Genomic DNA, 72,089 nt, shown 5'->3' with positions numbered 1-72,089 from the left:
GGAAAATATCAAAGTTTATTCGAAAGGATGCAGTTGTAGATTGTAAAAATCACTGATCTTACAACGCATCTCTGTAACCAATTGCACAAACTCAATTACGATTAAAAAATAAATACATTTCAATTCGTATCTTGATGAAATAGGTGAAATCTTTATTTCGATATAATATTATCCACAACTGGATTGAATGATGATTAAAATAACTATATTTGGAGAACTGACAAGGAAAAGCAGATAACAATAATCGGCAATAATAATGATAATAAGGATACACAGGAGGTTATTGTATTCAAATAATTGGTACTTGCAGCTGCATAAACCACGTAACCAAAAACTAACTACAAATTTCGATTTCAACCATATATTCGAACAAATATATCAGAATGCGAGTGCTGCAGCCATTAATTTCCCTAATTACTAGAAAGTGTGCTATTATAATGTAGTCATTACTATTATTAACAGTTTCAAATATAAAAATGGATACTTCAATTAGGTGCTTTGCTGGCGTTTCGTAATCGTGCATTTCTTCTCTGCATTGTATAATGTACAAAACTCTCATTACACGGTTTCTTATGTTTGAAATCGATACATTGTGTTTGGGTACCCGCACATGAAGTGAAATATAATGTTACTTGCGCTTTTACATTATGTTGAATTAGTTCTCTACATGTGACTTTTGTTGGGGCAAAGTGAACGTTTGCGGAAAACATTTTTCCAATTGTATTTGTTGCTTTCTCATCTTCAACGACAAAAAAGTTTCTCCATCAACTCAAGAGTTGCAGACTTAATTTTCTCTATAACAAGTTTGGAATACATGCCACATACTGTTGAAGTTCGTTTGGTAAATTAACATCAACACGAAAGTTACTGAACTTTCCAAAGGAGTAGGTTTCAAATCAGTATTATCACAACGAGGATAGATATGATGGAATCATTCATTACTTTGGGTAAATCAAGTAATAATTGATGTGAGATATGATTAAAAATATCTGAAGATACCAAAATTGGAACTACTATGGGAGAAAAATAATTATAAGATTTATGACTCAGAATTTGTCATAATCAGTTCAATACTAAGAAATGGTGATGATATCATCTAAGGATAACTCAAGGCACGAACATCCACGATTAATGAGGGTTACTGCTTCACCCGCAAAATGAGAAATACAACCATAAAACGAATGAAAGAAATGTTCAATATATAAAAAAAAATTATGGCCAGAAAATCAAATGAGTTTTTCAAACAACATATGAATCTATTTGTTTTCATATTTGATGGAATTAGCCGATATTTGTTAAAAATCCATAACTTACGAAAGTGACACTAGAGATTTCCTCTAGATAGTTTACAAAACGCCAATACGTCTTTTGTTATACAATAACTTTTCAATCGTATTCATATTGACCAGCGGTTTCATATTGGCATATTGGTCACTATGAGAACGCTATAGCATAACACAATAAAGTGTAACTTTATTAGTTTTCAATTAATAACCATTGTGAATACTTGAAGTATTTTTACCAAAATATTTTTTGCCAAAAATACTTGATGTTCTATTCTAGATGATGTGCTAGACTATCGAAGTTGTTTTTAATGCTTGTTTCCATATCCAGGGTACACCTCAGGGTATACTTTGAACCGAGCTCCATATGAGATGAATTCTACAAAAATGGTCTAATTTTGTGTTCTGTTATTCACTTCAGAATAATGTAGAATTGAAAACATCTAGCTGCACTTAACTATGGATGATTCAACAAAAGGACCAAATCACGTCTAGAAGAATAATACAAATATCCAATAAATACGTTCACAAACATGATTGTTAGAATAGATGCCTGGAAAAATGTAATCAAAAACGCAATGTTCCCAAGAGCTTGCAGTAAGGACAAAGTAGACATCTCTCAAATAGCAAAAAAAAAACATTTTCTATTATAGCAACTGATTGTGGTTAAACATATTACTAACCAATTGACACCCAACAAATTGATCAATGCAGTAAATGAAATTGCGGGATGACAGAACGTTATTATATTGATATCTGGTACATTTAACTCCTTAGAGAAAACATTAGATTTCCTGGCATTAAATTTTTGATAACTGTCTGCCCCAAGTCAAAATCAGTACTGTAATTCAAGAATATACATCTATAGCTGCTGTTTGGGCATTTTGATCAGAAGACAATGTAAGTATGCTGTCATGAGCAGAGCAATTTATTGGAATTCTGATATTTTTCAATTGATCCTTGATATACAATAGAAAAAGGTTAGGGTATCTAATAAGAAAACCATCAATATCTTGTAATAATAGTTGAGAAAACTAGAAAACTCTGAGCAAAACTCTCAGTGAAATTAGTGAAATCCTCATACCAGAAACTGTCAAACGCCTTGGAAGTGAAGTATTCCAAAGATGAACTTTCACTTTCTCCATGATTATTATAATACAGATATCATAGCAACTATGGTAAATCGAAAGGGCAGAATGGGCAATGTTCCTCAATTTGGGTTATTACATCAAATGCAAGTTTGAACCAAATGAAGTTGAGTTTAATCCATGAGTTTTTCTTATTCACTTCGAAAAGTATTCAAATTGATGTTTCAAATGTTGGGTTTTAATTCACATTTCGGCAACAGCGCCTATATCAAGTTGGAAGAATTTATACGTACCTAAATATTCCACTTTAAAAAAGAAAAGTTATCTTTATAAATCAACAATTGAGACAAAATATAAATTATAGTTCAATACCACCTCCACAAGTCACATAAACAACAGTTGTTTCGTTATTTATTTCATTTATATACAGGACGATAGGTTAGGTGCACAAAATTTCATATGTTACAGAATGTCTCGGAACTCGGAACATAAGTAAACAGAATAGCACGCCTCTGAAATATGTTATCTTTGTTTCTCATTCAGGTAACAGATTCATTGTCCTTTATTAGCTATAACCGATGTTGCCAAATGGTGAAATAGAAACGAATCCCTTTAAATGTTGAATGCATTATTTCATTCCCCTTTTTTAAGTATTTGAATAATTTTTTAAAGAAAAAGGTTGAAATGATAAGTTTAAAATGCGTTGTTTTAGAGCTCTTTTATGAAAACTACTTGATTTTTGTCAGAAGGAACATCCCCATTTATTACATGTAACAAAAAAACTTCTCTATCGCATGAGTGAATGACACCCTTCATAGCAGGACAGTGAAGGTACACATTTGTCAAAAACCATTCAGGTGTTATTTGTTGCGCTATTAAATCAACAGGTCTGGGGTCCTAGTGCATTTTTGATTGAATAGATTGGTGCCCTATGAAGGATTGATTTGTGCACTTCTGATTATAAGAGAAGGGTAAAATTTGCGTATTCATTGAATTGAAGTCATTTTGACCTATTTTGTTTAGAGTGAACTTAGCAAATCTTCCATTGCTACGCAGTTTTACGTGCCGTACCAGGCGTATTTCACCAAACAGATTTGCTCAATAACTAATTACAATTTTGTTGAATAAAAAAATAATTCAAAATTGACCTGATATTTTTAATAAACATTAATTTTTTGAATTGAAGGGGTTATATTTTTAGGAGTGAATAATTTTTGGGAAAGAAAGTTTTTAGCTTTCTACTACTCAAAAGAAGGGATGAGGGATGAGGGAATGTTTCAAAGAAAGAAAAAAAGAAATCGTAATTCATGAATAAATTGTGTGTATTTTCTATAATATTATCCAATTTGGTACTGAAGAGCCTTGGGGTAAGTGTCTTAACGCGAAACATCGGTGTATACCAGTGAGGGTGACAGTGTTCCATGTAAGTGCAATTTATTGCATTATTACCATTCATTCAAAGTAGAAGTCATGTGAATGATATCTGATTTTTATTCTACAACGAATGTTTGAAATACAAACTGAGTAGAGAAAAGTATCTTCTGTATAATTCAGTGTTCATATAGAAGTATTTGTTTCGAAAGATTTTTTCTTTCGTGTAATTCAATGTTTATATGAAAGTAGCTGTTTCAGGAGGACTTTCTTTCAGTTTGTGTCTGAAAGTTACTTCTTTGCATGATCTACACATCCATGTATAGAGTTACTTATTTTCAAAGTGATTACTTCCTTCCTTTCTTTGAGAGATTCCCTCATCCCTTTTTTTGTATCAAGATGGAGTAGTAGAAAGCCAAAAATTTTCTTTCCCAAAAATTAATTTTTTATTTCAAAATTGAGAAATTGAAAACGAAAACATTGATCATACAATAAAATAAAATCCTCATCAATTTACATTATATTTTTGAAAACTCAAGTACTTAGTTAATTTCACATGATACATGAACATCATATCATTCATTTTCGTTCACTTTTATATTTAACTGATGAAAGTATTCATCCATTTCCTCTTTTCAGTTCTAGAGTAACAATCTTCATATTTACCGGTTCTTGAGAAGAGGGATATATTTCCGGAACGAATTACTTCAAAATTGTACAGTTGAAAGAAAAAAATGAAAAATGATTATATATCAGATTCCAGAACATTGCACAAATAGGTGAACTGCATTTCAAAACAAACTTCAATAAAGAAAAACAGAGAAACTGATGCCACACCCGCCTTGGGTCTCATCAGTGGTTCCAGGCTGAACTTCGAATGCATTGCTGAATTTAGCTGTCCTGGAAAGACGTGCCCTATAAAGCATGAAGGGGCGCCTTATTTACCTCTAAAAGTCTCGGACTGAATCTTCGTCGATCTCTGATAATGGCGTATTCGTATTCTCATTTCACTAGATGGTTACATTTTTGAAGAGTGTACATTATTCACTAAGGTCTCTCTTGGGATTAAAATTGATAAATAGATTGTTGAGATACATAAAGACTCTGAAAATGTTTATAAATAGACTAACCTTTCATGACATCCAAAATTTTAATTATTAGAAAGTAGTGATGATTAAACGCACTATAATTGCAGTGCTTATATTCTCGTCATGTCCGCAGTTTTCGATTATTGCTGCATTTATGTCTCTTGAATTTTAATGAACTCGTGAACTATTTAAACTAATAAATTTCGAAATGATTGCTGAAGTAGGGTACATACTAATTAGTTCCTAGTTTTAATAAGATAATCTGAAAATCCGTGTAAGGTTTATGTAACGAATTACTTGGATAACTGATGGCGATAAATAATGATTCCTCATCTTTTGTAGGATAATTTAATAATCATTGAATGACCGGTGAGAGGTAACTACGTGTCTTGTGTGATTGATCATTTTAAAAAAATTGTAGCATCTTGATTCGCAAGAGTTTTCACTCAGAAAAAATAGGAAATATGTGACTATATTCAAAATTCCACAAGATTTTTAATATATTTAAAATAGTCACTCGTTGTACAGAGATCATGGTATTTCTACCCTCCACAATCTTTCGGAAAAGTTTGGAAATATAGAGAACCAAATAGAAAAGCGGAAGTATCATTAGATTTTCTTCTGATTCTGAGGACAGAATCAGATTTCAGCCTGCGAAACGATATGATATAAATGTGTGTATACTTTCTTAGCTCTGTTTCTAATTGGCATAATTATTAAATACGACAGATTACTGATAAACGTAACATTCTGTTTGTGAAATATACTTTGAATTCAGGCAGTAACATCTCGAGTGAACTAGGCAGTTTTCCCTTTCTAAACCTGTGAGTTTTCCATTACAATTTTTTTTCAGATTGTGGAAGGTGAAAATACCCAAAAAAAAGTCTATTGAAAATTCTGATTTCTCCTACAAATGAATTCATATCACTAAATTCTCATACTATTTCCTAATACTGGTGAAACAGTAATTCATCAATTCTTTTTTTTTAACGAAAAAGCTGATATTTCTGATTGATTAGAATACTAAAATTTTGGAATATTCTCAACTAACTTCCTTTATTCAACGACAAGCGCAATGCATTCATACTATGAAATAATGATCCCATTCAAGCAGGAAACTTCTTATTGGGAGCTGTTGTGACTGTTGTTAGGATCTGTCACTTATCACTCATTAAATTTGAAAAATTTACAAACACATACGTGTTGAAATGTTCATCTAAATATGAAGAAATCAGAAATCAATTTGTAACTGTGGACAAAAAATTTTCCGAAAACAAAAATTGATATCACAGAAGTACAGAGTTTTATTTTAGCACCAATATCATTTATTTTATATGTAAATAACTTGGATGATCTATTATTCCGAGTTTCATATGTTATGCAGATGAAACGTAAGTGATAATTTCAGATGGAACAGACATATTAACAGAAAAATACAAATGTTTTTGAAAATTCTCATGAATAGTATTCTACGAATCAATTACTTCAAAATCAATTTTATTTCGAAATTGACATAAAAACAGAGATTTAATGTCTTGTAGAACAGGTTTTTTGCTATCATCAATTATTTAGACTGACAATGGAACTGTAACATTTCTAGGTCTGCGTATTGATTCATACATGGATCAGAAATAATACTGCTTTTCATTACAATAAAAAATTCAATATCGTATCAATTCAGGAGTCTCAAAAAGCTTTCGAATATAAATAATTACCATCATTATTTGCACAACTTGACTAATACGATATGGATTATCTTTCTCGAACTTTTCTAGTTTCTTTCAAATTTTTCAGAGATGTCGAGATACCTAATTTTGACACATTTTTGTCTTATTGCTGTGACTGATAGGATTTTCAATTCATTGATGGACAATCTAAGAGTGTGCATTCAGAAAAAAACTTAAAGTGATTTTAAGCGAGTTTACTTAATAGCATTGAAGAATTTGTGTGTGGGTAGAATATTACTATAAGTTTAGTTACTTATTTTTAAAAATTTTCAGTTTCGAGAGTTGACCTTTCTTTCACAATGATTTTTGTCCATCAGAAAATAAAATATCTATTCATCTAGTCCATGAGTTTTTTTATATATGTAGTATATATATATATAGTATATAAACTGAAGATTTTTAATATTATGTGGAATATTTCAAATGATGAAAAATGTCTGATATCAAGAGTGACCTACAATTCCAGAAATATTTGTGTAGTATTTATTTGCCTTTAAAACACAAGTTGAATGTTGATTTTTCGTTAATTAATTGTCCACTTTCAGTAGGGTGAAACGGAACACAATAATAGTTTTTTGAATCATTTTAGACTACTGTCATTGAATTCTACTTTGAATCGTGACGCTCTTCTATATAAATTGTGATGAATGATACTTTCATAAAAATATTCGATTGATGGGGTTCTGGAATATATAATCCTTTTTAAATGAATCACTTCATCACGAGCACTCGAAAAAATACGCACTTATCCACTTATTTCTACATCACTTGCATTTGAAAAATACCTACCACCAAATATTTCATCTTTTGGTTTGGAGAAAAAATAACCACCACTGAGTTTTCACTACTGATCGAAGTTTCGGTGAAATACTATTTATATGAATATAAAAGGGGCACCCGGTATTTTGATCGGTAGGGGATCATATATTGTTGTTACAGAAATGCCCCACTCTTAAAGATATGGTATACGCTCTTGTAATGAAGATGCGCCGTAATAAGAAAGGTAAAAGTGTTACTTGCTCATAGACCTTGTGTATCATAGCAATTATACGCGGTGTTCCGTTATCGAAAATAAGATGAGATGCGTCTGATAATGACTAACAATATGTTTTATATTTAATCATGATGACTAACGTATTTTTACTCCATAGATTACTTAAAACTATTTGATAATAAAGATGATCATAAATCCATAGGAACCTATTGAAATGAATGGATGTTCCTTAAAACATTGAACTCTGTTCAAAGGTTCAGAAAACAGTAGATCATAAATCAAAAAATTTTTTTTTGTTCGGTGAGAATTTTGTTATCGATATTAGTATACAATTTATTACTCATTCATAAGACATGTGATGATTTTTTCAAGGACTTGATCGATACTTGATAGTTTATAAAACCACAACACGTCATTCCCTGTACATTATTAATATACTGAAAATTCTCACAATACAGCTTTCCAGATATACATCAAAATTATTCAGAGGTTTCTCGACGAAAAATACTTTTTTTACAGTGTACAAAATCCAAATGGAATAAATTCATTATTTCGATTACTGTACATATTTACCAAAAATCCCGAAATACATCAAATGTAAATTATAATGACATTCTTCAACGTAAAAATGCCACCCCTATCTTCAACCCCCTTTGATAGACAGGTACAAATCCCAATTTTTTAAATGGGAATTATAGGTTTGTGATATATCGTTTGACAGGTCTCTTCATTCTCTATTCAAAAATGTTTTCGCCTTTCAAGTTTATTGCAACAATTAAAATAAAATAAATTAAAATCATGTGGTTATCGAAATTTCATAAAATACACTCAGAAACTAAAATGTAATGCAAAACGTAATAAACGTAGAATACGAAAAAAACTATGGATGTTGATGAAGAAAGTTTTCAAAATATTCACCGCGAGCATCATGGCAGCATCCTAATCTCAAATAAAACTGTCTTCTGACATTATTTAACATATCAGGCGTGACCGACCTAATCGCAAGCGTTAATCGTTCTTTTAAGTCTTTGAAAGCTGAAATTTTAGTTTTGTACACATTGCTCTTTACATATCACCATAAAAAAAAATCTAATGAAGAAAAATCAGGTAATCGCGCTGGCCATTCAATCGATCCTCGCCTTCCTATCCACCGATTGGGAAATGTTGTATCGAGGTATTGCCGGAGATTAACTTCGTAATGTGGTGGTGCTCCATACTGCTGAAACTATATTGTATTCACTGGAACTTGAGGGTTTCTGGATCATATTATAAATTTGCTAAACTTGGAATGACATAATTTTGAAGTAGTGCCAAATAATTATCGCCATTCGAGTTGCCCTCGATGAAAAAGGGAACAATGGTATGATTCCCTACAATCCCTGCCCAAACATTAACCTTTTGGGGGTTTTGCATGTGTTCTTCTCTCATCCAGTGAGGATTTTTCGTTGACCAGTAGCGGCAATTTTGCTGATTAGCATAACCGTTAAGAGACAAAATACACTCATCAGAAAACATAACGTCTTCTAGTTGGATGATATCGTTATCTAACATGTCCATCAATTGCTCACAAAAATAAGTTCTTCTATCAAAATCGTCTTCCACGAGCTCCTGAGTAGGTATCATCTTATAGGGATGCATTTTATTTTCTTTAAATATGTTTACTATCGATGTATGGCTAATATTGAATGTAGTGGATGTTGGTGGGGTTTCCTCAAACTCAAGTATCACTTCTAATTTGAGTTCATCACTCATTGCATTGACAGCTGCTTTTTTTATCTGCCTCATATGACCAAGATCGCGAAACAACTTCTCTATTTTGCTTATTGTTCCTTGAGATATGGGCGATCAATTAGGAAATTTCTCATGGAATAGGCGAGCTACTTCCTGTTGTGTTCGGGTTTTTATCTCCGTAACCAATCATTTGTAAAACTGTTATTTTATGCATTTTCATTAATCTAACCATTGGTCAGACTTGAAGTTAACGAACTTCAAACTTGAATTAAAATACTGACAACTAATGTTTTAACATACAAAACAAGTTGACAAGGCGTTTGAAACTAACGTTGCCACGAAAATTATTTACAGTTTTTTAAAGGATACCATCTGAAAAGAACATTGCTATGGTTTTTGCTTACTTTCTTATTATTAATATCTCAACATGAAATAAGTTTTGAGTATATTGCAATAAGTTTTGAGTGTATTTTATGGAATTTCGGTAACCACATGATTTTAATTTATTTTATCTTAATTGTTGCAATAAACTTGAAAGCGATAACATTTTTGAATAGAAAATGAAGAGACCTTCCAAAAGATATATCATAAGCCTCTACTTCCCATTCAAAAAATTGGGGGTTGTGCCTGTCATTCGACGAGGGTTGAAGGTAGAGGTAGCATTTTTCGTTGAAGTATGTCAAATTATAATTTAAATTTGTCGTGTTTCGAGATTTTGTTAAAATATGTACCGTAACCGAAATAATGAATCTATTTCATTTGGCTTTTACACACTGTATATCATATAAGCGTCCGTCCGGGCTTCGAATGAATAGCGTGGCCTCCCTGACTTCGCATTGAAATTACCCAATTTGCACACAAATTACATATTTCTTTTCGAATCACTATGTCTATTGATGTAAACTGTATGAAAGTCCGTTCGGTAGTTATTGAGTTGGTTTTCGGTAATATTGAGTGTGAATTTGACGTGCCACATTGGGATCCAGTATCGGAAATTTGATGATTCACTTGCTTAGTCAGAACCATGACTCGATCATCCCTTGTTGTTTTATCAGACTATGATGCTATTAGGTTTTCGAGGGCTGAGGGTCTCTCAATTTTTCTGCTTTTCTCTCTTACTTAAGAGGAGTGAACCTCAAAAATCCGGTAATCCTAAGATGGAAGTCTCTAACGATGTCTTTCGGATCCATGGTCGAATTCGATTGTATATAGACTTTACCAGAGTATGAGAGCACTGCTACGGTGGATTTCAATTTTTCCCTACTCATGGTAAGTAAATGATTAACGAAAAATGGGTTTCACAGAAAAATATACCAGTCAACTGAAGTAAAAGGTAATGAAATTCCAAGGAAGTCCAAACTGTTGAGGTCCCCTATAAGAAACAGGACTCAATCACTCTTCCAGTTGGAACAGATCAGTAATCGAAAAAAAATAGAAGTCGCAAAAATTCTGATACCTAGCGTGATACTTTGCGTGGAATGGAACTCAGGATGATTCTTGAGTTGAGAAGCTCACAAATTAGAAAATTTGACAAAGTGGTGAATAGGATGTACAAACCAAAGAAGTAGCTAACAGATATCTTCAGTAGACTGTTATTAAGAGAGAGTCCAGGTGCCTAGCAGAAGTGAAATCGTGGTTGGAATAATTTACAATTGGGATCAGAGACAATGGGACATAAGACTTGGGAAGGAAAAAGTAACTGGTCGCCGAGATATCCAATCTCCGCAGGCAGAACATGTATGGAAACAGTACACAAGGCCTAACTGGAAGACACTAACCCCAACATCGAAGAAGATGGGTACTGAACGGGAGTAGCGGGACGAAATAATCCCTGAAATCATGAAACAAAGTGGAATCATTTGGGATTTTCCTAATCAACAAGTGTGAATTCTACCAAGTAACAAAATTTTGAACACGGCACAGAAATCGGTGGCGAAAATTATCGATTGACTTGAAGGTAGAAAAGAACTGATGAGACAGAACAGAAGGAAAGAGGAAGAGCAATGATGATAAACTCATTGGGTTTTCCTAATGAAGAGGACTACTTAACCCATCTTACGAGGTTGGTACTTTACCCAATTATTTTAGATGAAGGCACCAACGTTAGGTTTGATGACATGGGAATTTTGAAATCTTTGAAAGATGTAAAAAATATCATGGTCAAACATTAGAAGAGGAATATGGTTATACCTGACATACAAGCGATTACGGGCTTATGGTTTGCAGAGTAGAAATCACGTAGAAATCAAATGTTCTAGCAAAACAAAAAGAAAACAATCAGGAAGCCGTACTCATCAGTTTGCCAAATTCTTGTTATGTAGACCTAGTGAAAACGGTGGAGGATGCAATGAATTCCAGGAATTTTAAAAATGGAACAAAAAAACTCAATGTCTTGGAAGGAAGGAACATATGTCCTTATAAACCAGAAAATACTTTATATAAAAGACACGGATGATGAAACCACGCTTGAGGGAATCAAAGCAGCCATCTTCCAATATATATCGGAAGGAGTTGAAAATGTAAATGTGAGATGTATGAGACTAACAACGCTGACAAGCAAGGAGAATGCTACGGTTGTAATTACTTCGTGAGTCAGATGCACTGAAATTATTGAGTAAGAGAAAAATTAAGATCCTTTGGACACAGTGTAGAGTCCTAGAAAAAAAAAATGGTAACAAGTTCTGCAAGTGCTGAGTGCATGCACACATTGAAGTCTAGTTCACGGGCCAGATAGATCACTGTATCTCAAATGTGCAAAAGGAGGCCACCTAGCAAAAGACTATGTTAACACTCAATACTGTGTTTATTGTAAGAAAGAAGAAAATCAGTCGGAAAACCCGAAATTGCAAGGTGAACAAGCGTATAAGGAAAATGGAGGTCTCTCAGAGGGCTCATGGTACACTACAAAATGGCGAAGCTACTTCAAAGTAATACTTTTAGGAGAAGACCATATCATGACCTAGCACTCACTATAGTCGAAAACATATGGGCTTGAATTATTGTAATGAGTGAACCTAACCGAAATGCTGTGAAAAATAGGAAGAAATGGATCGGCGATGATGACTTGAACACAGGCGTAAAAATTATCGATCTGATCACAGTCACCAAACAGGAAAGAGGGCACAGTTTTTCGTACACAGTAGTACCCCCTGAGTTTACTATATATAATTGTTATGATTTACCGAATGAAAGTTTAGATGACCTCGTAAGGATCCTTTGGATAATTGCAAGGCTGACAAGATACAATAAAGAGAAATCAATAGTTGTAGGGGATTTCAATTTAAAATCTCCCCAATGGAGCATGATGGAGGCCGGCGAAGTATCGATATTAGTGACTGAGCTCAATAAGCTCAAAAAAAAAGAGTTAATCGACATTATACTAACCAGAAAGCTACCAGAAACCATAAATAGTGACATGCTCACTAGATTCATGGGAAACAAGAGTGAAAGTGAAGTTTTCTATGATGCCGACAGTAATGTAACCTCAATGGAACGTGAAAATGAAGTCCACAAAAATTCGACAATGCAAGTTAAACTTCTTCAAGACGAGTTAGACACGTTACGAAAACTTTCTCATCATCTCGAAAAACGAACAACGGAACAAGAAGATCTCATATTGCTTCTTAAACAACTCTGCAACTTCGAAAAAATGAAATCGGGCGAATCATCTACTAGAAGCCTGCAAGAATCAGAAACTTCTGAAAAACTTCTATCAGCAAACAATCCAAAACAAGTGAACGGAAAGATAATCCCACTAACCACACAAAAAGCAATACCTGCCCAAGAAACACCAGTCGTGAATGACTCCGTAAAAAATGTATATTTCAGCGAGGCTCAGGTGAGCACAGCTGTTCAGAGGGCAATGACCTCTCAAAAAACAAGTAGATACTACAACAGAATTATTGGAAATAATACCAGGGCAACACAAATCAAAACTATTCCAAGGCAAGGATACCTGCATGTGAGCAGAATTCATCCAGACACCAGCGCCCAGGAACTGAACAAATTGTTGACAGAAACTGCACCTAAAGTCGACTTCCACTGTACAGAGTGGAATAAAACAGATAGATATACATCATTCAAAGTATCTTTTCCTTTAGAGGATATTGACAAAGCCTACGATTCGGCGACATGGCCCAAAGGAGCAGCTATTCAGCGCTTTAATATTAGAAGTTTTTCAGGGGGAAACAACCACCCAATATCAGCACATAGCCCAGGAAGATGAAACGTTGAAAGTATCAACTTTAAGCGCCCAGTGCATCACGAACAAAATTTTTAATTTGAAAATCTTTTCAAAAATAGAGGAAGCTGATATCATATGTGTGCAAGAACATTGTTGTCCACAAAAACAAATTTTACTGATGAGTATCCCTGACTATGCACTAATTACGAGCTTCTGCAGAAGCAAAAAGTTACATGGTGGTACCATGATTTATGCAAAAACTCAGTTAAATGGAATCGTTTCTCCCCTCGAGTGTTGCAACATTGCCCAATTGTGTGATAGTTAATGTGTACAGATGTCCTAACAGTGATTTTAAACTATTTTTAGAGAAAGGGTATGACTTATTTATACAATTATCCCTCACATTTGAAACTATTTACCTATGTGGAGATATAAATGTTGATTATATGACAAACATCTAGGAAAAAAATACTTCAAGAATTTTTCACATGTTTCAACCTGAGAGATTGCATTCCAAATGAACCTACTAGAATAGCTCCCTCCAAAAACAAAACGTCCATAACAAAAATCGATTATCTTGCAACGAATAGTAATAATGACAGAAATAGTTATGTAACCCAATCAAACATAGGAGACTACCAAGCAATTTTTACAACTATGACACTAAATCAAGAACATTCTAAAAATGATGAATGTTCAAATACTGAAAACTACAGAATCATGTCCGACTTTTATTTGGATAAAGCAAAGCAACACTTGGAATTAATTGGATTTGAAAAAATGTATCAAATAGGGCCTGATGTAGACAAAACTTTTGATGAGTTTATATCAAGTATAACATATGCGATTGAAGTGAACTGTCCCTTGAAATCAAAACATAAAAACAACCATCCCAAAAAAGGATGGGTTACCAAAGATATCACCAACAACAGTAAAAAACGAAGAATATTATTCAAGCAAGCAAAAAATAATCACGACCCCAACCAATGGGAACTTTATAGAAAACAGAAGAATACAAGAAAAATTGAAGTTCAATTCAGATATTATTAGAAGAAGAGAGAACAAACAAAAAACCGTATGAAACATCGTGAATAATGAAATAGGTAGGAGCAAAAGCAAATCAAATATTACTTGGAAAATTGATGACGCAAATATTGATCAAGCGAAAGAAGTAGCAGTGAGTTTTGCTTCTCATTTCTCCCATATAACGAAGAAAAAACTAGACAAGAAATTCGGTCAAAGTAAATCAACAGAATGTACACTGCCTACAAAAAGTATCAGCGATAGTTTCTATTTCTACTATGTTAATGGTCAAGAAGTCCTCTCAACTATTTCCAAGCTGAAAAACAAAAAAAGCGTAGGTAATGACAAAATAAGTGTGAAAATACTAAAAACTCTAAAAGAAACTATTGCTGAACCCCTGGCATACCTGATCAACTTGACATTAGACACAGGCGTATTCCCGTCCCACTTAAAAATGAGTAAAGTGATACCTATTCATAAAAAAAGGAACGTACTTCACCGGACAACTATAGACAGGTGACAATATTAAACGTTATTTCTAAAATGTTTGAACCTACCTATTATGAAACAATTGTCGACTTTCTGGAAAGGAAAAAGATTCTCTCATCTCGACAACATGGATTCAGCACAGGGAGATCAACGGAAAGTGCAACAATTGAATTCATGGAATGTGTCTATCATAATATTGATGCAGGCAATTTCGTTACTGGCATTTTCTTTGATCTCTCGTTTGCATTTGACAGCCTACAAATGAATTTTTTTCTAAATGAACTAGAAAGAAATGGAATAAGAGGAAAAATTCTTGAAGTAATGAAGTCATACCTTAATGAAAGAAAGGCGTATGTACAAATAAAAAATGAATGTTCTGAAACCTATTTCGTGGATATCGGGGTTCCGCAGGGGTCAGTGTTGGGACCACTACTATTCTTAATATTCGTCAATCATATGCCCGACCATATCACGAATGGACAAGTCACAATGTTTGCAGACGATTCTTTGGTGGTGGCCTCTGCACGGACCCTGAAGGGACTGGAAAATACTGTAAATGAAGTCATAAACTCTTTCAGATATTGGTGCAATGCTAATAATTTGATAGTGAATATTGAAAACACTGTATATATTCAATTTAAGTGCAGAAGAAACAGTCTCTTGCCGTAATTCAGAACTCAGAATCGACCAAATTCTTAGGACTCCACCTAAATCAATATATGTCATGGGACAACCATCTTCAACACATACAAAAAAAATTAATTCTGGATTCTTTGCTATACTGAAGCTAAAAAAAATCAATGGACAAAACCGTTCTATTGGACGTATACTATTCACTAGTATAATGCCATCTCACATACAACGTCATTCTATGGGGAGATTGCACTAATGCTGAAAGATTTTTTGTCTGCCAAAAACCCATCATGAGGCTTATGTTCAGTATGAAATCCGAAGATAGCTGCAAGACTATATTTATTGACAGCAAAATATTGACTTTTCCTTGCATATATATCTATAAAACATTAAGGTATGTAAAAGAAAACATACATTCATTCAAGAGAAACTCATCCTTTCATAATTATCCAACAAAAACTGCAAATGAATTGTGCGTAACTCAACATAAATTAACAAAATTTGAAAAAAGTCCAGGATATGTCGGAGCTAAGTTTTTAAACAAACTACCGAGCAGCATGACTTTTAGAAAGTACAAACAAACAATTAAATAAATGATGTTGGCAAAAGAATATTATTCGGTTAGAGAATTCCTTAATGACTCATTAAAATGATTCAGTCACAACGACCATTTACATTTACCATTATATATTATGTTTTTTATTTTTAACTACCTGTTTCTAAGTGTATTGTCAATTTGCGTGTGAGTGTAAAACATGACGTGTATGTCCATCTTATAGATGGCTGCTGTTGCAAATATGAATAAATGAATTTGATCTAGTGATAATGAACGAAGGGAATTCTCCGACGCTGCAGGGGCGTGATTACTCATATTAGTCTAATCAACAAGTTCAAAAACATGAAAAATAGAGATAAAGGTCCTAAAAATATGAGCGGTAGCTCATTCGATTTCGGAATCACTTCTAGAAAAATGTTTTCGAAGGATTTTGGTGCAGGTAAGAAATTGCAATTGTTATTAACAAAATAAGATTAAAAAAAATGGTATTTGGATTTTCGTTAATAACTCAAAAGTAGTATTCAAGCAATTTTGAAAAAAGCTCGTTAAAGAGGAGGAAATTTCCGATAAAAAAGTCTCGACTACCGAAACTCTATCTCCATTATTTATAATTTTAATTTGACGTTGGAAATAGGGTTCCGCGCGGCTGTTACGGCATAAGCGCGCTGCCGGTAAAGAGAGTTTATCAAAAGAAATAATTTTTTTATAACATGAAATGTCATTTTGAAAATTTGAAAAAAATCTAGTATCTTCTTGACACTTGAATGAATCGAGTCCCGTAGAAAAACAAGTTTTATCACCATTTTTCAAAAAGTTATTCAATTGTCAACTAACAAATTTTTTCCCAATCTCCGTTGGCATTATTAATGGGATAAACGGTATAAATAAATAATTGGCCTATAAATTTTGAACTTCGTGGGGCCCTTTTGATATATATACTTCATACGATCCTGCGATAAAAGTTCATAAAAATTAACTAATTTGTTAATTATGATTTTTTATAACTATTGCAAAATGAAATATATTAAAATTGTTGATATTTTTTTTCAATTGATATTCAGCTATGTCTGTTTTCACATTGAACAATGGCAGTGAGTACTAAATATAATTGTGGTAAAAATAACTACCTGTTGAAGTATCATTTTGTGTACCTGAATCAATTGAATCATGTACCTGAATAGATTAGTGACTTCAAAATATTATATAAAAGGAGTACAGGATTGCTACATACATTTAGTTCAATTTGAAGTTTGCAAACAACAAGTGTCACATTGTCATAAAGTTTAGAAATCTATAAATTTTATTTCTATCGAAAACATGGGAAGATCCAGAGTGTATGTTGGAGGAATTCCCCGTAATACGGAAGAATGGGATCTGGAAGACTTTTTCAAAGGATATGGAAGAATAAGAGAAATTCTTATCAAAAGGAGATTCGCCTTTGTGGAATTTGATGGCAGCAGAAATGCCAAAGATGCCATATACGAATTGGATGGCAAAAAACTTCTGGGAGTGCGAGTGACTGTGGATGTGGCAAGAGGAGAGCCCAAAGGTCGCGATCGGTGGTCTGCTGGCCGCAGTAAGTACGGGACATCGATACGTACGAAACATAGTCTACTAGGAAGTGGAAGTTCGCGCTCATCTCATAGTCGTAGCAACAGTTCACGCAGTAGAAGTAGATCTAGGTCGAAGTCTGGACGTGATCAGCTGTCCAGGAGGTCCGGTAGTTCTTCCGATAACCGTTCGCGATCACATTATAGTCGAAGCAGCAGTTCACGTAGTAGGAGTAGATCTAGGTCGAAGTGTGGAAGTGACAAGCTGTCCAGGAGGTTCAGTAGTCCTTCCAATATCCGTTCGCGAACTAAATCAAGGTCGCCTTCCCTTTCGACCATGGACCAATCAGAGAGAAATATCGGCGGAAAGAAATCACATAGTCGTTCGAGTGGGTCGGCGCCAAGATCTCGTTCAAGAAGTGAACAATCGAAGGATAGGTATTCTGATAGCAGGTCACGGAGTTTTAGTCGGTCGAGATCGAAGTCCAACTGCTCGTATCGGTATGTCCAACGATCCCGTTGTAGATCTGGGTCGCAGACATCAGATTGATGCTTTCAATTTGGTTCCTGAATTTTTCTTGTCTTTTGTCTGATTACTATGAATAAACACTTGAATTTCAGTACGTTTTCTTTTTTTTTATGATCCAACTTTAATAACGAATAACCAACGAATTCAAAAGCACTTTATTATTGTGAAATTTTCACTGGATCTGATACAGATACAGCATATTATATTACGCTTCGAAATTATGTCAACGAAGCTGTGAAACGTGAGAAATCTGCCGATATGCAATTTGTACTTGACAAAAATAAAAATAACGTTAAGACGATGTGGTGCTATCTCAGCGACTGGGATGCATGCAAAAAATCGACTCTCAAAACGAATCATATTCCTTCAGAACTCCGTGAGCCTGATTTACTTAACAATTATTTTTTGAGTGTTGCCGGTAATACCTCCGTAAATGCGGAACTACTATCATTCTATAATAATAACCTTCTGGGAAGTAACTTGAAATTCTCATTTACTGAAATAACTAGAGATCATGTCTGGGATGCTCTGAAATCGCAGGCATTAGGTTTAGATAATATTAGTCTGAAAATGATAACAATTGTGTTGCCTTTCTGCATAGAGGAAGTAAAACACATTTTCAATGAATCCTTGAGAACAGGTACATTTCCAGAATTGTGGAAAATTGCCAATGTCATTCCGATACCTAAAATATCCACACCTGAAAGTTTTAATGATATTCGTCCCATATGCATCTTACCTACATTTTCCAAATTTTTGAAAAAATACTTCCTCTACAGAATGAATCAAACGGACATTGAATGGGTTGACTCAACGAAAAATCTCGGATTGATTATCGATCAAAACTTGAACTTCAATGACCATGTCCAAAATGTATTTAAAATAGCGTTCTTCAATCTGAAATCTCTTCAAAAATTTAAATATCAACTATCAACCGAAATGAAACTTAAACTAGTCAAATCCCACATCTATCCACATATAGAATACTGCGCTCCAGTGTAATATAATTTTCTACCGGAATATAATCGACAAAAGTTGCAACGCATTCAAAATTCTTGTATGCGTTTTGTTTTCTGTGTACCTTATAGAGAGCACATTACTCCTTTTCTGATAGGATTGAGAGAATCAAACATAAAGTGTAGTATGGAATATCTGATCACAATATTTCTTTTCAAACTCATCAAAAACAAAATACCCCTGTATTTATTAGAGCTTATAGTACGTCGTTCTAATATCCGTAGCATCAATACCAGGTTGATAATGCAACAAACGCTTGCCCTTTTTATTTTTTGTATCCCTTCTCTAGCTGCTTTCCTAAAGACAGCGAGAGTTTTTTACCACCCTAATATAACTGAAAAGTATAATAGGAATCTCTGGCATTGGCGTGAAGTTATCCACTGATTTCTGGCCACACATGCCGACGTAGAGGAAAATAAAAATCTGTGGTTGGGATACAAAATTATTAGCACCCGTACTAATATCTGTGGCTGGAAATACCTATTCACTAGAGGTTGAACGTGAAATTATTGAGACTATTTGGTGTTTAACATTTTTATAGAGTCTTGAGTGGATTGAGGCGTTGATAATCCTTTTCTCATCAACAATACAGATTAAGGGAAAAATAAAATTGAAAATATTAGACTTACTTTCCGATACCCCATATAGAAATGATATCCGATGATGTGCGTCCATCAAAATCACACAACTTCCATAGTTTCTTGAGAAGAATAACTTGGTGATAACAGTTTTCTTGTTATCTAAACAGATTTCGAAAAAGAAATTGTTGAAACAATCAGACTCATTTTTTGAGATTCCTTGTATTCATGAAAATCACACAACTCTTATAGAATTTTGAATAGATCAACACAGTGAAAACCGTTTTTTTGTTACCCATACGGAATTCGGGAATAAAATTGTTGAAACGATCAAACTAACTTTTTCAACCCCTTGTAGAATTGAAACCAGATGATGTGCGTGCATGAAAATCGCATAAGTCTTATGGAATCTTGGGTAGATTGACGTAGTGATAACAATTTTCTTGTCACCCGAAGAGATTTCGAAAACAAAAATGTTGAAACAATCAGACTCATTTTTTGAGATTCCTTGTAGAATTGGAACCAGAAGATGTGCGTTCATGAAAACAACATAACTGTTATAGAATCTTGGGTAGATCGATATAGTGAAAACCGTTTTCTTGTCACCCATATAGATTTCCAGGAAAAAATATTCAAACAATCAGACTCACTTTTTAAAACACCTTGTAGAATTGGAACTAGAAGATGTGCGTTCATGAAAATCACACAACTGTTATAGAATCTTAGGTAGATTTATATAGTGGAAACTGTTTTCATGTCACCCATACAGTTTTCGAGGAAAAAATTGTTGCAACAATCAGACTCATTTTTTGAGATTCCTTGTAGAATTAGAACCAGAAGATATGCGTTCATGAAAATTACATAACTGTTATAGAATCTTGATTAGATCGATATAGTGAAAACTGTTTTCTTGTAACCCATACAGATTTCGAGAAAAAAATTGTTGCAACAATCAGACACATTTTATGAGATTCCTTGTAGAATTGGAACCAGAAGATGTGCGTTCATGAAAATTACACAACTGTTATAGAATCTCAGGCAGATCGATATAGTGAAAACTGTTTTCTTGTCACCCATACAGATTTCGATAAAAAAGTGTTGCAACAATCAGACTCATTTTTTGAGATTTCTTGTAGAATTGGAACCAGAAGATGTGCGTTCATGAAAACTACATAACTGTTATATAATCTTGGGTAGATCGATATAGTGAAGACCGTTTTCTTGTCACCCATACAGATTTCCAGAAAAAAATATTGAAACAATCAGACTCACTTTTCAAAACACCTTGTAGAATTGGAACTAGAAGATGTGCGTTCATGAAAACTACATAACTGTTATAGAATCTTGGGTAGATCGATATAGTGAAAACCGTTTTCTTGTCACCCATACAGATTTCCAGGAAAAAATATTGAAACAATCAGACTCACTTTTTAAAACACCTTGTAGAATTGGAACTAGAAGATGTGCGTTCATGAAAATTACACAACTGTTAAAGAATCTTAGTTAGATCGATATGTTGTGGACCGTTTCCTTGTCACCCTTACAGATTTGCAGGAAAAAATATTGAAACAATCAGACTCACTTTTTAAAGCACCTTGTAGAATTGGAACCAGATGATGTGCGTTCATGAAAATAACACAATTGTTATAGAATCTTGGGTAGATCGATATAGTGAAAACCGTTTCCTTGTCACCCACACAGATTTCCAGGAAAAAATATTGAAACAATCAGACTCACTTTTTAAAACACCTTGTAGAATTGGAACTAGAAGATGTGCGTTCATGAAAATTACACAACTGTTAAAGAATCTTGGTTAGATTGATATGTTGTGAACCGTTTCCTTGTCACCCTTACAGATTTGCAGGAAAAAATATTGAAACAATCAGACTCACTTTTTAAAGCACCTCGTAGAATTGGAACCAGATGATGTGCGTTCATGAAAATAACACAACTGTTATAGAATATTGGGTAGATCGATATAGTGAAAACCGTTTCCTTGTCACCCACACAGATTTCCAGGAAAAAATATTGAAACAATCAGCCTCACTTTTTAAAACACCTTGTAGAATTTTAACTAGAAGATGTGCGTTCATGAAAATGACATAACTGTTATAAAATCATGGGTAGAACGATAAAGTGAAAACCGTTTCCTTGTCACCCATACAGATTTCCAAAAAAATATTGAAACAATCAGACTCACTTTTCAAAACACTTTGTGGAATTGGAACTAGAAGATGTGCGTTCATGAAAATTACACAACTATTATAGAATCTTGAGTGGATCGATATAGTAAACACTGTTTTTTTGTCACTCATACAGATTTCAATGAAAAAATTGTTGCAACAAACAGACTCATTTTTTGAGATTCCTCGTAGAATTGGATACAGAAGATGTGTGTCCATGAAAATTACACAACTGTTATAGAATCTTGGGTAGATCGATGCAGTGGAAACCGTTTTCATGTCACACATCTTCTGGTTCCAATTCTACAAGGAATCTCAAAAAATGAGTCTGATTGTTTCAACATTTTTGTTTTCGAAATCTCTTCGGGTGACAAGAAAATTTTTATCACTACGTCAATCTACCCAAGATTCCATAAGACTTATGCGATTTTTATGCACGCACATCATCTGGTTTCAATTCTACAAGTGGTTGAAAAAGTTAGTTTGATCGTTTCAACAATTTTATTCTCGAATTCCGTATGGGTAACAAAAAAAACCGTTTTCACTGTGTTGATCTATTCAAAATTCTATAAGAGTTGTGTGATTTTTATGAATACAAGGAATCTAAAAAAATGAGACTGATTGTTTCAACAATTTCTTTCTCGAAATCTGTTTAGATAACAAGAAAACTGTTATCACCAAGTTAATCTTCTCAAGAAACTATGGAAGTTGTGTGATTTTGAGGGACGCACATCATCGGATATCATTTCTATATTTTCAATTTAATTTTTCCCCTAATCTGTATTGTTGATGAGAAAAGGATTATCAACGCCTCAATCTACTCAAGACTCTATAAAAATGTTAAACATCAAATAGTCTCATTAATTTCACGTTCAACCTATAGTGAATAGGTATTTCCAGCCACAGATATTAGTAAGGGTGCTAATAATTTTGTATCCCAACCACAGATTTTTATTTTCCTCTACGTCGGCATGTGTGGCCAGAAATCTGTGGATAACTTCACGCCAATATCTCTGGCATAGAATAAATCTGAACTAGTCACTGTTCTCACACAACAGAACTCCAACACTCTTCGCGATGCACTATTCACCGACCAAGTTTTTGAACTAGACTTATCTGAGAGACTAGCTTCTACTCAATCTACTATAGTAGATGGAGTAGGAGAAAGCCAAAATCTTTCTTTCTCAGAATAAAGTAAAAATCAATACAAAACATTAACCTCCACATCTGAATCCCAAACAATTGATATTTAAATAATGAACATTCAGTAAAAGTCATTTCAATTTTATTTTCTATTTGTGACAGTGAAGCAAAAAAGTTATTCAATTGTTAACTAACAAATTTTTTCCCAATCTCCGTTGGCATAAATAATGGGATAAACGGTATAAATAATTGGCCTATAAATTTTAAATTTCGTGGGGCCCTTTTGATATATATGTATACTTCATAAGATCCTGCGATAAAAGTTCATAAAAATTTACTAATTTGTTAATTATGATTTTTTATAACTATTGCAAAATGAAATATCTTAAAATTGTTGATAATTTTTTTTTCAATTGATATTCAGCTATGTCTGTTTTCACATTAAACAATGGCAGTGAGTGATAAAAATAATTGTGGTAAAAATAACTACCTGTTGAAGTATCATTTTGTGTACCTGATTCAATTAAATCATGTACCTGAATAGATTAGTGACTTCAAAATATTATATAAAAGGAGTACAGGATTGCTACATACATTTAGTTCAATTTGAAGTTTGCAAACAATAAGTGTTACATTGTCATAAAGTTTAGAAATCTATAAATTTTATTTCTATCGAAAACATGGGAAGATCCAGAGTGTATGTTGGAGGAATTCCCCGTAATACGGAAGAATGGGATCTGGAAGACTTTTTCAAAGGATATGGAAGAATAAGAGAAATTCTTATCAAAAGGAGATTCGCCTTCGTGGAATTTGATGGCAGCAGAAATGCCAAAGATGCCATATACGAATTGGATGGCAAAAAACTTCTGGGAGTGCGAGTGACTGTGGATGTGGCAAGAGGAGAGCCCAAAGGTCGCGATCGGTGGTCTGCTGGCCGCAGTAAGTACGGGACATCGATACGTACGAAACATAGTCTACTAGGAAGTGGAAGTTCGCGCTCATCTCATAGTCGTAGCAACAGTTCACGCAGTAGAAGTAGATCTAGGTCGAAGTCTGGACGTGATCAGCTGTCCAGGAGGTCCGGTAGTTCTTCCGATAACCGTTCGCGATCACATTATAGTCGAAGCAGCAGTTCACGTAGTAGGAGTAGATCTAGGTCGAAGTGTGGAAGTGACAAGCTGTCCAGGAGGTTCGGTAGTCCTTCCAATAACCGTTCGCGAACTAAATCAATGTCGCCTTCCCTTTCGACCATGGACCAATCAAAGAGAAATATCGGCGGAAAGAAATCACATAGTCGTTCGAGTGGGTCGGCGCCAAGATCTCGTTCAAGAAGTGAACAATCGAAGGATAGGTATTCTGATAGCAGGTCACGGAGTTTTAGTCGGTCGAGATCGAAGTCCAACTGCTCATATCGGTATGTCCAACGATCCCGTTGTAGATCTGGGTCGCAGACATCAGATTGATGCTTTCAATTTGGTTCCTGAATTTCTCTTGTCTTTTGTCTGATTACTATGAAAATACACTTTAATTTCAGTACGTTTCCTTTTTTTTTATGATCCAACTTTAATAACGAATAACCAACGAATTCAAAAGCACTTTATTATTGTGAAATTTTCACTAGATCTGATACAGATAGAGCATATTCTATTACGCTTCGAAATTATGTCAACGAAGCTCTGAAACGTGAGAAATCTGCCTATATGCAATTTGTGCTTGACAAAAATAAAAATAACGTTAAGACGATGTGGTGCTATCTCAGCGACTGGGGTGCATGCAAAAAATCGACTCTCAAAACGAATAATATTCCTTCAGAACTCCGTGAGTCTGATTTACTTAACAATTATTTTTTGAGTGTTGCCGGTAATACCTCCGTAAATGCGGAACTACTATCATTCTATAATAATAACCTTCTGGGAAGTAACTTGAAATTCTCATTTACTGAAATAACTAGAGATCATGTCTGGGATGCTCTGAAATCGCAGGCATTAGGTTTAGATAATATTAGTCTGAAAATGATAACAATTGTGTTGCCTTTCTGCATAGAGGAAGTAAAACACATTTTCAATGAATCCTTGAGAACAGGTACATTTCCAGAATTGTGGAAAATTGCCAATGTCATTCCGATACCTAAAATATCCACACCTGAAAGTTTTAATGATATTCGTCCCATATGCATCTTACCTACATTTTCCAAACTTTTTGAAAAAATACTTTCTCTACAGATCAGACAATACCTGGATTTCAATAGTATCTTACCAGAAGTACAGTCTGGCTTTCGTTCGAAACATGGTACACATACAGCTCTATTGAAAGTCAAAAATGATATATGTACTTATGGTGATAAATCTATACCGTCGTTCCTAGTTCTCCTGGATCAAAGCAAAGCCCCAAGTTCACCGACCAAGTTTTTGAACTAGACTTATCTGAGAGACTAGCTTCTACTCAATCTACTATAGTAGATGGAGTAGGAGAAAGCCAAAATCTTTCTTTCCCAGAATAAAGTAAAAATCAATACAAAACATTAACCTTCACATTTGAATCCCAAACAATTAATATTTAAATAATAAACATTCAGTAAAAGTCATTTCAATTTTATTTTCCATTTGTGACAGTGAAGCAAAAAAGTTTTCCAATTGTTAACTAACAAATTTTTTCCCAATCTCCGTTGGCATAAATAATGGAATAAACGGTATAAATAATTGGCCAATAAATTTTAAATTTCGTGGGGACCTTTTGATATATATATATATATATATATATATATATATATATATATATATATATATATATATATATATATATATATATTTATAATACCGGTAATACCTCCGTAAATGCGGAACTACTATCATTCTATAATAATAACCTTCTGGGAAGTAACTTGAAATTCTCATTTACTGAAATAACTAGAGATCATGTCTGGGATGCTCTGAAATCGCAGGCATTGGGTTTAGATAATATTAGTCTGAAAATGATAACAATTGTGTTGCCTTTCTGCATAGAGGAAGTAAAACACATTTTCAATGAATCCTTGAGAACAGGTACATTTCCTGAATTGTGGAAAATTGCCAATGTCATTCCGATACCTAAAATATCCACTTCTGAAAGTTTTAATGATATTCGTCCCATATGCGTCTCACCTACATTTTCCAAACTTTTTGAAAAAATACTTTCTCTACAAATCAGACAATACCTGGATTTCAATAGTATCTTACCAGAAGTACAGTCTGGCTTTCGTTCGAAACATGGTACACATACGGCTCTATTGAAAGTCATAAATGATATATGTACTTATGGTGATAAATCTATACCGTCGTTCTTAGTTCTCCTGCTATGCTCAACCTTCAAAGAGACTATTTCTGGAGTACCCCAAGGTAGTATTCTTGGGCCCTTATTATTTGTAATTTTCATTTTTTATTTTCCATCATGTTTAAACTTTTGTCAAGTTCACCTATATGCCGACGATTTTCAATTATATTCATCTTGCGATTTGACTGATATAGAAAACCATGTGAGCTTTATTAACGAAGATCTCCAAAACACTTAAGTTCATTCTGAAAAACATGGCTTGCGTATCAACCCAAACAAAACTGTTGCAATCTGCCTAGGCCCTCAGAGACAGACTTATCAGATCAAACAACATAGTCTCAGAATGAATCAAACGGACATTGAATGGGTTGACTCAACGAAAAATCTCGGATTGATTATCGATCAAAACTTGAACTTCAATGACCATGTCCAAAATGTATTCAAAATAGCGTTCTTCAATCTGAAATCTCTTCAAAAATTTAAATATCAACTATCAACCGAAATGAAACTTAAACTAGTCAAATCCCACATCTATCCACATATAGAATACTGCGCTCCAGTGTAATATAATTTTCTACCGGAATATAATCGACAAAAGTTGCAACGCATTCAAAATTCTTGTATGCGTTTTGTTTGCTGTGTACCTTATAGAGAGCACATTACTCCTTTTCTGATAGGATTGAGAGAATTAAACATAAAGTGTAGTATGGAATATCTGATCACAATATTTCTTTTCAAACTCATCAAAAACAAAATACCCCTGTATTTATTGGAGCTTATAGTACGTCGTTCTAATATCCGTAGCATCAATACCAGGTTGATAATGCAACAAACGCTTGCCCTTTTTATTTTTTGTATCCCTGCTCTAGCTGCTTTCCTAAAGACAGCGAGAGTTTTTTACCACCCTAATATAACTGAAAAGTATAATTGGAATCTCTGGCATAGAATAAATCTGAACTAGTCACTGTTCTCATACAACAGAACTCCAACACTCTTCGCGATGCACTTTTCACCGACCAAGTTTTTGAACTAGACTTATCTGAGAGACTAGCTTCTACTCAATCTACTATAGTAGATGGAGTAATAGGAAGCCAAAATCTTTCTTTCCCAGAATAAAGTTAAAATCAATACAAAACATTAACCTTCACATTTGAATCCCAAACAATTGATATTTAAGTAATAAACTTTCAGTAAAAGTCATTTCAATATTATTTTCCATTTGTGACAGTGAAGCAAAAAAGTTATTCAATTGTTAACTAACAAATTTTTTCCCAATATATATATATATATATATATATATATATATATATATATATATATATATATATATATATATATATTGGGAAAAAATTTATATATATATATATATATATAATATATATATATATATATATACTTCATACGATCCTGCGATAAAAGTTCATAAAAATTTACTAATTTGTTAATTATGATTTTTTATAACTATTGCAACTTGAAATATCTTAAAATTGTTGATAATTTTTTTTTCAATTGATATTCAGCTATGTCTGTTTTCACATTAAACAATGGCAGTGAGTGATAAAAATAATTGTGGTAAAAATAACTACCTGTTGAAGTATCATTTTGTGTACCTGATTCAATTAAATCATGTACCTGAATAAATTCGTGACTTCAAAATATTATATAAAAGGAGTACAGGATTGCTACATACTTTTAGTTCAATTTGAAGTTTGCAAACAACAAGTGTTACATTGTCATAAAGTTTAGAAATCTATAAATTTTATTTCTATCGAAAACATGGGAAGATCCAGAGTGTATGTTGGAGGAATTCCCCGTAATACGGAAGAATGGGATCTGGAAGACTTTTTCAAAGGATATGGAAGAATAAGAGAAATTCTTATCAAAAGGAGATTCGCCTTTGTGGAATTTGATGGCAGCAGAAATGCCAAAGATGCCATATACGAATTGGATGGCAAAAAACTTCTGGGAGTGCGAGTGACTGTGGATGTGGCAAGAGGAGAGCCCAAAGGTCGCGATCGGTGGTCTGCTGGCCGCAGTAAGTACGGGACATCGATACGTACGAAACATAGTCTACTAGGGAGTGGAAGTTCGCGCTCATCTCATAGTCGTAGCAACAGTTCACGCAGTAGAAGTGTATCTAGGTCGAAGTCTGGACGTGATCAGCTGTCCAGGAGGTCCGGTAGTTCTTCCGGTAACCGTTCGCGATCACATTATAGTCGAAGCAGCAGTTCACGTAGTAGGAGTAGATCTAAGTCGAAGTGTGGAAGTGACAAGCTGTCCAGGAGGTTCAGTATTCCTTCCAATAACCGTTCGCGAACTAAATCAAGGTGGCCTTCCCTTTCGACCATGGACCAATCGAAGAGAAATATCGGCGGGAAGAAATCACATTGTCGTTCCAGTGGGTCGGCGCCAAGATCTCGTTCAAGAAGTGAACAATCGAAGGATAGGTATTCTGATAGCAGGTCACGGAGTTTTAGTCGGTCGAGATCGAAGTCCAACTGCTCCTATCGGTATGTCCAACGATCCCGTTGTAGATCTGGGTCGCAGACATCAGATTGATGCTTTCAATTTGGTTCCTGAATTTCTCTTGTCTTTTGTCTGATTACTATGAATATACACTTGAATTTCAGTACGTTTTCTTTTTTTTTATGATCCAACTTTAATAACGAATATCCAACGAATTCAAAAGCACTTTATTATTGTGAAATTTTCACTAGATCTGATACAGATAGAACATATTATATTACGCTTCGAAATTATGTCAAAGAAGCTGTGAAACGTGAGAAATCTGCCTATATGCAATTTGTGCTTGACAAAAATAAAAATAACGTTAAGACGATGTGGTGCTATCTCAGCGACTGGGGTGCATGCAAAAAATTGACTCTCAAAACGAATAATATTCCTTCAGAACTCCGTGAGTCTGATTTACTTAACAATTATTTTTTGAGTGTTGCCGGTAATACCTCCGTAAATGCGGAACTACTATCATTCTATAATAATAATCTTCTGGGAAGTAACTTGAAATTCTCATTTACTGAAATAACTCGAGATCATGTCTGGGATGCTCTGAAATCGCAGGCATTGGGTTTAGATAATATTAGTCTGAAAATGATAACAATTGTGTTGCCTTTCTGCATAGAGGAAGTAAAACACATTTTCAATGAATCCTTGAGAACAGGTACATTTCCTGAATTGTGGAAAATTGCTAATGTCATTCCGATACCTAAAATATCCACACCTGAAAGTTTCAATGATATTCGTCCCATATGCATCTTACCTACATTTTCCAAACTTTTTGAAAAAATACTTTCTCTACAGATCAGACAATACCTGGATTTCAATAGTATCTTACCAGAAGTACAGTCTAGCTTCCGTTCGAAACATGGTACACATACGGCTCCATTGAAAGTCATAAATGATATATGTACTTATGGTGATAAATCTATACCGTCGTTATTAGTTCTCCTGCTATGCTCAACCTTCAAAGAGACTATTTCTTCTACCTTCAAGGTAGTATTCTTGGGCCCTTATTATTTGTAATTTTCATTTTTTATTTTCCATCATGTTTAAACTTTTGTCAAGTTCACCTATATGCCGACGATTTTCAATTATATTCATCTTGCGATTTGACTGATATAGAAAATCATGTGAGCTTTATTAACGAAGATCTCCAAAACACTCAAGTTTATTCTGAAAAACATGGCTTGCGTATCAACCCAAACAAAACTGTTGCAATCTGCCTAGGCCCTCAGAGACAGACTTATCAGATCAAACAACATAGTCTCAGAATGAATCAAACGGACATTGAATGGGTTGACTCAACGAAAAATCTCGGATTGATTATCGATCAAAACTTGAACTTCAATGACCATGTCCAAAATATATTTAAAATTGCGTTCTTCAATCTGAAATCCCTTCAAAAATTTAAATATCAACTATCAACCGAAATGAAACTTAAACTAGTCAAATCCCTCATCAATCCACATATAGAATACTGCGCTCCAGTGTAAAATAATTTTCTACCGGAATATAATCGACAAAAGTTGCAACGCATTCAAAATTCTTGTATGCGTTTTGTTTGCTGTGTACCTTATAGAGAGCACATTACTCCTTTTCTGATAGGATTGAGAGAATTAAACATGAAGTGTAGTATGGAATATCTGATCACAATATTTCTTTTTAAACTCATCAAAAACAAAATACCCCTGTATTTATTAGAGCTTATAGTACGTCGTTCTAATATCCGTAGCATCAATACCAGGTTGATAATGCAACAAACGCTTGCCCTTTTTATTTTTTGTATCCCTGCTTTAGCTGCTTTCCTAAAGACAGCGAGAGTTTTTTACCACCCTAATATAACTGAAAAGTATAATTGGAATCTCTGGCATAGAATAAATCTGAACTAGTCACTGTTCTCACACAACAGAACTCCAACACTCTTCGCGATGCACTTTTCACCGACCAAGTTTTTGAACTAGACTTATCTGAGAGACTAGCTTCTACTCAATCTTCTATAGTAGATGGAGTAGGAGAAAGCCAAAATCTTTCTTTCCCAGAATAAAGTAAAAATCAATACAAAACATTAACCTTCACATTTGAATCCCAAACAATTGATATTTAAATAATAAACATTCAGTGAAAGTCATTTCAATTTTATTTTCCATTTGTGACAGTGAAGCAAAAAAGTTTTTCAATTGTCAACTAACAAATTTTTTCCCAATCTCCATTGGCATAAATAATGGGATAAACGGTATAAATAATTGGCCTATAAATTTTAAATTTCGTGGGGCCCTTTTGATATATATGTATACTTCATAAGATCCTGCTATAAAAGTTCATAAAAATTTACTAATTTGTTAATTATGATTTTTTATAACTATTGCAAAATGAAATATCTTGAAATTGTTGATATTTTTTTTTTCAATTGATATTCAGCTATGTCTGTTTTCACATTAAACAATGGCAGTGAGTGATAAAAATAATTGTGGTAAAAATAACTACCTGTTGAAGTATCATTTTGTGTACCTGATTCAATTAAATCATGTGCCTGAATAGATTAGTGACTTCAAAATATTATATAAAAGGAGTACAGGATTGCTACATACATTTAGTTCAATTTGAAGTTTGCGAACAACAAGTGTTACATTGTCATAAAGTTTAGAAATCTATAAATTTTATTTCTATCGAAAACATGGGAAGATCCAGAGTGTATGTTGGAGGAATTCCCCGTAATACGGAAGAATGGGATCTGGAAGACTTTTTCAAAGGATATGGAAGAATAAGAGAAATTCTTATCAAAAGGAGATTCGCCTTTGTGGAATTTGATGGCAGCAGAAATGCCAAAGATGCCATATACGAATTGGATGGCAAAAAACTTCTGGGAGTGCGAGTGACTGTGGATGTGGCAAGAGGAGAGCCCAAAGGTCGCGATCGGTGGTCTGCTGGCCGCAGTAAGTACGGGACATCGATACGTACGAAACATAGTCTACTAGGAAGTGGAAGTTCGCGCTCATCTCATAGTCGTAGCAACAGTTCACGCAGTAGAAGTAGATCTAGGTCGAAGTCTGAACGTGATCAGCTGTCCAGGAGGTCCGGTAGTTCTTCCGATAACCGTTCGCGATCACATTATAGTCGAAGCAGCAGTTCACGTAGTAGGAGTAGATCTAGGTCGAAGTGTGGAAGTGACAAGCTGTCCAGGAGGTTCGGTAGTCCTTCCAATAACCGTTCGCGAACTAAATCAAGGTCGCCTTCCCTTTCGACCATGGACCAATCAAAGAGAAATATCGGCGGAAAGAAATCACATAGTCGTTCGAGTGGGTCGGCGCCAAGATCTCGTTCAAGAAGTGAACAATCGAAGGATAGGTATTCTGATAGCAGGTCACGGAGTTTTAGTCGGTCGAGATCGAAGTCCAACTGCTCATATCGGTATGTCCAACGATCTTGTTGTAGATCTGGGTCGCAGACATCAGATTGATGCTTTCAATTTGGTTCCTGAATTTCTCTTGTCTTTTGTCTGATTACTATGAATATACACTTGAATTTCAGTACGTTTCTTTTTTTTTATGATCCAACTTTAATAACGAATATCCAACGAATTCAAAAGCACTTTATTATTGTGAAATTTTCACTAGATCTGATACAGATAGAACATATTATATTACGCTTCGAAATTATGTCAAAGAAGCTGTGAAACGTGAGAAATCTGCCTATATGCAATTTGTGCTTGACAAAAATAAAAATAACGTTAAGACGATGTGGTGCTATCTCAGCGACTGGGGTGCATGCAAAAAAATCGACTCTCAAAACGAATAATATTCTTTCAGAACTCCGTGAGTCTGATTTACTTAACAATTATTTTTTGAGTGTTGCCGGTAATACCTCCGTAAATGCGGAACTACTATCATTCTATAATAATAACCTTCTGGGAAGTAACTTGAAATTCTCATTTACTGAAATAACAAGAGATCATGTCTGGGATGCTCTGAAATCGCAGGCATTGGGTTTAGATAATATTAGTCTGAAAATGATAACAATTGTGTTGCCTTTCTGCATAGAGGAAGTAAAACACATTTTCAATGAATCCTTGAGAACAGGTACATTTCCAGAATTGTGGAAAAATGCCAATGTCATTCCGATACCTAAAATATCCACACCTGAAAGTTTTAATGATATTCGTCCCATAAGCATCTTACCTACATTTTCCAAACTTTTTGAAAAAATACTTTCTCTACAGATCAGACAATACCTGGATTTCAATAGTATCTTACCAGAAGTACAGTGTGGCTTTCGTTCGAAACATGGTACACATACGGCTCTATTGAAAGTCAAAAATGATATATCTACTTATGGTGATAAATCTATACCGTCGTTCCTAGTTCTCCTGGATCAAGGCAAAGCCCCAAGTTCACCGACCAAGTTTTTGAACTAGACTTATCTGAGAGACTAGCATCTACTCAATCTACTATATTAGATGGAGTAGGAGAAAGCCAAAATCTTTCTTTCCCAGAATAAAGTAAAAATCAATACAAAACATTAACCTTCACATTTGAATCCCAAACAATTGATATTTAAATAATAAACATTCAGTAAAAGTCATTTCAATTTTATTTTCCATTTGTGACAGTGAAGCAAAAAAGTTATTCAATTGTTAACTAACTAATTTTTTCCCAATCTCCGTTGGCATAAATAATCGGATAAACGGTATAAATAATTGGCCTATAAATTTTAAATTTCGTGGGGCCTTTTTGATATATATATATATATATATATATATATATATATATATATATATATATATATATATATATATATATATATATATATATCGTTTTGATATATATATCGTTTTGATATATATATATATATATATATATATATATATATATATATTTGTCTGTTTTCACATTAAACAATGGCAGTGAGTGATAAAAATAATTGTGGTAAAAATAACTACCTGTTGAAGTATCATTTTGTGTACCTGATTCAATTAAATCATGTACCTGAATAGATTAGTGACTTCAAAATATTATATAAAAGGAGTACAGGATTGCTTCATACATTTAGTTCAATTTGAAGTTTGCAAACAACAAGTGTTACATTGTCATAAAGTTTAGAAATCTATAAATTTTATTTCTATCGAAAACATGGGAAGATCCAGAGTCTATGTTGGAGGAATTCCCCGTAATACGGAAGAATGGGATCTGGAAGACTTTTTCAAAGGATATGGAAGAATAAGAGAAATTCTTATCAAAAGGAGATTCGCCTTTGTGGAATTTGATGGCAGCAGAAATGCCAAAGATGCCATATACGAATTGGATGGCAAAAAACTTCTGGGAGTGCGAGTGACTGTGGATGTGGCAAGAGGAGAGCCCAAAGGTCGCGATCGGTGGTCTGCTGGCCGCAGTAAGTACGGGACATCGATACGTACGAAACATAGTCTACTAGGAAGTTAAAGTTCGCGCTCATCTCATAGTCGTAGCAACAGTTCACGCAGTAGAAGTAGATCTAGGTCGAAGTCTGGACGTGATCAGCTGTCCAGGAGGTCCGGTAGTTCTTCCGATAACCGTTCGCGATCACATTATAGTCGAAGCAGCAGTTCACGTAGTAGGAGTAGATCTAGGTCGAAGTGTGGAATTGACAAGCTGTCCAGGAGGTCCGGTAGTTCTTCCGATAACCGTTCGCGATCACATTATAGTCGAAGCAGCAGTTCACGTAGTAGGAGTAGATCTAGGTCGAAGTGTGGAAGTGACAAGCTGTCCAGGAGGTTCAGTAGTCCTTCCAATAACCGTTCGCGAACTAAATCAAGGTCGCCTTCCCTTTCGACCATGGACCAATCAAAGAGAAATATCGGCGGAAAGAAATCACATAGTCGTTCGAGTGGGTCGGTGCCAAGATCGCGTTCAAGAAGTGAACAATCGGAGGATAGGTATTCTGATAGCAGGTCACGGAGTTTTAGTCGGTCGAGATCGAAGTCCAACTACTCCTATCGGTATGTCCAACGATCCCGTTGTAGTTCTGGGTCGCAGACATCAGATTGATGCTTTCAATTTGGTTCCTGAAATTCTCTTGTTTTTTGTCTGATTACTATGAATATACACTTGAATTTCAGTACGTTTTTTTTTTTTTATGATCCAACTTTAATAACGAATAACCAACGAATTCGAAAGCACTTTATTATTGTGAAATTTTCACTAGATCTGATACAGATAGAGCATATTATATTACGCATCGAAATTATGTCAACGAAGCTGTGAAACGTGAGAAATCTGCCTATATGCAATTTGTGCTTGACAAAAATAAAAATAACGTTAAGACGATGTGGTGCTATCTCAGCGACTGGGGTGCATGCAAAAAATCGACTCTCAAAACGAATAATATTTCTTCAGAACTCCGTGAGTCTGATTTACTTAACAATTATTTTTTGTCACTATTCAAATTAACAACAACGCAACACGTGTTTCGCCATTGTAGGGCACAACACGTGTTTCTTTCTCACTCCTATTTGATTATTCATCTTCATTTCAGTGGTGCATTCAAACTTGCCTAATTGCCCACCTGTACTAATAAAATAAACTGAGAAATCATTTACCAACTGATTATAATATCAGTCAAGGACTCAACGAGTTTTCCATCATCAACCCTTCACTGTTTGGATAAAACTTTCCATTAAATTAAAAACATATATTGACAAATGATAAGTAAATTCAGAATTTTCTATTTTACTACTGGATTTATATGATTTCTGTCTGAGGTATGCTCAACCAACTTACTTTTTTCATATTTCCAATACATCCGTTATTTGGTGAATATCAATAACACATTTCGTGTTGGGCTGAGGTCCAACTGAAGTTGCTATCATCAAGTAGTGAACCTTGTATTGGAAATAAAGTCTATATTCTGAAAAATTGTAATTGTAATAGTGTCAATTATTTCAATTGACGGAGTATTGGGAAATAAATTTCAGACATCAAAAGATATTAATTCAGCGTTATCAGAAAGAATTTTTAATATTATTCACTTATCGATATGTATTATTTACACTAAAAATAGGAAAGGAAAAGTGAAAAGAAAAAATGTGGCTCCCTCAACATAGTATCTGGATATCCCTGTCTAGAGAACAGGGGATCCGAGTTAGCATTCCCGTCACATTTTTTCATTCAGTTTTTCTTTCGCATGTCTGCATATCGCAAATACTTTAAATTATCTTGAGTTACTGCATATTTTATCATTCCTAAGGCTAACTCAGATGATGCAACAAACGCTTGCCCTTTTTATTTTTTGTATCCCTGCTGTAGATGCTTTCCTAAAGACAGCGAGAGTTTTTTACCACCCTAATATAACTGAAAAGTATAATTGGAATCTCTGGCATAGAATAAATCTGAACTAATCACTGTTCTCACACAACAGAACTCCAACACTCTTCGCGATGCACTTTTCACCGACCAAGTTTTTGAACTAGACTTCCAGAATAAAGTAAAAATCAATACAAAACATTAACCTTCACATTTGAATCCCAAACAATTGATATTTAAATAATAAACATTCAGCAAACATTCCATTTGTGGCAGTAAAGTAGAAAAAAATCGAAAAAAAAAATGTAGATACCCCAATAAACAGTCAGATTTGGAAAAAGGTGATATTTTTGGAACAGTATTTTGTATATATCTGTATCTGTAGGGAGGGTGAGTGTAAGCTCACGCACTCAAGCCACATGTGACCCATCCTCCCGAGGAGTTGTCCTCCTAGGTCATCGTCCATCCTGTCCTTTCCAGGAAGGTGGACAGGTCGCTGGGAGACATCTCCTTTATATCGGCAGGTGTAGGCCAAGACTCGCCGAACACACACTCTCTCATTGACGATGACTCCGGGCACTCGCACAGGACATGCTTGACAGTATCATCTTCCTCTTCACACATCGTGCATAGAGGTGTGTCCAGTAGCCCCATATTATGGAGATGTTTCCTTTGTTGACAGTGGCCAGTCAGAAATCCTACTGTAAGGCGTAGATCTTTCCTGGTCATCGCCAGATATTTTTTCTGCGCCAGCTTCCTAGGTTCGCCCAAGGTGATCCCGGCAAGATAACATCCTTTGATTCCATCCCATCTCTTTAAGGATTGAGCATGGATGTAACATTTGACTAGTTCCGCAATTATTGAAGTCATCAGTCAGTAGGTGCCACTGGATACTAAAATTCTTAGTCCAGCCGCTTCCTTGGCTGAAGAGTCGGCAATGCGATTACCTTCACTCCTGTCGTGGCCTTCAACTCACCTCATTATAATGTTATTATCTACCGAGGCTTTGGCTAAATCTTGGTAGCACTCTAGTACTAGCCCTGAGGTAATTTTTATATAAAATAGCTATAGATGTTTCTAATGCCATTCGAAAGAAAGAGTATCTGAAATACTACTTCGTTCAATACATCAATGGAGTCAAAAAAAGGTATCTGGTGCATTCGAATAACTTATCAGTTTATGATTTGAATACCTTGTTGAGATGAAAATAATTATATGCTAGAGGTATCAAAAAAACAATATATTTTATTATGATCACTTAAATAAAAGGGTTTATTGTCTAACAGAATTACGGCCAATTACAAGACGAATATAATGATGCACAAGTAAAATATAATTATAGCATATAAAATCAGTATCTAGAATAGTATTTTATGCAAACACTAGTACACTGCCCTAAAGAAAAATGCACCAATTCCTGCTCTCTCATAGTGGCGGAAAATCACAAATATATATATATATATATATATATATATATATATATATATATATATATATATATATATATATATATATATATATAAAACGGTATAAATAATTGGCCTATAAATTTTTTCGTATATATATATATATATATATATATATATATATATATATATATATATATATATATATATATATATATATATATATATATATATATATCAAAAGGGCCCCACGAAAAAATTTATAGGCCAATTATGTATACCGTTTATCCCATTATTTATGCCAACGGAGATTGGGAAAAAATTTGTTAGCTAACAATTGAATAACGTTTTTGCTTCACTGTCACAAATGGAAAATAAAATTGAAATGACTTTTACTGAATGTTTATTATTTAAATATCAATTGTTTGGGATTCAAATGTGAATGTGGTGGCTCCGTGCATTTGTATTTCTATATTTCTATCTTTTGGTAACCAAGTGTTGCCCATCCTTACACTTGGCTGCACCATACTGATGACGGGCCAAAAGCCCGAAACACGTGTCTATGGTTTGCCACTTTCATGAGTGTTATGTCCGATATTAACTTCTGTTTCTATATCAAGACACTCAATAACTTTCATATTTGTATAATTTCCTGGACCCGGATGTCACGCAGGTAGCTATAGCTGCCTCCGTGGTGATTTTGATAGTTTTCTTGTGAACACGAGATCTATCAACTGAAACCACAAATGTGCGGTTGGCTCCTGTTGGTGGCTCCGTGCATTTGTATTTCTATATTTCTATCTTTTGGTAACCAAGTGTTGCCCATCCTTACACTTGGCTGCACCATACTGATGATGGGCCAAAAGCCCGAAACACGTGTCTATGGTTTGCCACTTTCATGAGTGTTATGTCCGATATTAACTTCTGTTTCTATATCAAGACACTCAATAACTTTCATATTTGTATATATATATATATATATATATATATATATATATATATATATATATATATATATATATATATATATATATATATATATATATATATAATAAATATGTAATAAAAAATATATATACTATAGAATTCTAATTGAATTAACAGTGTGCAGATGGTTGAAACACAGTATGTCACCTTCATTATGTCCAAATGGAACAACAAAAATATCATATTCTGAATAGAAACTATTATAAATTTCACAGCTGTTATAAACACATTGATTCTTGGTATAGGCAAACAGAAGAAGATTTCGTTTCTACTACTTCATCCCGGTACGTGAAAATCTAGTTTGAGATAACAAATCTGGGCAGTCTACCAGATTATGAATCAATTTATATATGAATATACAAGCATAACATGTTCTTCTGTTTTCTAAGGATAAGAGGGCAAATATATTCAGCAACACTATTATTAATTCCTTGGGATGCGTAAGCTCCATCTAGTTTGTAAGCCATGTATTTCATAGAAATTATCAGACAAGATTCGAGTTGATGTAGTACATGCACTTTGTTTACAGGTGACCAGATTAGGGAAGCATATTCCAAACGAAATCGGACATACGCATTGAAAAGTTATAAAACATTCTTGGTTTTGAAAGTCTCTACACGTCCTGAAGATGAGTCCAAGTATTCTTTTAGATGAGTTTCTTATCGATGCCCAGATCTTTAGTTTCAAGGCTTTGTTCTAATATGACGTCATTTATTGCATAGTCGAACTGTATATTGTTGTCAGTCTCACTGTTTTTCGAGTTTGAAAGCCGTGGATTTCTGGAATTTCTTCCTGACGTTTCGCTGGCGCGAGTAGCTAGCTTCTTCAGAGGTTTAACCATTATGTCTTGCTGTCCGATGACTAACTTTTAGGCTTCGTAAAGCGTATTTATGCCTTGTCAGGTAATCAGTTGTATTGGTACCTGTATATGTACTTGTATCTGCACTTGTACCTTCACTTGAACCTGGAACATTAACAATCTTGCTACCTGTTGTCATTTTGTTCGTTATTCTCAAATTCCTTGAAATGGGATTCCATATTCGATTGAGGTTCACCGCTTCTTCTTTTCTGTTGAAATTCTCCGTGTATTTGTGGATCTCTATTGCTTTCCTTCTGCAGAATAAAACAGTACTCTGTTGACTCAATGGGTCTGAAAAACTACAAGTCGCCAGCAGAGAGTAATATGTTGTATTCCACAAATAGCGTGAGATTCTGAAGGTGAGCCTGTTGTAAATTCAACAGTTGACTGTCGAGACCAACAGAAAAGAGTTTATTCATTAAAATTTGATGGTTCAATTTATCAAAGGTCTTTGAGAAGTCTAAATAGATTGTATCCACCTGTAGCTGTTTATTCAACGCAGTGCTGACGATTTGTATAAAACACATGAGATTAGTTATTGTTGAACGTTTATTGATGGAACCATGTTGATATAGAATTATACTACTTCTCATATCAGGAATAATGTTATACAAACACATTTCAAAGATCTCAGCAAAGTTGGACAGAATTGTTATTGGGTCGATAGTTCAGAATGTTATTTAAAGCCCCTGATTTCAATATTGGACACATTTTTGATACTTTACATCTATCGGGAAAAGACTCTGTCTTTAAGGCCATACAAAATGTACTGCTAAGGGAGTGAAAAAAGGTGGCTGGACCCACTTATCCGTCATTTTTAACGATAAACACATAAAAGTTTTATCGATGTTTTTTGAATTTCTATTTCAACTAATCTAGAAGTCATTGTTTGAAGATGAATGCAGATAAAACAACGGTATTAGGTTTTACAACAGTGAAAAATAGAAAACGTGAAAATATGCGTTGAAAATCAAGTAATGTCACAGGTAAGATGCTCCCGCAATTTGAGATTATTTACGGATGATGAACTATTGCAAAATGAAATATCTTAAAATTGTTGATAATTTTTTTTTTCAATTGATATTCAGTTATGTCTGTTTTCACATTAAACAATGGCAGTGAGTGATAAAAATAATTGTGGTAAAAATAACTACCTGTTGAAGTATCATTTTGTGTACCTGATTCAATTAAATCATGTACCTGAATAGATTAGTGACTTCAAAATATTATATAAAAGGAGTACAGGATTGCTACATACATTTAGTTCAATTTGAAGTTTGCAAACAACAAGTGTTACATTGTCATAAAGTTTAGAAATCTATAAATTTTATTTCTATCGAAAACATGGGAAGATCCAGAGTGTATGTTGGAGGAATTCCCCGTAATACGGAAGAATGGGATCTGGAAGACTTTTTCAAAGGATATGGAAGAATAAGAGAAATTCTTATCAAAAGGAGATTCGCCTTTGTGGAATTTGATGGCAGCAGAAATGCCAAAGATGCCATATACGAATTGGATGGCAAAAAACTTCTGGGAGTGCGAGTGACTGTGGATGTGGCAAGAGGAGAGCCCAAAGGTCGCGATCGGTGGTCTGCTGGCCGCAGTAAGTACGGGACATCGATACGTACGAAACATAGTCTACTAGGAAGTGGAAGTTCGCGCTCATCTCATAGTCGTAGCAACAGTTCACGCAGTAGAAGTATATCTAGGTCGAAGTCTGGACGTGATCAGCTGTCCAGGAGGTCCGGTAGTTCTTCCGATAACCGTTCGCGATCACATTATAGTCGAAGCAGCAGTTCACGTAGTAGGAGTAGATCTAGGTCGAAGTGTGGAAGTGACAAGCTGTCCAGGAGGTTCGGTAGTCCTTCCAATAGCCGTTCGCGAACTAAATCAAGGTCGCCTTCCCTTTCGACCATGGACCAATCAAAGAGAAATATCGGCGGAAAGAAATCACATAGTCGTTCGAGTGGGTCGGCGCCAAGATCTCGTTCAAGAAGTGAACAATCGAAGGATAGGTATTCTGATAGCAGGTCACGGAGTTTTAGTCGGTCGAGATCGAAGTCCAACTGCTCATATCGGTATGTCCAACGATCTTGTTGTAGATCTGGGTCGCAGACATCAGATTGATGCTTTCAATTTGGTTCCTGAATTTCTCTTGTCTTTTGTCTGATTACTATGAATATACACTTGAATTTCAGTACGTTTTCTTTTTTTTTATGATCCAACTTTAATAACGAATAACCAACGAATTCAAAAGCGCTTTATTATTGTGAAATTTTCACTAGATCTGATACAGATAGAGCATATTATATTACGCTTCGAAATTATGTCAACGAAGCTCTGAAACGTGAGAAATCTGCCTATATGCAATTTGTGCTTGACAAAAATAAAAATAACGTTAAGACGATGTGGTGCTATCTCAGCGACTGGGGTGCATGCAAAAAAATCGACTCTCAAAACGAATAATATTCCTTCAGAACTCCGTGAGTCTGATTTACTTAACAATTATTTTTTGAGTGTTGCCGGTAATACCTCCGTAAATGCGGAACTACTATCATTTTATAATAATAACCTTCTGGGAAGTAACTTGAAATTCTCATTTACTGAAATAACTAGAGATCATGTCTGGGATGCTCTGAAATCTCTGAAATCGCAGGCATTGGGTTTAGATAATATTAGTCTGAAAATGATAACAATTGTGTTGCCTTTCTGCATAGAGGAAGTAAAACACATTTTCAATGAATCCTTGAGAACAGGTACATTTCCAGAATTGTGGAAAATTGCCAATGTCATTCCGATACCTAAAATATCCACACCTGAAAGTTTTAATGATATTCGTCCCATAAGCATCTTACCTACATTTTCCAAACTTTTTGAAAAAATACTTTCTCTACAGAATGAATCAAACGGACATTGAATGGGTTGACTCAACAAAAAATCTCGGATTGATTATCGATCAAAACTTGAACTTCAATGACCATGTCCAAAATGTATTTAAAATAGCGTTCTTCAATCTGAAATCTCTTCAAAAATTTAAATATCAACTATCAACCGAAATGAAACTTAAACTAGTCAAATCCCACATCTATCCACATATAGAATACTGCGCTCCAGTGTAATATAATTTTCTACCGGAATATAATCGACAAAAGTTGCAACGCATTCAAAATTCTTGTATGCGTTTTGTTTGCTGTGTACCTTATAGAGAGCACATTACTCCTTTTCTGATAGGATTGAGAGAATCAAACATAAAGTGTAGTATGGAATATCTGATCACAATATTTCTTTTTAAACTCATCAAAAACAAAATACCCCTGTATTTATTAGAGCTTATAGTACGTCGTTCTAATATCCGTAGCATCAATACCAGGTTGATAATGCAACAAACGCTTGCCCTTTTTATTTTTTGTATCCCTGCTCTAGCTGCTTTCCGAAAGACAGCGAGAGTTTTTTACCACCCTAATATAACTGAAAAGTATAATTGGAATCTCTGGCATAGAATAAATCTGAACTAGTCACTGTTCTCACACAACAGAACTCCAACACTCTTCGCGATGCACTTTTCACCGACCAAGTTTTTGAACTGGACTTATCTGAGAGACTAGCTTCTACTCAATCTACTATAGTAGATGGAGTAGGAGAAAGCCAAAATCTTTCTTTCCCAGAATAAAGTAAAAATCAATACAAAACATTAACCTTCACATTTGAATCCCAAACAATTGATATTTAAATAATAAACATTCAGTAAAAGTAATTTCAATTTTATTTTCCATTTGTGACAGTGAAGCAAAAAAGTTTTCCAATTGTTAACTAACAAATTTTTTCCCAATCTCCGTTGGCATAAATAATGGGATAAACGGTATAAATAATTGGCTAATAAATTTTGAATTTCGTGGGGGACCTTTTGATATATATATATATAGATATATATATATATATATATATATATATATATATATATATATATATATATATATATATATATATTTATTTATAATACCGGTAATACCTCCGTAAATGAGGAACTACTATCATTCTATAATATACAGTTCGACTATGCAATAAATGACGTCATATTAGAACAAAACCTTGAAATTAAAGATCTGGGCATCGATAAGAAACTCATCTAAAATAATACTTGGACTCATCTTCAGGACGTGTAGAGACTTTCAAAACCAAGAATGTTTTATAACTTTTCAATGCGTATGTCCGATTTCGTTTGGAATATGCTTCTCTAATCTGGTCACCTGTAAACAAAGTGCATATACTACATCAACTCGAATCTTGTCTGATAATTGAAAGCATCAATCTGATGTCTGCGACCCAGATCTACAACAAGATCGTTGGACATACCGATATGAGCAGTTGGACTTCGATCTCGACCGACTAAAACTCCGTGACCTGCTATCAGAATACCTATCCTTCGATTGTTCACTTCTTGAACGAGATCTTGGCGCCGACCCACTCGAACGACAATGTGATTTCTTTCCGCCGATATTTCTCTTTGAATGGTCCATGGTCGAAAGGGAAGGCGACCTTGATTTAGTTCGCGAACGGTTATTGGAAGGACTATCGAACCTCCTGGACAGCTTGTCACTTCCACACTTCGACCTAGATCTACTCCTACTACGTGAACTGCTGCTTCGACTATAATGTGATCGCGAACGGTTATCGGAAGAACTACCGGACCTCCTGGACAGCTGATCACGTCCAGACTTCGACCTAGATATACTTCTACTGCGTGAACTGTTGCTACGACTATGAGATGAGCGCGAACTTCCGCTTCCTAGTAGACTATGTTTCGTACGTATCGATGTCCCGTACTTACTGCGGCCAGCAGACCACCGATCGCGACCTTTGGGCTCTCCTCTTGCCACATCCACAGTCACTCGCACTCCCAGAAGTTTTTTGCCATCCAATTCGTATATGGCATCTTTGGCATTTCTGCTGCCATCAAATTCCACAAAGGCGAATCTCCTTTTGATAAGAATTTCTCTTATTCTTCCATATCCTTTGAAAAAGTCTTCCAGATCCCATTCTTCCGTATTACGGGGAATTCCTCCAACATAGACTCTGGATCTTCCCATGTTTTCGATAGAAATAAAATTTATAGATTTCTAAACTTTATGACAATGTAACACTTGTTGTTTGCAAACTTCAAATTGAACTAAATGTATGTAGCAATCCTGTACTCCTTTTATATAATATTTTGAAGTCACTAATCTATTCAGGTACATGATATAATTGAATCAGGTACACAAAATGATACTTCAACAGGTAGTTATTTTTACCACAATTATTTTTATCACTCACTGCCATTGTTTAATGTGAAAACAGACATAGCTGAATATCAATTGAAAAAAAAATTATCAACAATTTTAAGATATTTCATTTTGCAATAGTTCATCATCCATAAATAATCTCAAATTGCGGGAGCATCTTATCTGTGACATTACTTGATTTTCAACGCATATTTTCACGTTTTCTATTTTTCACTGTTGTAAAACCTAATACCGTTGTTTTATCTGCATTCATCTTCAAACAATGACTTCTAGATTAGTTGAAATAGAAATTCAAAAAACATCGATAAAAGTTTTATGTGTTTATCGTTAAAAATGACGGATAAGTGGGTCCAGCCACCTTTTTTCACTCCCTTAGCAGTACATTTTGTATGGCCTTAAAGACAGAGTATTTTCCCGATAGATGTAAAGTATCAAAAATGTGTCCAATATTGAAATCAGGGGCTTCAAATAACATTCTGAACTATCGACCCAATAACAATTCTGTCCAACTTTGCTGAGATCTTTGAAATGTGTTTGTATAACATTATTCCTGATATGAGAAGTAGTATAATTCTATATCAACATGGTTCCATCAATAAACGTTCAACAATAACTAATCTCATGTGTTTTATACAAATCGTCAGCACTGCGTTGAATAAACAGCTACAGGTGGATACAATCTATTTAGACTTCTCAAAGACCTTTGATAAATTGAACCATCAAATTTTAATGAATAAACTCTTTTCTGTTGGTCTCGACAGTCAACTGTTGAATTTACAACAGGCTCACCTTCAGAATCTCACGCTATTTGTGGAATACAACATATTACTCTCTGCTGGCGACTTGTAGTTTTTCAGACCCATTGAGTCAACAGAGTACTGTTTTATTCTGCAGAAGGAAAGCAATAGAGATCCACAAATACACGGAGAATTTCAACAGAAAAGAAGAAGCGGTGAACCTCAATCGAATATGGAATCCCATTTCAAGGAATTTGAGAATAACGAACAAAATGACAACAGGTAGCAAGATTGTTAATGTTCCAGGTTCAAGTGAAGGTACATGTGCAGATACAAGTACATATACAGGTACCAATACAACTGATTACCTGACAAGGCATAAATACGCTTTACGAAGCCTAAAAGTTAGTCATCGGACAGCAAGACATAATGGTTGAACCTCTGAAGAAGCTAGCTACTCGCGCCAGCGAAACGTCAGGAAGAAATTCCAGAAATCCACGGCTTTCAAACTCGAAAAACAGTGACACTGACAACAATATACAGTTCGACTATGCAATAAATGACGTCATATTAGGACAAAACCTTGAAATTAAAGATCTGGGCATCGATAAGAAACTCATCTAAAATAATACTTGGACTCATCTTCAGGACGTGTAGAGACTTTCAAAACCAAGAATGTTTTATAACTTTTCAATGCGTATGTCCGATTTCGTTTGGAATATGCTTCCCTAATCTGGTCACCTGTAAACAAAGTGCATATACTACATCAACTCGAATCTTGTCTGATAATTTCTATGAAATACATGGCTTACAAACTAGATGGAGCTTACGTATCCCAAGGAATTGATAATAGTGTTGCTGAATATATTTGCCCTCTTATCCTTAGAAAACAGAAGAACATGTTATGCTTGTATATTCATATATAAATTGATTCATAATCTGGTAGACTGCCCAGATTTGTTATCTCAAACTAGATTTTCACGTACCGGGATGAAGTAGTAGAAACGAAATCTTCTTCTATTTGCCTATACCAAGAATCAATGTGTTCATAACAGCTGTGAAATTTATAATAGTTTCTATTCAGAATGTGATATTTTTGTTGTTCCATTTGGACATAATGAAGGTGACATACTGTGTTTCAACCATCTGCACACTGTTAATTCAATTAGAATTCTATAGTATATATATTTTTTATTATGTATGTATATATATATATATATATATATATATATATATATATATATATATATATATATATATATATATATATATATATATATATATATATATATATATATGTATATGTACTAGTGTTTGCATAAAATACTATTCTAGATACTGATTTTATATGCTATAATTATATTTTACTTGTACTAATTCATAGCTGTAAACTTCATTATATTTGTCTTGTTATTGGCCGTAATTCTGTTAGACAATAAACCCTTTTATTTAAGTGATCATAATAAAATATATTGTTTTTTTGATACCTCTAGCATATAATTATTTTCATCTCAACAAGGTATTCAAATCATAAACTGATAAGTTATTCGAATGCACCAGATACCTTTTTTTGACTCCATTGATGTATTGAACGAAGTAGTATTACAGATACTCTTTCTTTCGAATGGCATTAGAAACATCTATAGCTATTTTATATAGAAATTACCTCAGGGCTAGTACTAGAGTGCTATCAAGATTTAGCCAAAGCCTCGGTAGATAATAACATTATAATGAGGTGGGTTAAAGGCCACGACAGGAGTGAAGGTAATCGCATTGCCGACTCTTCAGCCAAGGAAGCGGCTGGACTAAGAATTTTAGTATCCAGTGGCACCTACTGACTGATGACTTCAATAATTGCGGAACTAGTCAAATGTTATATCCATGCTCAATCCCTGAAGAGATGGGATGGAATCAAAGGATGTAATCTTGCCAGAATCACCTTGGGTGATCCTGGGAAGCTGGCGCCGAACAAATATCTGGCGATGACCAGGAAAAATCTATGCCTTACAGTAGGATTTCTGACTGGCCACTGTCAACAAAGGAAACATCTCCATAATATGGGGCTACTGGACACACCTCTATGCACGATGTGTGAAGAGGAAGATGATACTGTCAAGCATGTCCTGTGCGAGTGCCCGGAGTCATCGTCAATGAGAGAGTGTGTGTTCGGCGAGTCTTGGCCTACACCTGCCGATATAAAGGAGATGTCTCCCAGCGACCTGTCCACCTTCCTGGAAAGGACAGGATGGACGATGACCTAGGAGGACAACTCCTCGGGAGGATGGGTCACATGTGGCTTGAGTGCGTGAGCTTACACTCACCCTCCCTACAGATACAGATATATACAAAATACTGTTCCAAAAATATCACCTTTTTCAAAATCTGACTGTTTATTAGGGTATCTACATTTTTTTTTTCATTTTTTTTCTACTTTACTTCCACAAATGGAATGTTTGCTGAATGTTTATTATTTGAATATCAATTGTTTGGGATTCAAATGTGAAGGTTAATGTTTTGTATTGATTTTTACTTTATTCTGGAAGTCTAGTTCAAAAACTTGGTCGGTGAAAAGTGCATCGCGAAGAGTGTTGGAGTTCTGTTGTGTGAGAACAGTGATTAGTTCAGATTTATTCTATGCCAGAGATTCCAATTATACTTTTCAGTTATATTAGGGTGGTAAAAAACTCTCGCTGTCTTTAGGAAAGCATCTACAGCAGGGATACAAAAAATAAAAAGGGCAAGCGTTTGTTGCATCATCTGAGTTAGCCATAGGAATGATAAAATATGCAGTTACTCAAGATAATTTAAAGTATTTGCGATATGCAGACATGCGAAAGAAAAACTGAATGAAAAAATGTGACGGGAATGCTAACTCGGATCCCCTGTTCTCTAGACAGGGATATCCAGATACTATGTTGAGGGAGCCACATTTTTTCTTTTCACTTTTCCTTTCCTATTTTTAGTGTAAATAATACATATCGATAAGTGAATAATATTAAAAATTCTTTCTGATAACGCTGAATTAATATCTTTTGATGTCTGAAATTTATTTCCCAATACTCCGTCAATTGAAATAATTGACACTATTACAATTACAATTTTTCAGAATATAGACTTGATTTCCAATACAAGATTCACTACTTGATGATAGCAACTTCAGTTGGACCCTAGCCCAACACGAAATGTGTTATTGATATTCACCAAATAACGGATGTATTGGAAATATGAAAAAAGTAAGTTGGTTGAGCATACCTCAGACAGAAATCATATAAATCCAGTAGTAAAATAGAAAATTCTGAATTTACTTATCATTTGTCAATATATGTTTTTAATTTAATGGAAAGTTTTATTCAAACAGTGAAGGGTTGATGATGGAAAACTCGTTGAGTCCTTGACTGATATTATAATCAGTTGGTAAATGATTTCTCAGTTTATTTTATTAGTACAGGTGGGCAATTAGGCAAGTTTGAATGCACCACTGAAATGAAGATGAATAATCAAATAGGAGTGAGAAAGAAACACGTGTTGCGCCCTACAATGGCGAAACACGTGTTGCGTTGTTGTTAATTTGAATAGTGAAAATTTCACAATAATAAAGTGCTTTCGAATTCGTTGGTTATTCGTTATTAAAGTTGGATCATAAAAAAAAAACGTACTGAAATTCAAGTGTATATTCATAGTAATCAGACAAAAAACAAGAGAATTTCAGGAACCAAATTGAAAGCATCAATCTGATGTCTGCGACCCAGATCTACAACGGGATCGTTGGACATACCGATATGAGCAGTTGGACTTCGATCTCGACCGACCAAAACTCCGTGACCTGCTATCAGAATACCTATCCTTCGATTGTTCACTTCTTGAACGAGATCTTGGCGCCGACTCACTCGAACGACTATGTGATTTCTTTCCGCCGATATTTCTCTTTGATTGGTCCATGGTCGAAAGGGAAGGCGACCTTGATTTAGTTCGCGAACGGTTATTGGAAGGACTACTGAACCTCCTGGACAGCTTGTCACTTCCACACTTCGACCTAGATCTGCTCCTACTACGTGAACTGCTGCTTCGACTATAATGTGATCGCGAACGGTTATCGGAAGAACTACCGGACCTCCTGGACAGCTGATCACGTCCAGACTTCGACCTAGATATACTTCTACTGCGTGAACTGTTGCTACGACCATGAGATGAGCGCGAACTTCCACTTCCTAGTAGACTATGTTTCGTACGTATCGATGTCCCGTACTTACTGCGGCCAGCAGACCACCGATCGCGACCTTTGGGCTCTCCTCTTGCCACATCCACAGTCACTCGCACTCCCAGAAGTTTTTTGCCATCCAGTCTTCCAGATCCCATTCTTCCGTATTACGGGGAATTCCTCCAACATACACTCTGGATCTTCCCATGTTTTCGATAGAAATAAAATTTATAGATTTCTAAACTTTATGACAATGTAACACTTGTTGTATGCAAACTTCAAATTGAACTAAATGTATGTAGCAATCCTGTACTCCTTTTATATAATATTTTGAAGTCACTAATCTATTCAGGTACATGATTTAATTGAATCAGGTACACAAAATGATACTTCAACAGGTAGTTATTTTTACCACAATTATTTTTATCACTCACTGCCATTGTTCAATGTGAAAACAGACATAGCTGAATATCTATTGAAAAAAAAATTATCAACAATTTTAAGATATTTCATTTTGCAATAGTTATGAAAAATCATAATTAACAAATTAGTAAATTTTTATGAACTTTTATCGCAGGATCTTATGAAGTATATATATATATATATATATATATATATATATATATATATATATATATATATATATATATATATATCATATATATATATATATATATATATATATATATATATATATATATATCAAAAGGTCCCCACGAAATTTAAAATTTATAGGCCAATTATTTATACCGTTTATCCGATTATTTATGCCAACGGAGATTGGGAAAAAATTTGTTAGTTAACAATTGAATAACTTTTTTGCTTCACTGTCACAAATGGAAAATAAAATTGAAATGACTTTTACTGAATGTTCATTATTTAAATATCAATTGTTTGGGATTCAGATGTGAAGGTTAATGTTTTGTATTGATTTTTACTTCATTCTGGGAAAGAACAATTTTGGCTTTCTCCTACTCCATCTACTATAGTAGATTGAGTAGAAGCTAGTCTCTCAGATAAGTCTAGTTCAAAAATTGGTCGGTGAAAAGTGCATCGCGAAGAGTGTTGGAGTTCTGTTGTGTGAGAATAGTGATTAGTTCAGATTTATTCTATGCCAGAGATTCCAATTATACTTTTCAGTTATATTAGGGTGGTAAAAAACTTTCGCTGTCTTTAGGAAAGCAGCTAGAGCAGGGATACAAAAAATAAAAAGAGCAAGCGTTTGTTGCATTATCAACCTGGTATTGATGCTACGGATATTAGAACGACGTACTATAAGCTCTAATAAATACAGGGGTATTTTGTTTTTGATGAGTTTAAAAAGAAATATTGTGATCAGATATTCCATACTAGGAGTAATGTGCTCTCTATAAGGTACACAGCAAACAAAACGCATACAAGAATTTTGAATGCGTTGCAACTTTTGTCGATTATATTCCGGTAGAAAATTATATTACACTGGAGCGCAGTATTCTATATGTGGATAGATGTGGGATTTGACTAGTTTAAGTTTCATTTCGGTTGATAGTTGATATTTGAATTTTTGAAAAGATTTCAGATTGAAGAACGCTATTTAAATACATTTTGGACATGGTCATTGAAGTTCAAGTTTTGATCGATAATCAATCAGAGATTTTTTGTTGAGTCAACCCATTCAATGTCCGTTTGATTCATTCTGAGACTATGTTGTTTGATCTGATAAGTCTGTCTCTGAGGGCCTAGGCAGATTGCAACAGTTTTGTTTGGGTTGATACGCAAGCCATGTTTTTCAGAATAAACTTGAGTGTTTTGGAGATCTTCGTTAATAAAGCTCACATGGTTTTCTATATCATTCAAATCGCAAGATGAATATAATTGAAAATCGTCGGCATATAGGTGAACTTGACAAAAGTTTAAACATGATGGAAAATAAAAAATGAAAATTACAAATAATAAGGGCCCAAGACATCCCAGACATGATCTCTAGTTATTTCAGTAAAAGAGAATTTCAAGTTATTTATTAGAGCTTATAGTACGTTGTTCTAATATCCGTAGCATCAATACCAGGTTGATAATGCAACAAACGCTTGCTCTTTTTATTTTTTGTATCCCTGCTCTAGCTGCTTTCCTAAAGACAGCGAAAGTTTTTTACCACCCTAATATAACTGAAAAGTATAATTGGAATCTCTGGCATAGAATAAATCTGAACTAATCACTATTCTCACACAACAGAACTCCAACACTCTTCGCGATGCACTTTTCACCGACCAATTTTTGAACTAGACTTATCTGAGAGACTAGCTTCTACTCAATCTACTATAGTAGATGGAGTAGGAGAAAGCCAAAATTGTTCTTTCCCAGAATGAAGTAAAAATCAATACAAAACATTAACCTTCACATCTGAATCCCAAACAATTGATATTTAAATAATGAACATTCAGTAAAAGTCATTTCAATTTTATTTTCCATTTGTGACAGTGAAGCAAAAAAGTTATTCAATTGTTAACTAACAAATTTTTTCCCAATCTCCGTTGGCATAAATAATCGGATAAACGGTATAAATAATTGGCCTATAAATTTTAAATTTCGTGGGGCCCTTTTGATATATATATATATATATATATATATATATATATATATATATATATATATATATATATATATATATATATATATATATATATATACTTCATAAGATCCTGCGATAAAAGTTCATAAAAATTTACTAATTTGTTAATTATGATTTTTCATAACTATTGCAAAATGAAATATCTTAAAATTGTTGATAATTTTTTTTTCAATAGATATTCAGCTATGTCTGTTTTCACATTGAACAATGGCAGTGAGTGATAAAAATAATTGTGGTAACAATAACTACCTGTTGAAGTATCATTTTGTGTACCTGATTCAATTAAATCATGTACCTGAATAGATTAGTGACTTCAAAATATTATATAAAAGGAGTACAGGATTGCTACATACATTTAGTTCATTTTGAAGTTTGCATACAACAAGTGTTACATTGTCATAAAGTTTAGAAATCTATAAATTTTATTTCTATCGAAAACATGGGAAGATCCAGAGTCTATGTTGGAGGAATTCCCCGTAATACGGAAGAATGGGATCTGGAAGACTTTTTCAAAGGATATGGAAGAATAAGAGAAATTCTTATCAAAAGGAGATTCGCCTTTGTGGAATTTGATGGCAGCAGAAATGCCAAAGATGCCATATACGAATTGGATGGCAAAAAACTTCTGGGAGTGCGAGTGACTGTGGATGTGGCAAGAGGAGAGCCCAAAGGTCGCGATCGGTGGTCTGCTGGCCGCAGTAAGTACGGGACATCGATACGTACGAAACATAGTCTACTAGGAAGTGGAAGTTCGCGCTCATCTCATGGTCGTAGCAACAGTTCACGCAGTAGAAGTATATCTAGGTCGAAGTCTGGACGTGATCAGCTGTCCAGGAGGTCCGGTAGTTCTTCCGATAACCGTTCGCGATCACATTATAGTCGAAGCAGCAGTTCACGTAGTAGGAGCAGATCTAGGTCGAAGTGTGGAAGTGACAAGCTGTCCAGGAGGTTCAGTAGTCCTTCCAATAACCGTTCGCGAACTAAATCAAGGTCGCCTTCCCTTTCGACCATGGACCAATCAAAGAGAAATATCGGCGGAAAGAAATCACATAGTCGTTCGAGTGAGTCGGCGCCAAGATCTCGTTCAAGAAGTGAACAATCGAAGGATAGGTATTCTGATAGCAGGTCACGGAGTTTTGGTCGGTCGAGATCGAAGTCCAACTGCTCATATCGGTATGTCCAACGATCCCGTTGTAGATCTGGGTCGCAGACATCAGATTGATGCTTTCAATTTGGTTCCTGAAATTCTCTTGTTTTTTGTCTGATTACTATGAATATACACTTGAATTTCAGTACGTTTTTTTTTTATGATCCAACTTTAATAACGAATAACCAACGAATTCGAAAGCACTTTATTATTGTGAAATTTTCACTATTCAAATTAACAACAACGCAACACGTGTTTGGCCATTGTAGGGCGCAACACGTGTTTCTTTCTCACTCCTATTTGATTATTCATCTTCATTTCAGTGGTGCATTCAAACTTGCCTAATTGCCCACCTGTACTAATAAAATAAACTGAGAAATCATTTACCAACTGATTATAATATCAGTCAAGGACTCAACGAGTTTTCCATCATCAACCCTTCACTGTTTGAATAAAACTTTCCATTAAATTAAAAACATATATTGACAAATGATAAGTAAATTCAGAATTTTCTATTTTACTACTGGATTTATATGATTTCTGTCTGAGGTATGCTCAACCAACTTACTTTTTTCATATTTCCAATACATCCGTTATTTGGTGAATATCAATAACACATTTCGTGTTGGGCTAGGGTCCAACTGAAGTTGCTATCATCAAGTAGTGAATCTTGTATTGGAAATCAAGTCTATATTCTGAAAAATTGTAATTGTAATAGTGTCAATTATTTCAATTGACGGAGTATTGGGAAATAAATTTCAGACATCAAAAGATATTAATTCAGCGTTATCAGAAAGAATTTTTAATATTATTCACTTATCGATATGTATTATTTACACTAAAAATAGGAAAGGAAAAGTGAAAAGAAAAAATGTGGCTCCCTCAACATAGTATCTGGATATCCCTGTCTAGAGAACAGGGGATCCGAGTTAGCATTCCCGTCACATTTTTTCATTCAGTTTTTCTTTCGCATGTCTGCATATCGCAAATACTTTAAATTATCTTGAGTAACTGCATATTTTATCATTCCTATGGCTAACTCAGATGATGCAACAAACGCTTGCCCTTTTTATTTTTTGTATCCCTGCTGTAGATGCTTTCCTAAAGACAGCGAGAGTTTTTTACCACCCTAATATAACTGAAAAGTATAATTGGAATCTCTGGCATAGAATAAATCTGAACTAATCACTGTTCTCACACAACAGAACTCCAACACTCTTCGCGATGCACTTTTCACCGACCAAGTTTTTGAACTAGACTTCCAGAATAAAGTAAAAATCAATACAAAACATTAACCTTCACATTTGAATCCCAAACAATTGATATTCAAATAATAAACATTCAGCAAACATTCCATTTGTGGAAGTAAAGTAGAAAAAAAATGAAAAAAAAAATGTAGATACCCTAATAAACAGTCAGATTTTGAAAAAGGTGATATTTTTGGAACAGTATTTTGTATATATCTGTATCTGTAGGGAGGGTGAGTGTAAGCTCACGCACTCAAGCCACATGTGACCCATCCTCCCGAGGAGTTGTCCTCCTAGGTCATCGTCCATCCTGTCCTTTCCAGGAAGGTGGACAGGTCGCTGGGAGACATCTCCTTTATATCGGCAGGTGTAGGCCAAGACTCGCCGAACACACACTCTCTCATTGACGATGACTCCGGGCACTCGCACAGGACATGCTTGACAGTATCATCTTCCTCTTCACACATCGTGCATAGAGGTGTGTCCAGTAGCCCCATATTATGGAGATGTTTCCTTTGTTGACAGTGGCCAGTCAGAAATCCTACTGTAAGGCATAGATTTTTCCTGGTCATCGCCAGATATTTGTTCGGCGCCAGCTTCCCAGGATCACCCAAGGTGATTCTGGCAAGATTACATCCTTTGATTCCATCCCATCTCTTCAGGGATTGAGCATGGATATAACATTTGACTAGTTCCGCAATTATTGAAGTCATCAGTCAGTAGGTGCCACTGGATACTAAAATTCTTAGTCCAGCCGCTTCCTTGGCTGAAGAGTCGGCAATGCGATTACCTTCACTCCTGTCGTGGCCTTTAACCCACCTCATTATAATGTTATTATCTACCGAGGCTTTGGCTAAATCTTGATAGCACTCTAGTACTAGCCCTGAGGTAATTTCTATATAAAATAGCTATAGATGTTTCTAATGCCATTCGAAAGAAAGAGTATCTGTAATACTACTTCGTTCAATACATCAATGGAGTCAAAAAAAGGTATCTGGTGCATTCGAATAACTTATCAGTTTATGATTTGAATACCTTGTTGAGATGAAAATAATTATATGCTAGAGGTATCAAAAAAACAATATATTTTATTATGATCACTTAAATAAAAGGGTTTATTGTCTAACAGAATTACGGCCAATAACAAGACAAATATAATGAAGTTTACAGCTATGAATTAGTACAAGTAAAATATAATTATTGCATATAAAATCAGTATCTAGAATAGTATTTTATGCAAACACTAGTACATATACATATATATATATATATATATATATATATATATATATATATATATATATATATATACATACATAATAAAAAATATATATACTATAGAATTCTAATTGAATTAACAGTGTGCAGATGGTTGAAACACAGTATGTCACCTTCATTATGTCCAAATGGAACAACAAAAATATCACATTCTGAATAGAAACTATTATAAATTTCACAGCTGTTATGAACACATTGATTCTTGGTATAGGCAAATAGAAGAAGATTTCGTTTCTACTACTTCATCCCGGTACGTGAAAATCTAGTTTGAGATAACAAATCTGGGCAGTCTACCAGATTATGAATCAATTTATATATGAATATACAAGCATAACATGTTCTTCTGTTTTCTAAGGATAAGAGGGCAAATATATTCAGCAACACTATTATCAATTCCTTGGGATACGTAAGCTCCATCTAGTTTGTAAGCCATGTATTTCATAGAAATTATCAGACAAGATTCGAGTTGATGTAGTATATGCACTTTGTTTACAGGTGACCAGATTAGGGAAGCATATTCCAAACGAAATCGGACATACGCATTGAAAAGTTATAAAACATTCTTGGTTTTGAAAGTCTCTACACGTCCTGAAGATGAGTCCAAGTATTATTTTAGATGAGTTTCTTATCGATGCCCAGATCTTTAATTTCAAGGTTTTGTCCTAATATGACGTCATTTATTGCATAGTCGAACTGTATATTGTTGTCAGTGTCACTGTTTTTCGAGTTTGAAAGCCGTGGATTTCTGGAATTTCTTCCTGACGTTTCGCTGGCGCGAGTAGCTAGCTTCTTCAGAGGTTCAACCATTATGTCTTGCTGTCCGATGACTAACTTTTAGGCTTCGTAAAGCGTATTTATGCCTTGTCAGGTAATCAGTTGTATTGGTACCTGTATATGTACTTGTATCTGCACATGTACCTTCACTTGAACCTGGAACATTAACAATCTTGCTACCTGTTGTCATTTTGTTCGTTATTCTCAAATTCCTTGAAATGGGATTCCATATTCGATTGAGGTTCACCGCTTCTTCTTTTCTGTTGAAATTCTCCGTGTATTTGTGGATCTCTATTGCTTTCCTTCTGCAGAATAAAACAGTACTCTGTTGACTCAATGGGTCTGAAAAACTACAAGTCGCCAGCAGAGAGTAATATGTTGTATTCCACAAATAGCGTGAGATTCTGAAGGTGAGCCTGTTGTAAATTCAACAGTTGACTGTCGAGACCAACAGAAAAGAGTTTATTCATTAAAATTTGATGGTTCAATTTATCAAAGGTCTTTGAGAAGTCTAAATAGATTGTATCCACCTGTAGCTGTTTATTCAACGCAGTGCTGACGATTTGTATAAAACACATGAGATTAGTTATTGTTGAACGTTTATTGATGGAACCATGTTGATATAGAATTATACTACTTCTCATATCAGGAATAATGTTATACAAACACATTTCAAAGATCTCAGCAAAGTTGGACAGAATTGTTATTGGGTCGATAGTTCAGAATGTTATTTGAAGCCCCTGATTTCAATATTGGACACATTTTTGATACTTTACATCTATCGGGAAAATACTCTGTCTTTAAGGCCATACAAAATGTACTGCTAAGGGAGTGAAAAAAGGTGGCTGGACCCACTTATCCGTCATTTTTAACGATAAACACATAAAACTTTTATCGATGTTTTTTGAATTTCTATTTCAACTAATCTAGAAGTCATTGTTTGAAGATGAATGCAGATAAAACAACGGTATTAGGTTTTACAACAGTGAAAAATAGAAAACGTGAAAATATGCGTTGAAAATCAAGTAATGTCACAGATAAGATGCTCCCGCAATTTGAGATTATTTATGGATGATGAACTATTGCAAAATGAAATATCTTAAAATTGTTGATAATTTTTTTTTCAATTGATATTCAGCTATGTCTGTTTTCACATTAAACAATGGCAGTGAGTGATAAAAATAATTGTGGTAAAAATAACTACCTGTTGAAGTATCATTTTGTGTACCTGATTCAATTATATCATGTACCTGAATAGATTAGTGACTTCAAAATATTATATAAAAGGAGTACAGGATTGCTACATACATTTAGTTCAATTTGAAGTTTGCAAACAACAAGTGTTACATTGTCATAAAGTTTAGAAATCTATAAATTTTATTTCTATCGAAAACATGGGAAGATCCAGAGTGTATGTTGGAGGAATTCCCCGTAATACGGAAGAATGGGATCTGGAAGACTTTTTCAAAGGATATGGAAGAATAAGAGAAATTCTTATCAAAAGGAGATTCGCCTTTGTGGAATTTGATGGCAGCAGAAATGCCAAAGATGCCATATACGAATTGGATGGCAAAAAACTTCTGGGAGTGCGAGTGACTGTGGATGTGGCAAGAGGAGAGCCCAAAGGTCGCGATCGGTGGTCTGCTGGCCGCAGTAAGTACGGGACATCGATACGTACGAAACATAGTCTACTAGGAAGCGGAAGTTCGCGCTCATCTCATAGTCGTAGCAATAGTTCACGCAGTAGAAGTATATCTAGGTCGAAGTCTGGACGTGATCAGCTGTCCAGGAGGTCCGGTAGTTCTTCCGATATCCGTTCGCGATCACATTATAGTCGAAGCAGCAGTTCACGTAGTAGGAGTAGATCTAGGTCGAAGTGTGGAAGTGACAAGCTGTCCAGGAGGTTCGATAGTCCTTCCAATAACCGTTCGCGAACTAAATCAAGGTCGCCTTCCCTTTCGACCATGGACCAATCAAAGAGAAATATCGGCGGAAAGAAATCACATTGTCGTTCGAGTGGGTCGGCGCCAAGATCTCGTTCAAGAAGTGAACAATCGAAGGATAGGTATTCTGATAGCAGGTCACGGAGTTTTAGTCGGTCGAGATCGAAGTCCAACTGCTCATATCGGTATGTCCAACGATCCCGTTGTAGATCTGGGTCGCAGACATCAGATTGATGCTTTCAATTTGGTTCCTGAACTTCTCTTGTCTTTTGTCTGATTACTATGAATATACACTTGAATTTCAGTACGTTTTCTTTTTTCTTTTTATGATCCAACTTTAATACGAATAACCAACGAATTCAAAAGCACTTTATTATTGTGAAATTTTCACTAGATCTGATACAGATACAGCATATTATATTACGCTTCGAAATTATGTCAACGAAGCTGTGAAACGTGAGAAAATTGTTGATAATTTTTTTTTCAATTGATATTCAGCTATGTCTGTTTTCACATTAAACAATGGCAATGAGTGATAAAAATAATTGTGGTAAAAATAACTACCTGTTGAAGTATCATTTTGTGTACCTGATTTAATTAAATCATGTACCTGAATAGATTAGTGACTTCAAAATATTATATAAAAGGAGTACAGGATTGCTACATACATTTAGTTCAATTTGAAGTTTGCAAACAACAAGTGTTACATTGTCATAAAGTTTAGAAATCTATAAATTTTATTTCTATCGAAAACATGGGAAGATCCAGAGTGTATGTTGGAGGAATTCCCCGTAATACGGAAGAATGGGATCTGGAAGACTTTTTCAAAGGATATGGAAGAATAAGAGAAATTCTTATCAAAAGGAGATTCGCCTTTGTGGAATTTGATGGCAGCAGAAATGCCAAAGATGCCATATACGAATTGGATGGCAAAAAACTTCTGGGAGTGCGAGTGACTGTGGATGTGGCAAGAGGAGAGCCCAAAGGTCGCGATCGGTGGTCTGCTGGCCGCAGTAAGTACGGGACATCGATACGTACGAAACATACACTACTAGGAAGTGGAAGTTCGCGCTCATATCATAGTCGTAGCAACAGTTCACGCAGTAGAAGTAGATCTAGGTCGAAGTCTGGACGTGATGAGCTGTCCAGGAGGTCCGGTAGTTCTTCCGATAACCGTTCGCGATCACATTATAGTCGAAGCAGCAGTTCACGTAGTAGGAGTAGATCTAGGTCGAAGTGTGGAAGTGACAAGCTGTCCAGGAGGTTCAGTAGTCCTTCCAATAACCGTTCGCGAAGGTCGCAGACGAAACATAGTCTACTAGGAAGTGGAAGTTCGCGCTCATCTCATAGTCGTAGCAACAGTTCACGCAGTAGAAGTAGATCTAGGTTGAAGTCTGGACGTGATCAGCTGTCCAGGAGGTCCGGTAGTTCTTCCGATAACCGTTCGCGATCACATTATAGTCGAAGCAGCAGTTCACGTAGTAGGAGTAGATCTAGGTCGAAGTGTGGAAGTGACAAGCTGTCCAGGAGGTTCAGTAGTCCTTCCAATAACCGTTCGCGAACTAAATCAAGGTCGCCTTCCCTTTCGACCATGGACCAATCAAAGAGAAATATCGGCGGAAAGAAATCACATAGTCGTTCGAGTGAGTCGGCGCCAAGATCTCGTTCAAGAAGTGAACAATCGAAGGATAGGTATTCTGATAGCAGGTCACGGAGTTTTAGTCGGTCGAGATCGAAGTCCAACTGCTCATATCGGTATGTCCAACGATCCCGTTGTAGATCTGGGTCGCAGACATCAGATTGATGCTTTCAATTTGGTTCCTGAAATTCTCTTGTTTTTTGTCTGATTACTATGAATATACACTTGAATTTCAGTACGTTTCTTTTTTATGATCCAACTTTAATAACGAATAACCAACGAATTCAAAAGCACTTTATTATTGGGAAATTTTCACTATTCAAATTAACAACAACGCAACACGTGTTTCGCCATTGTAGGGCGCAACACGTGTTTCTTTCTCACTCCTATTTGATTTTTCATCTTCATTTCAGTGGTGCATTTAAACTTGCCTAATTGCCCACCTGTACTAATAAAATGAACTGAGAAATCATTTACCAACTGATTATAACTCAACGAGTTTTCCATCATCAACCCTTCACTGTTTGAATAAAACTTTCCATTAAATTAAAAACATATATTGACAAATGTTAAGTAAATTCAGAATTTTCTATTTTACTACTGGATTTATATGATTTCTGTCTGAGGTATGCTCAACCAACTTACTTTTTTCATATTTCCAATACATCCGTTATTTGGTGAATATCAATAACACATTTCGTGTTGGGCTGGGGTCCAACAGAAGTTGCTATCATGAAGTAGTGAACCTTGTATTGGAAATAAAGTCTATATTCTGAAAAATTTTAATTGTAATAGTGTCAATTATTTCAATTGACGGAGTATTGGGAAATAAATTTCAGACATCAAAAGATATTAATTCAGCGTTATCAGAAAGAATTTTTAATATTATTCACTTATCGATATGTATTATTTACACTAAAAATAGGAAAGGAAAAGTGAAAAGAAAAAATGTGGCTCCCTTAACATAGTATCTGGATATCCCTGTCTAGAGAACAGATGATGCGAGTTAGCATTCCCGTCACATTTTTTTATTCAGTTTTTTCTTTCGCATGTCTGCATATCGCAAATACTTTAAATTATCTTGAGTAACTGCATATTTTATCATTCCTAAGGCTAACTCAGATGATGCAACAAACGCTTGCCCTTTTTATTTTTTGTATCCCTGCTGTAGATGCTTTCCTAAAGACAGCGAGAGTTTTTTACCACCCTATTATAACTGAAAAGTATAGTTGGAATCTCTGGCATAGAATAAATCTGAACTAATCACTGTTCTCACACAACAGAACTCCAACACTCTTCGCGATGCACTTTTCACCGACCAAGTTTTTGAACTAGACTTCCAGAATAAAGTAAAAATCAATACAAAACATTAACCTTCACATTTGAATCCCAAACAATTGATATTCAAATAATAAACATTCAGCAAACATTCCATTTGTGGAAGTAAAGTAGAAAAAAAATGAAAAAAAAATGTAGATACCCTAATAAACAGTCAGATTTTGAAAAAGGTGATATTTTTGGAACAGTATTTTGTATATATCTGTATCTGTAGGGAGGGTGAGTGTAAGCTCACGCACTCAAGCCACATGTGACCCATCCTCCCGAGGAGTTGTCCTCCTAGGTCATCGTCCATCCTGTCCTTTCCAGGAAGGTGGACAGGTCGCTGGGAGACATCTCCTTTATATCGGCAGGTGTAGGCCAAGACTCGCCGAACACACACTCTCTCATTGACGATGACTCCGGGCACTCGCACAGGACATGCTTGACAGTATCATCTTCCTCTTCACACATCGTGCATAGAGGTGTGTCCAGTAGCCCCATATTATGGAGATGTTTCCTTTGTTGACAGTGGCCAGTCAGAAATCCTACTGTAAGGCATAGATTTTTCCTGGTCATCGCCAGATACTTGTTCGGCGCTAGCTTCCCCGGATCACCCAAGGTGATTCTGGCAAGATTATATCCTTTGATTCCATCCCATCTCTTCAGGGATTGAGCATTTGACTAGTTCCGCAATTATTGAAGTCATCAGTCAGTAGGTGCCACTGGATACTAAAATTCTTAGTCCAGCCGCTTCCTTGGCTGAAGAGTCGGCAATGCGATTACCTTCACTCCTGTCGTGGCCTTTAACCCACCTCATTATAATGTTATTATCTACCAAGGCTTTGGCTAAATCTTGGTAGCACTCTAGTACTAGCCCTGAGGTAATTTTTATATAAAATAGCTATAGATGTTTCTAATGCCATTCGAAAGAAAGAGTATCTGTAATACTACTTCGTTCAATACATCAATGGAGTCAAAAAAAGGTATCTGGTGCATTCGAATAACTTATCAGTTTATGATTTGAATACCTTGTTGAGATGAAAATAATTATATGCTAGAGGTATCAAAAAAACAATATATTTTATTATGATCACTTAAATAAAAGGGTTTATTGTCTAACAGAATTACGGCCAATAACAAGACAAATATAATGAAGTTTACAGCTATGAATTAGTACAAGTAAAATATAATTATAGCATATAAAATCAGTATCTAGAATAGTATTTTATGCAAACACTAGTACATATACATATATATATATATATATATATATATATATATATATATATATATATATATATATATATATATATATATATATACATACATAATAAAAAATATATATACTATAGAATTCTAATTGAATTAACAGTGTGCAGATGGTTGAAACACAGTATGTCACCTTCATTATGTCCAAATGGAACAACAAAAATATCACATTCTGAATAGAAACTATTATAAATTTCACAGCTGTTATGAACACATTGATTCTTGGTATAGGCAAATAGAAGAAGATTTCGTTTCTACTACTTCATCCCGGTACGTGAAAATCTAGTTTGAGATAACAAATCTGGGCAGTCTACCAGATTATGAATCAATTTATATATGAATATACAAGCATAACATGTTCTTCTGTTTTCTAAGGATAAGAGGGCAAATATATTCAGCAACACTATTATCAATTCCTTGGGATGCGTAAGCTCCATCTAGTTTGTAAGCCATGTATTTCATAGAAATTATCAGACAAGATTCGAGTTGATGTAGTATATGCACTTTGTTTACAGGTGACCAGATTAGGGAAGCATATTCCAAACGAAATCGGACATACGCATTGAAAAGTTATAAAACATTCTTGGTTTTGAAAGTCTCTACACGTCCTGAAGATGAGTCCAAGTATTCTTTTAGATGAGTTTCTTATCGATGCCCAGATCTTTAGTTTCAAGGCTTTGTTCTAATATGACGTCATTTATTGCATAGTCGAACTGTATATTGTTGTCAGTGTCACTGTTTTTCGAGTTTGAAAGCCGTGGATTTTTGGAATTTCTTCCTGACGTTTCGCTGGCGCGAGTAGCTAGCTTCTTCAGAGGTTAAACCATTATGTCTTGCTGTCCGATGACTAACTTTTAGGCTTCGTAAAGCGTATTTATGCCTTGTCAGGTAATCAGTTGTATTGGTACCTGTATATGTACTTGTATCTGCACTTGTACCTTCACTTGAACCTGGAACATTAACAATCTTGCTACCTGTTGTCATTTTGTTCGTTATTCTCAAATTCCTTGAAATGGGATTCCATATTCGATTGAGGTTCACCGCTTCTTCTTTTCTGTTGAAATTCTCCGTGTATTTGTGGATCTCTATTGCTTTCCTTCTGCAGAATAAAACAGTACTCTGTTGATTCAATGGGTCTGAAAAACTACAAGTCGCCAGCAGAGAGTAATATGTTGTATTCCACAAATAGCGTGAGATTCTGAAGGTGAGCCTGTTGTAAATTCAACAGTTGACTGTCGAGACCAACAGAAAAGAGTTTATTCATTAAAATTTGATGGTTCAATTTATCAAAGGTCTTTGAGAAGTCTAAATAGATTGTATCCACCTGTAGCTGTTTATTCAACGCAGTGCTGACGATTTGTATAAAACACATGAGATTAGTTATTGTTGAACGTTTTTTGATGGAACCATGTTGATATAGAATTATACTACTTCTCATATCAGGAATAATGTTATACAAACACATTTCAAAGATCTCAGCAAAGTTGGACAGAATTGTTATTGGGTCGATAGTTCAGAATGTTATTTGAAGCCCCTGATTTCAATATTGGACACATTTTTGATACTTTACATCTATCGGGAAAATACTCTGTCTTTAAGGCCATACAAAACGTACTGCTAAGGGAGTGAAAAAAGGTGGCTGGACCCACTTATCCGTCATTTTTAACGATAAACACATAAAACTTTTATCGATGTTTTTTGAATTTCTATTTCAACTAATCTAGAAGTCATTGTTTGAAGATGAAGGCAGATAAAAAACGGTATTAGGTTTTACAACAGTGAAAAATAGAAAACGTGAAAATATGCGTTGAAAATCAAGTAATGTCACAGGTGAGATGCTCCCGCAATTTGGGATTATTTATGGATGATGAACTGAGATTCAAATTTCATATGTCATATTTGCCAAATAGCATTGGTGAACTTGAAGAAAATGTATGCAAGTTTCTAAATCTGAAAATGGAATCAATTCTCTGTGATTCATTGATACTAGCTCAGTTTAATTATTGTGACTCGGTATATTATATAGCCCATGTTGAATGCCGAAGATATCCGTCAAATACAAGTAATGCCAAAGTCGTATTTGCAGCTCATACATGGGATGAGAAGGCGACAAAGCAAAACACATAAACTGAATGAGTATAAATGGCTGAATATGGCAAGGAGACGATTGTTGCATTTGTCTTGTCTATTTCACAAAATTATCAGCTCAAAAACCTCACCTTACCTTTCACCTCACCTTACCTTTCGAACAAAATTACTTTCAGAGAGGATATCCATAATATAAACGTACGTTTTGATGGAACTATACACCTCCAATACATAAACCACATATGAAAGATCCTTTCTTTATTAAGTGTCGAAGGTTTATAATTCAGTCCTCAACGATTTTGAGTGAACAAGCTTTAAAAAAAGGATGAGAACTCACCTTCTTGATGAACAAGTATAATTTAGATGATGAACTGTGCTGTTTTCGAAAAATTGTATATGTGTTGATAGGAAGATTCAGATGGATATAGATAGATATACGTGTCAGCCAAATTTTTATTTTATTATCACTATTTTTTTTTACCGAAGTATGCGCTGGTCAGGCTCTATCCCTCGAAGCCCTGATACATTCGGGAGGGCGCGCCAGCATTATCAACCAACGACCACTCCCCACACCGTGGGGTAAGTGATCATTGGGTCCGAGAATCATGTGCACTGAGAAAGCGCAGTGGGCCAAGAATGACAGCCTTAGCATTTTTCCGGCTAAGATTTCTGTCTTATTGCGGCAAGCCGGTATGATTTTAAGTTTCAAGAGTAGAGAGGGCATCATTCCACCAAGGACTCCAATAATCAGAACAACCATCTCAACAGAGTGGTCTGGATAGAGTCTGCGGAGTTCGAAGAGAAAATCTCGATATTTTATCCATTTTCCCTCCTCTTCTCGGACGATATTCGTCTCGCAAGGAATTGAAAACTCCTCGACAAATATCGTCTTGCTCTGGTGGTCGATAAGGACTACAGCAAAGCGTAGGGCAACACCGGTGTCTCATCAATACCGTAAGAGTGCCGTAGATGGTAATAAAGCACTCTTAGGACCACGTTATATCGATGGATATAGGCCGATACCGCATATGCTGGACATGCTGAGAGCGAGTGCATTAGGGTCTCGGACGCCTCGCGGCAGGAACCATCACGCGACTGCGGTAAACTAAGGTGTTGAAGACACCATCCTGGCATGCCATGATAAACTCCTCAGTTTTCAACTTCAGCCCACTCAACCTAAGGAAAGCGAAAGTCAGGCGATTTGATAAGCCAATGTCTTCAGTGCTATTGAAGTAGACCCCATGCATTGGCTTATCCTTAGTATGAAATTTGGGATAGACAAGTGTGCAAAGGTCCATCTCAAATGAGCGAGGACTACGGAGAGGATGTGCAGCTCGTAGATGGAAGCATCTTACACCATCTGGATGCCGGACGTATACTTACCTCAGGGTGGAACAACGCCACTCAGAAGAGGTAACAGCAGTGAAGAACTGTCTCCGCGGCAAGTATCAGCACAAACTCCGACAGATATGATCATCCTAACTGTCGGGGAAAAACAAAGTTGCTGCAACAGATATGCTTGTCGTTTCAATCTTACTCTACTCATTTGGAGTAGAGAGGTGGACTCGTGAGGAACTGTATCAACTCGACGTAAAGACCCGAAAAATGACGCATCTCCGTGTGAGTCTGCATCCTAAATCTTTCGTTCCACGGTTGTACTTCCCCAGACAACAGAGCGGCTATGGACTTTTATGTTTGGTGTGTCTACATGACAGAATGGTACTGGACGTAGCTTGTAAAATCGTCAGGAGTTCGGATCCCCTTCTCTGCATGGTCCACGACCATGAGAGACCATCGCGACCATCAGCTGCTCGAGCAGCTGATGAACTCGGTTAAGTTTTTGACACTGAACTAGGTGATCACAACTCTGTCACAGAGATGAAACCCGTTCAGCAAAAGGCTCATATAAAAGCCGCAGAGATCACCTTATTCCTGTGGCAACACAAGCATAAGTCTATTATTATTATTTTTACCATAGTATGCGCTGGTCAGGCCCTATCCCCCGAAGCCCTGATAGATTCGGGAGGGCGCGCCAGCATTATCAACCAACGGTCGTTGGTTGATAATGTTGATAATACCGTGGGGTAAGTGATCATTGACCATTATCATTGATGATGATTATTATTATTATGATAACTATTATTGTTGTTATATAAAAGGAAACTCATCGATACCGAAGGTTGTGAACTGCGCAGGTCCAAAATATAAGATTTTTCAGGAAAGTCAAAAAATCTTTTGAAAAATAAAGTTCTTTTATATTTTAGTATTGATTGTTTCTCAATAGTTGATGTTTGTGAATATTCATTTTTTTACAGGAATTTTGACACCAGTTTGACTACAGTAACATTCAGATATGCGCGGTATTTTTCTGAGCATGTGCGCACCTTTGAAATTCTGAAATTTGCAAAAATGGGGATAACTCCAGAAATGAATTTATTTTGTTTATTCTGTAGGTGCTTTTTTCTCCATTAGATAGACAACTAGTTCATAACTTTTGGTATCAATATGTAATTTTGGGTTATGGCAAAAATCAACCCTTGAGGGGTTGAAACGGGCGCTAGAGCTACGATTTTGGCAGAGCACCGGATATACCTGTACTAAACTCATACAGCACATAATTTAGTTGAACCATTCAATTCCCACCCTGGGGAAGGTGCAAACTAATTAGTTCGATGTAGTTCTCTTCAACCACCAAAGTAACACGATATTCGTAATGGATGTTTTGTCTGCAAGTGAGATAAACGGGATTCACTCTACAACCTCCGCGACACTAGACCACTTTTTCAAAGTAATTATTCCGATCATTAAAGTCCATTGTTGATTGATACCTTTCTCGAATATTTGTAATAGATTTTCATCATCACGTATTACTTTTATTATATGGAGAACATCATTTAGTGGAAAGAAGTGTACAAAGTAGAATATTATCACAAAAATGTGTATCTATTCTTCAATAAATTTGTGAAGAAATTACCAACAGCAAAATTACAAGAACAATACTATCTACCAATATCTTTCCTTTCACTTTTCATTTTGTGAAGATGTTTTATTCATCAGTCAATAATGAAAATATTTTGACACCATTAAGATTAATTTGAATCGAATAATTACTCTGAACATGAAGATCCTATAATCATATGGAATACTTAGAAGCCGGTTAGCAATTTATTCAATAAGTGATGTTATTTATACATGGAATCGACGGAAGTGTGTCCATATAAGAGTATAGATAATAATTTGAATAGGTATCGTCTGATCAAGAATATTACTAGCTTTGGAATTTCAATAAGTACCTATAGTGTATTATAAATTAGTTTCGAATCAATTAAGTGGTTCAATATTATATAACTAAAACTAAAATATTCTTTTATCATGTGAAACGTGGTACAATGTATGTATGATGATACAAATTTTGTGTATGTACATTATTAGTATCATTATTTAATCCTACAAAAGTAACAATTGGTTTATGGTAGCTATAACATATGTTCATAGACAAAATCAATAAAATATTTTAATAATAAATAACCTTTCCTTACATTATCATATTGATTTACATACAATTTAAGTAATAACCTAAGCTTTTCTCAAGTCAAACAATTTCAATATTGAATAGTTTAACTTAGATTAGTTTAATTTATCACTTATAGGGCGTCCCGAGACGAACATGTTTTTTTCCTTAGAACCAGTCATACCGTCTCATAGTCACAAATGTAAGGCTGATGGGTTCTCTAAGTAAGATGCATCTTTATTAAGTAACGATTTTGTTCATCTTGCAATACTCCCTTTTTACTTGTAATAATTCACTATACCTAACTTTCACATTCGTTTTTGAATAAGTAGTACACTCATCAATCAACATTTTTCAATATTGCAAAATAAAACTATTGACACCTCAACTCGACTTACTAAATTGTATTTCTTCTTCACTAACACTTCAATATTTCAAACTCGAATACGAGTACTAATATTCGTTGGTAAATTGTCTCTTTATGGCGAACCATCTCAAAGCTACTAGAGCATTCACTTTCACGATTTCTTCTAGTCTTATAAATCGTTTCTTTTAGGATTTTTTCGAATGACGACAACTGAACTTCACCCAGTCGCCCCACTTTCAGCAGGCAAAGGAAAATAAAATTAACTGGTATGAAAATAAAGAAAATAAAATTCTTCTTGGAAAAAAATAGGAATTCTAAGAAAAATAAACATAGGTACATATAAATATACATTCCAAAATCAATTGGCAGGCTAGAATTATAGTCACAGAATATGTTCATACTGTATGAAAATGCTGAGGATGCTGTTGTACAGCGAAACACGTGTTGTAGTTTGGTAAACAGTCAAGTGAAAATCTCACAATGGAGTCTAACTTGAAATTTTCATGGATTTTCATCAATTATCGGCCAATTCTATCTTATACAAGGTGAGTCAGAATAAGATCGACAAACTCCGACTACAGATTCCGCAGCTCATTTTGAGATAAACAGTTTCTATCAAGGTATGTCCTAAAATGTATCCCCTCTGAGATACAGGGTGTCAAAAGTACGACAAAAATTAAATTTTTTTTTAATTCCTGAGGAAAAAAATTTCAAACTTGGTGCACTAATCAAGGTTTATCAACGTGATAATTTGAAGTTATAATTTCCAATTTTCGTAAGCCAGTGGCGAAGTTAGAATGGTATACGGTCATATTTTCCCTCATATTTTTTTTTGACAACTGAATTGACAAATGAGCGTTCGACATCAGTTAGGCTAATCGATACTCAACCTAAAAATGTTTTCATTCATATTATTTGATCGTATCCATGACGTGGATTCACTGATATGTTACATACTTTCTTGCATATGATTGTTTTGGCATATTAACTGAAAAACAAACCCAACTTTAAATTCATAATATTCCAATCAAATAAGAGTTTAGATCTAAACAAATTTTTGCAGAAAACCGAAGATAAGTAATCTTAATTTGTTAAATTTTATGTTGGAGTACCATTTTTAGCCTTTTCTAATTTGTTTATCGAGGAAAATGCATCCATTCAGCGTATATTCTCGAAAAAGAACAAGAATAAAAAATCGTGTATTTTTTATGTATTGTTCAATGGCACACAAACTAGTTTGGAAGGTTCCACTTGCTATCACAAATCGAAAGAAAAATATTTAGAAACAGTACAGTCAATTGACATAGTAAGCATCCTCAGAAGCTAATGGAAAAATGGAAAGTTCTTAAGAATTTTCACCAAATTCAACATCCACCCTACAGATTTTGGTTACAGGACGTTTGAAGACCCCTGTAGATGTTTTCACCTCGACTACTCTCTTAACATTGTCATTTCCTGGAAATTCTGCTGTGATTCTACCTAGTGGCCAAGTATTTCTCGGAAGGTGACCATCTGCAATAACGACTACATCCCCAACCGCAACCGCTTCGATAAAGTCGGTAAATATTCCTTGATTCATTTCGACCAAAATATCTCTGCCAGCCTTTGAGACTTCTTCCACTGCTTTCTTAGGTTTTGTTCTTCGAATTTTGTTGGAAATGGATTTTCTGAGGGTGAACCAATCAGAAGATGATTTGGCGTTAAACACTGAGGATTAATAGTAGACCATTAACATGAGTTAATTAATATGAGTAAAGCCTCTTGGCTTTTTTGGAGACACACTCTCTTTGCATCATCTATTTCCTAGATAGTTTCCTTGATAGTTACAAGAAATATCGGTTTTCCCACGATGTTTTTCTAGAAGAAGTCTGCAAAACCTCAATACCCGTGCTGCACTTCTCACAAGTCGTCGCCATTTGGAAAACCGGTGTACTTCTGGCAGGTAGTCAAAAGATGGAACAATGAAACCAACAAAATGTTCAGCAGATTTTATCCCATTTTTATCGTCGAGATGATAATTTGAAAAATCGTAGTCTGGTGGTGAATCACTCAAGTTCCACAGAAAATCAGGACCTCAAAACCAACAACTATTATAATTTGCGTCAATATTCGATGAATTTATTCTTGTTGCTTCATCAGAAACGTTTAATTTGCCAGGGACATATTTCCATTGAACTGCAACTGTTAAATCTTGTATTTCACCGATTCTATGTGCGTCAAATTGTTTTAATTCCGTCCATCACCTTTGATCCAACACAGAACTGTTTTTGAATTTGTCCACAAAAAAGAACTATCGACAGAAAATCAATTTCTTTCAATATCGTGCATAACGATCGGCTACCCATCACTGCAGCTTGTAACTCTACCCTTGGAATTGAAATAGTCTTAAGGGGACTCACTCTGGCTTCAGCAAAGGCCACGAAAGATACCTCAATGTGGTTTCGAAAATTATTCTCAGGTAGGCTACCACTGCAAATGCTTTCTCGCTCGAATCACAGATTATGTGGATTTATGTTGCATTAGCAGTAGAAAGAGAGAGAGAGAGAGCAGCATCGGGGAATCCTGAGTGAAGAGATTGATTCTAAACTTTTCAATCATTCTAACCATCTATGGAAAATTGTTGTTGGAATCTTATCGTCCCATCCGATGCCACTTCGCCAAATTGCCTGTAGAATGATTTTTCCCTTGATAGACAAGAATGTGAGAAAGCCTAAGGGATCGAAAATCGACATAACCAACTGCAAAACTTGGCGTTTTGTAGGAATCACCGTATCATCAGTTATTTCTTTGGGAACCATATGATAAACGACTTTAAATGTAAACGAATCAGATTTCACATCCCACCATACTCCTAAAATGCGGTCCAACGATGACTTATTGAAATATTTTTCGACATGTTCGTTTCCGTATTTTGAGATAACCAAAGGTGAATTTGAAGACCAATTTACAATATCGAAACCACCACTTTTATGGAGTTCAATTATTCTTTCGATTTTTGAGAGTGCTTCTTGCTCTGTATCACAACAATCCAGATAGTCATCAACATAGAAATTTCTCTCGACATCTTTAATCAATTCAGGATATTTCGATTGCTTAGCATTTAAATTTTTAACATATTGTGCGGAACATGGAGAACAAGAAGCATCGAACATCATCACCTGTA

The 72,089-nt window shown here is 35.0% G+C and overlaps 5 protein-coding genes across 6 annotated transcripts in view; 3 read left to right on the top strand and 2 right to left on the bottom strand.

Moving 5' to 3' along the window:
- Nucleotides 1-7,514, bottom strand: part of TwdlE (TweedleE) — an 11,877-nt gene extending 4,363 nt beyond the window's left edge. Inside the window, exon 1 of one of the 2 annotated variants that reach the window (XM_023156408.2) lies at nucleotides 7,347-7,514. In XM_023156408.2, coding sequence (XP_023012176.1) covers nucleotides 7,347-7,361 — 15 coding nt within the window. In that variant the 5' untranslated portion in view covers nucleotides 7,362-7,514. Of the gene's footprint in view, nucleotides 1-484; nucleotides 539-7,346 lie in introns of those variants that run through there. The other variant, XM_074185653.1, reaches the window with a different exon arrangement.
- A 33,162-nt stretch (nucleotides 7,515-40,676) lies between these two features.
- On the top strand, nucleotides 40,677-41,715 carry LOC141487001 (uncharacterized). The gene has a single exon (XM_074185651.1). It carries the CDS (start codon nucleotides 40,863-40,865, stop codon nucleotides 41,643-41,645), a length of 783 nt encoding a protein of 260 aa, XP_074041752.1. The 5' UTR covers nucleotides 40,677-40,862; the 3' UTR covers nucleotides 41,646-41,715.
- A 2,107-nt stretch (nucleotides 41,716-43,822) lies between these two features.
- Nucleotides 43,823-45,623, bottom strand: LOC141487004 (uncharacterized). Its single transcript, XM_074185697.1, has one exon. It carries the CDS (start codon nucleotides 44,603-44,605, stop codon nucleotides 43,823-43,825), a length of 783 nt encoding a protein of 260 aa, XP_074041798.1. The 5' UTR covers nucleotides 44,606-45,623.
- Nucleotides 45,624-52,782: 7,159 nt separating this feature from the next.
- On the top strand, nucleotides 52,783-53,618 carry LOC111502342 (uncharacterized). The gene has a single exon (XM_023156407.2). The coding sequence runs from the start codon at nucleotides 52,783-52,785 to the stop codon at nucleotides 53,563-53,565; it is 783 nt and encodes a 260-aa protein (XP_023012175.2). The 3' UTR covers nucleotides 53,566-53,618.
- Nucleotides 53,619-59,386: 5,768 nt separating this feature from the next.
- LOC141487000 (uncharacterized) lies at nucleotides 59,387-60,588 on the top strand. Its single transcript, XM_074185649.1, has one exon. The coding sequence runs from the start codon at nucleotides 59,487-59,489 to the stop codon at nucleotides 60,534-60,536; it is 1,050 nt and encodes a 349-aa protein (XP_074041750.1). The 5' UTR covers nucleotides 59,387-59,486; the 3' UTR covers nucleotides 60,537-60,588.
- The last annotated feature ends 11,501 nt before the right edge of the window (nucleotides 60,589-72,089 follow it).

Source organism: Leptinotarsa decemlineata, unplaced genomic scaffold (assembly GCF_025532065.1).
Source record: "Leptinotarsa decemlineata unplaced genomic scaffold, Ldec_3_MD MMD2_tig00078346_RagTag_RagTag, whole genome shotgun sequence".
Lineage (NCBI taxonomy): Eukaryota > Metazoa > Arthropoda > Insecta > Coleoptera > Chrysomelidae > Leptinotarsa > Leptinotarsa decemlineata.
The sequence above is the reverse complement of the archived record's forward strand: the minus strand, read 5'-3'. Positions and strand labels throughout refer to the sequence as shown.

Excerpts from the sequence above, each read along its gene's own strand:
- LOC141487001 (XM_074185651.1), top strand. The coding sequence starts at position 40,863 with ATGGGAAGATCCAGAGTGTATGTTGGAGGAATTCCCCGTAATACGGAA.
- LOC141487004 (XM_074185697.1), bottom strand. The coding sequence starts at position 44,605 with ATGGGAAGATCCAGAGTCTATGTTGGAGGAATTCCCCGTAATACGGAA.
- LOC111502342 (XM_023156407.2), top strand. The coding sequence starts at position 52,783 with ATGGGAAGATCCAGAGTCTATGTTGGAGGAATTCCCCGTAATACGGAA.
- LOC141487000 (XM_074185649.1), top strand. The coding sequence starts at position 59,487 with ATGGGAAGATCCAGAGTGTATGTTGGAGGAATTCCCCGTAATACGGAA.